Source organism: Cryptotermes secundus, unplaced genomic scaffold, assembly GCF_002891405.2.
Source record: "Cryptotermes secundus unplaced genomic scaffold, Csec_1.0 scaffold530, whole genome shotgun sequence".
Classification (NCBI taxonomy): Eukaryota; Metazoa; Arthropoda; class Insecta; order Blattodea; family Kalotermitidae; genus Cryptotermes; species Cryptotermes secundus.
The window spans coordinates 771,005-838,805 of NW_019729216.1; the positions used below are offsets into that span (position 1 = coordinate 771,005).

General features: G+C 42.6%; 1 protein-coding gene across 1 annotated transcript; it reads left to right on the forward strand.

Annotated features, from left to right (window-relative positions):
* Positions 1-37,856: 37,856 nt before the first annotated feature.
* Positions 37,857-43,631, forward strand: LOC111865500 (calphotin). Its single transcript, XM_023853596.1, has 2 exons — positions 37,857-37,886; positions 40,405-43,631. Exon 2 carries the CDS (start codon positions 40,409-40,411, stop codon positions 42,032-42,034), a length of 1,626 nt encoding a protein of 541 aa, XP_023709364.1. The 5' UTR covers positions 37,857-37,886; positions 40,405-40,408; the 3' UTR covers positions 42,035-43,631.
* Positions 43,632-67,801: the final 24,170 nt, after the last annotated feature.

Sequence of the window (67,801 nt, forward strand, 5' to 3'; positions counted from 1 at the left end):
CAAAACAAGAATTTCAGAAAACAGGCCTGTCAGTACAGGCTCCCAGTGCGTCTAACAGTGACACTGTAGCCACTGTAGTGCAGCAGCAGGTGCCAAAACAAGAATTTCAGAAAACAGGCCTGTCAGTACAGGCTCCCAGTGCGTCTAACAGTGACACTGTAGCCACTGTAGTGCAGCAGCAGGTGCCAAAACAAGAATTTCAGAAAACAGGCCTGTCAGTACAGGCTCCCAGTGCGTCTAACAGTGACACTGTAGCCACTGTAGTGCAGCAGCAGGTGCCAAAACAAGAATTTCAGAAAACAGGCCTGTCAGTACAGGCTCCCAGTGCGTCTAACAGTGACACTGTAGCCACTGTAGTGCAGCAGCAGGTGCCAAAACAAGAATTTCAGAAAACAGGCCTGTCAGTACAGGCTCCCAGTGCGTCTAACAGTGACACTGTAGCCACTGTAGTGCAGCAGCAGGTGCCAAAACAAGAATTTCAGAAAACAGGCCTGTCAGTACAGGCTCCCAGTGCGTCTAACAGTGACACTGTAGCCACTGTAGTGCAGCAGCAGGTGCCAAAACAAGAATTTCAGAAAACAGGCCTGTCAGTACAGGCTCCCAGTGCGTCTAACAGTGACACTGTAGCCACTGTAGTGCAGCAGCAGGTGCCAAAACAAGAATTTCAGAAAACAGGCCTGTCAGTACAGGCTCCCAGTGCGTCTAACAGTGACACTGTAGCCACTGTAGTGCAGCAGCAGGTGCCAAAACAAGAATTTCAGAAAACAAGTCTGTCAGTACAGGCTCCCAGTGCGTCTAACAATGACACTTTTGCCATTGTAGTGCAGCAGAAGTTGCCACAAAAGGAATTTCAGAAAACAGGCCTGTCAGTACAGGTTCCCAGTTCGTCTAACAGTGACATTGTAGCCACTGTAGTGCAGCAGCAGGTGCCACAACAGGAATTTCAGAAAACAGGTCTGTCAGTACAGGCTCCCAGTGAGTCTAGCAATGACACTGTAGCCACTATAGTGCAGCAGTATGTGCCACAACAGGAATTTCAGAAAACAGGTCTGTCAGTACAGGCTCCCAGTTCGTCTAACAGTGACACTGTAGCCACTGTAGTGCATCAGATCGTGACAGAGCTCAGTGTAGCTATATCACAAGAAGACAGAATAATGGTCATTATAAAAGTGGTACTTAATTTAATGCAACAAAATGGCTGCAAGAGTTCATGGGCCGTTCAGAATCATATCATTTAATGCAAATGGCATTTGGAACGGCGCTATGAGCTCAGTAAATAGCTGCAAGCCTTACATACATATTTACATATGCTCCCTGCGATACACCTCGAACCCCATGAGATTATTTTTATTTCAAACTAGCTGTACCTGGCCACGCGTTGCTGTGGCTCAGTCTAACGAAATATTTCAATTCAAACGGAGATCAATCGACACAGCTCAATCCCACTGCCAATTTCACTGAAAAATAAGGAAAACAGTTAAGAAAACGAAATGAAAAACAATGAAAAACAATCTATACTCACGAAGTGAACGCTATGATAAACGACACAACCCAATTCCAACGCAATGTCACACGAAATAATTAAATCAAAATGAAAATAAATCGAAACTGTTTATATTCGGCGGTAGCTATCTCAAGACTGACTGCTTCGGCGGTTACTTCCAGACTCTCTTCTGTATCCCTCGGCATCTGCCCCGAGACTGACTGCTTCTTGTCCAAGCTAGACTATTTTTTATCTCGGCGGATGCTATACAATGAGCCTTCTGTTGTCTATCACCGGGGAAACGCTGCCAGAGTCGAATCCGAAACTCTGAGTGCAAACTCAGGATCTCTGCTGTGATTTCACTCGGAATCTCTTGTGATACTTGTGACCTCGTGATACGCGAGACACTCGTGATACTGAACAGTCGCCGGAGCTACACTATCTTACACATATAGCCAGCGTTCGGACGGGATAGGGAATACCTTATGAAGAGTTAGTTTCATCTGTTGCTTAGGAAATGCTAGCACAGAACACCTTGTAGAAGTGTTTGGTTTCATCCGTTGTTACGCAATGGAACCTCTTATCCTCTCATCTCCGGGGAAACGCGTTTGTTGTTTCGGCAATTCCTATGCAATGGCCCACTGTTATTGCGTTTCCATGGAAGTATACTTTCCGGTTTCATCCATTGTTACGCAACGGAACCTCTTATCCTTTAATCTCCGGGGAAACGCGGTTGTTGTTTCGGGAATTCCTATACAACTGTTATTGCGTTTCCATGGAAGATACTTTCCGGATTCACGCGTGGCCGGGAATAGCTAGTAGGTATGTAAAAACAGGCGCGTATTCGAATGCAACGTTGTGTCAAAATTTCGAAGCAACCGGTTAAGAACTTTCGGAGATTTTCGAGGGGTAACAAACGAACATTTACATTTTTATTTATATAGGTTATCATTTTTATCGGACTGACAGCTTCCCAGTAAGAAAAGGCGTAAGTGCCGTTTCAGTGACACTTCGACACTCAAGACGGATGCAATGTACCTATGAAATTTCGGTTAAATAGCTTACAACCGCATGATGTAATAGCCATAAATCGGAATTTACATGAATGAATAACTACCATGAAGAACTGAAGTCAGTAATTCTCGTGTATTCCTTGCCTTCCCAGTCCTAACTTTTGTAACGATCTTAGGTGGCTTACAAAATGTGGGAGCCTTGATGTTTCACAACCCTCTGGGCCGCCAAGGCCTCTTACAGGGACAGTTTCATCTTAATAGATCACTCATCCTCTTTGATTTAGGTCTAAATCTCTGCCACGTCACTGTTTCCGGCAATTTGCGATCCGTATGCTTTGCCTTGAGACAGGCGCCAAGCCCCTGCCTTTGCACGCACTGTCGTGAGTATCACGAGCCACAGTTTCGGAACGACAGACATCCTTGGCCAGTGTCGCAGGGGCTCTGCACCTTTCTAAAGCAACTGAACAGCGAAGTGACCCTGAACTTCATCCGAGTCCCAAGTTCAGCCAATTTACTATTTAAAAAGATACCTGAAGAGTGAGAGGTGGCTGTTACATAAATACAATGGCGGCCTGCGTGACTTCGTATCTACATTCATTATCAGGTGGCTTATAGAAGTGGAACCCAACCCGAGGCAGTCTGTCTGCAATAGAACAGCGGACTTACAAATGAAGCCTACAGCCTGATTTCAAGAAGGGAAGTTGCGATGGAGTTTCCAGTTATCCCACGTAGTATTCGGGTAGTCCAGGGATAGATTTCCAGCCGGAAGGAAGGTTAAGATTAATTTTATTGTCACGTTTATGAAGTGTATCTATAGACGGGGTTTGGATTGCCAATTGCATTTATTGAATGCTTTCAGAGATCGTAACTACACGTAAATATAGCGCTATCGCTATGTGACGCACCCTGTGGTTCGCTACAGCACGCACTGAATCTCTTCAGTCTGCTGTGTCTTCACCGGTTGTCGCCTGGGAACGTCTACTAATGCCGTAGCTTCCTCAACTTCCGTATTCACGTCCTCACTAGTCGACGATTGGCCCACAACTCCTACTCTTCTAATTACCGTCTCAAGACTCTCTTCGTAATCGCAAATGTCCATCGTTATATATCCTCGGCACGGACCGCAGAGAAAAGAATTCTCCCAGCAGTTCTATTGTTGCATTACGTAGCTATGCACATACCACTTACAAAGCACCGCTTCCCAGTTGCGTGCTGCAAGTCTGTTGCCTATCAACGGGCGTATTTACACAGCCGTTCCTTAGCAACTGTTATCTCTGCTGGCTTCACAGTTCTTGCCATGAGCAAATACGTTACAATATAGTCCACGGTAAAACGGTTTCTCCAGGGAACAACTGGCATGGTACCTGGACTGCCTCTTCCGCATTTTCAGGGTCTATAAATTTCTTATTCGCAGTAATGTTCGTGTTCAGTTCAGAGAACTACGAGACTGACACACAGACCTAAGCATGTCAATGTCTACATAAGCTCTCAATGGCACAGGCCCACTCTGGAGGTCGCTGTCTTCTGGAATGAAAAGGCTTGTAGTCACACTACCGACGCCTCATAATCACAACAGCCGCTGAGAACACAGCATATCTCACTGTGCCCCATAGTATTCAGCATGGAAGTGATAAAAGTATCCTGTGTACGGTTCTAATGGTAAATTTGTTCTCATGTTCCTCCTGCTGTCATAGAGTAGCTCCTTGGCTTATAAAAAGGTAAAGCTATCTTTGGAACAGGCCGCGGAGACCCATAGATTTCTGAGAAGTCGAGGCTTCTCCATTTTATAGACAATCATCTCACAGATGGCGGTGAGGCTGTCATCCTAACGCGCCGGCCGACCTTTAGCCCCAGGAAGATTCCCGATACTCATTTCTGTCTGAGTCTGAGTCGACTGCAAAGTCATAGTGCGGCTGGAAGGATTTGGTCCAATGAAAAACCCAATGACCTTATCGGAAATCGAACCTGCAACCTTTAGGCTTGTATCGTAGCATAGCAAACTTCAAATATTTGGGAACGACAGTATTAAATAAATATCTTGTTGATGAGGAAATTAGGGTAACGCTACGCTTCAGTCTAGAGAAGTCTGTTTACTTGTCTGATCTCTAAAGGCGTGACAACTAAAATGTACAAAATTTTAATTTTTCCTTCTGTTTTGTATGGGTGTGAAACTTGGTCTCTGGCATTATGGGAGGAACATAGACAGAGGGTGTTGAAGGAAGTATCTGGACCGAAGAGCGATGAAATAACAGGAGGCCGGAGAATAGTGCACAATGATTCATTCATTCATTTTAAAATTCCATGAATCCTCTCTGGTCACAATGTGCCTAGGATGTAGAACATGTCAGATTACTACATGTACTGCAATAACTAACGCAGGTAAATAGTTACCATTGTCACAATCATGTTGTAAAAACTAAATCATAATATATACAATTCGATATCAGTCTAAAATATACAATTCATAAAACTGAAAAATTAGTATGTAATAAAAATTCCATAGGTACAAACGTAAAATACTATTATTAATACCTTGTATTTAGTATTAGTTGTTAAAAATAATTCTTATGCAGGATGGAAATTAAATTAACCATTTAAATATCAGATGGACTATACATTCTTGTCTTCAGTATACTGATAATATTCATTCATTGAGTAAAAAGAATGTTGAAATAAGAACATCTTCAGTGTAGATTTAACATTATTGGCTAAGGTCTTTATTGACTGACGGGGGTGATTGTACACTTTGATGCCTGTTATATATGTTCCATTATTAAATTTTGCTGTTTTCACAGCAGGAACACGTAAGTCATCATGGGTTCAAGTTACATATTCGTGAATCTCATTATTGGAATTGAATATATGTTTGTTATTTATTATGAAGAGAAGTAATGAATATATATAGTGAATATAATGTCATTATTTCCAAATGCTTAATGATATTCCTACAAGAATCCATAGGTTTTGTATTTGTTATGATTCCAATGATTTTCTTTTGTAAGACAAACAGTTTCTTGGCGTGAGAGGAGTTACCCCAGAAAATTACGCCATAACTCATGATAAAGTGAACATAGGCAAAGTAGATTAGCCTTAGTGTTGGAAAGGTTACTATATATTTAATGTTGCGCAGCGCATAACATGTAGAAGTTAGTCTATTGATCATCAGATTTATACGCTGTTGCCAAGATAAAACATGATCAATAGTTAAGCCAAGGAACTTAGTTACTGTTGCACTTGTAATACTTTTCTGTTCATAACTGATGTAGGTCTCTGTATCGTAGCTTTTCATGGTTCTAATCTCCATATATTGAGTTTTATTGAAATTTAGTTTAAGCAAATTAACCTTAAACCAAGTGTTTATATCTTTAAAAGTTTGGTTAAGATTTATTTTATAGCTTAATTTATTGGGTTCTGTTATTATGATGCCAGTATCATCTGCATATAATACCATGCTATTATCTGTATTTACCGTTTCGGGAAGATCATTTATATACAGCAAGAAAAGCAGAGGACCAAGAATCGAGCCCTGTGGTACTCCACATTTTACTTTCTCCAATCCAGATGAATTATCACTATCAGTTGTAAGGCCCAGAGCAACTCTTTGCTGTCTGTCAGTCAAATAATTTCCATTAGTGTTTTAAAAATACCATGTACTCCATAAAATTCAAGTTTATCCAATAGAATTCCATGGTTTACGCAATCAAAGGTCTTTTGTAGGTCGCAAAAAAATGCCTCTCACATTTTGCTTATTATTCATAGCTGTGGAGATATTAATCAATAAAAATGCTGCCTTCTCCGTAGACAAATGTGTCTTAAATCCATATTGCTCAAGGGCCAAGATACTGTTTGCTTCAATATGAGTGATTAGCCTCGAATACATAAGTTTTTCTATAATTTTTTAAAAAGAAGTTAACAGTGATATAGGCCTGTAGTTGGAAACTTCTTGTCTGTTGCCTTTCTTAAAGCAAGGTTTGACTAAGGCAAATTTTAATCTTTCTGGAAATACACGAGAATGCAGGATCACATTAAAAACATATGTCAAAGGAGAAATTATAAATGGAGAACTTTGTTTTATTATTCTACTGGAGATCTCGTCATACCCAGAAGAGTCTTTAATCTTTATCGTTTTTATAATTTTCTCGATTTCATGTGTGGAGATATACTGCCAGCTCATTTTGGTAAAGGATGTTTTAAATAAATTTGTTAAATAGGTGGATGAATTAGTTATACTTGGATTAACGGGATTAGTATTATTTAATCCAGTGGAATCAGCAATAGATATGAAATACTTATTAAAAACCTCAGCAATTCTGTTTTGGTTCTTTATTATTTTATTATCTGTCATTATAGAATAAATACCTTTCTCTTGTTTTCTTTTTCCATTTTCTTCATTTATTATTTTCCATGTGCTTCTTATTTTATTATTAGAATTAGCAATAACTCTGCAATAGTGTAATTTTTTGGCAGCTAAAATAACCTTGGATAGTATTTTACAATACTGTTTAAAATAAATTTTGAGATTAATATCATTACTGTCTCTACTTAATAAGAAAAGGTCTCTCTTTCTGTTACATGATTTTCTTATACCTGTAGTGATCCATTTATTATGGTTAATATTGTGTCTATTTCGCTTTTTTGAGAAGCAAGCATGGAAGCATCTTAGATAGGTATTGTGAAAGTTATTAAACATGATGTTAACATTATTATTACCAAAAATGTTTTCCCAAGATTCGAGACTTAGTAAATATCGAAAGTCCATTATAGTGATGTTATTAATATTTCTAGTATAGTTAATCTTAGGAGTCTTATTAGATACCGTGATGTTATTAAGTATGATGAGTTGGGCATCATGATCTGATAGTCCATTTATGCATGGTTTTATGTCATAACTCCTTCTATTGTCAATGAAAATGTTGTCAATCAAGGTAGCTGAGTTATTACTGATTCTTGTAGGAAAATTTACTGTATCCCTGAGGTTATAAGTATTTAACATGTCCTCTAATTGGGTTCGTTGATTGCTAGTTTTCATGTAGTTTATGTTTATATCACCACATATTATGCATTCTAGATTATGACTGAAAAAAGAGTTCAATATAGAATCAAGTTTATTAAGAAATATATAAAAATTACCAGATGGGGCTCTATAAATACTACTGATCATTATCTTATGTTTGTTTATTCTTATAAGATTTGAGGCTTTCACGGCGGTGACTATGAAGAAAGCAGTTTTCTGGGATTTGGCTCCGTATATATGTGGTGTTAACCGACGTTTCGCTGTGTATATTTCCAACACAGTCTGCTTTTACCGGCTCTCACGGTCTCTTCGCTTGCAGATTTCTTATATTTTTCTTCTACCCTGAAGATGGAGGCGATACGTTCCTCCGAAACGTCGGTTAACACCACATATACACGGTGCCAAATCCCAGAAAACTGCTTTCTTCATTGTTTAATCTTGTTTGAACAGCTACAATTTCCAAATCTTGTTCCTTACAATATTTTTGTAAATTTATATTCACAAATTTTAGATCTTGTTGGATATTGTATATACATACACCGCCATTTTTTAGTTTTTTTTTCTGCAAAATTTAGCACCTCGTTTGTACATTGGAATATGCACAGCATCAGTTTCATGGTCAGTCATATGATGAGTTTTTAACTTGTACGCTTGGCTAAAAATACAATTAATCAAGTCAAGGATAATGAAATTGGTGAGGCATGCAGCAAGTGAGACAGAAGAGGAGTCATACAGTATTTTTGTGAGAAAACTAGAAGGAAAGAGACCAGTAGGAAGAACTAAGAGCAGAAAGGGTTATAACATTTAAATACAATATTTTGGTATGGGTAAGGGCAAGTCTTGTAAACATGACAATGAACCTTCGGCTTCCATGGAGTTTCGGGAAATTATTCAGTAGCTGAGCGGCTAGCGGCTCCCCATGATGGACCATCTCTAGGGCGTTGCGTAGCTAAAACTGACTCCATGAGCATAGAGCTTCTTAAGCAACTGATAATGGCTCAGCTGATTAAGAAACTCTTTCCTTTTATGGAAACCGAAGATTAATTGTGATGATGTGGTTATTACTGCGATGTTCTTAAAAGCCTACTACTGCTCCCGTCCTGACCAGTGTACATCACTGTATTTATGTTCCATTCTCAAGTCCTTCATAATTCTGTGCTTCCATCTACAGCCAGTATTTTATCCGTAGTGTGGTTAACATTAACTGTGACTGTATTTTTATTTGCAATAAATGAACAACACTTCTATAGACAATTGTAAGGACAGTATCTGCAGGTGCTGGTTAAGTAGGCGTGATACGCGAATTCAAGAAATTAGAATTGGTGCGGTTCCAAATCAATGAGTATATGTATTTTGTAGGTCACACTAATTACAAGAATTAAGTGGCAGTGACGTTTCACAGTCACTGGCTGTGTCAGGCTTTTTTGTACCTACAGGAAAGTAAATAAGTGTCCTGTTGAGTCACTTTTTTCAGAAATAACTGGACCAATTTGCCTGCTCACCAGTCCGGCTGCCCTAAGAGCGTGCAGACGCATATATTTTATCGGCTGCACGCGTCACTTTTCGTACAGTTGATTGTTTGATGACGCTGTCAACATCGCGTCAGTGTTACTTCTATGAATATGGAGCAATCGGTGGAGTGAGCATTTGGAGAGAAAACCGTAGTACTCGGGTAGGAACTGTCACAATGCACTTCGCTCACCAAAAATCGCATATGATGTGACTTGGGTTTGAACCTGAACCGCTGTGCTGGAAAGCCGGCAACTAAGCACCAGAGCTATGGTACGGACAGCACAGTTGTTGCAATCGTTTCTGGAAAACATTATGTTCGATTTCCTGCAACACACCTTTCAGCCAATTTAACCTCAGTGCATTTCTAGCCTTTCATCCATGGAAAGAGATACTAAGCTTGGAAATGTACGCATGGCGTAAGAATGTTGACCCACTCTCTCTGTTAGTTTAATCATCCCGGATAATTGCGTCCAGTAATGAAATCTTTTTCCCGTTCCTCTACGGCGTCTGTTAGAAAGAATTTCCGAGTCACTTTCGAGAAGTGCATAGACAGGATGTTCGCTTTTATTGCCCAATTTTAACCATTTCTTGAATAAGCCGACAAATTTTAGTCAAACTTCCAGATAGGCGCATTTTTGCAAATCATTCTTTATAAGCTCGCCAGAAGCGATAGCTGACAGATTTGGAGGGTGTGGAGAGTGAGAAGACACTCCCTGACGAGCAGAGACCAATATGTGTGAGGCCTTCTGATGCAGGTCTGTCCACAGTTCGGGATTCTTCGGGTGATAGACCACAACCCACTGAGGTTCGCGATCTCCTGCAGGTACACAAACACTCTGCGCCCAGATCAGAGCAGTGGGTGCCAGTGCGTTTGAGGTTGTATAAGTCTCAAGTCAGTCTGGGCATCGTTTAGAGAGAAATATCTCTTGCTTCTCACGGGAATCAAGACGATTCCTGGGTCATTCGGCCCATAATCTAGGCTATACCATCTTACATCAGCAAGGCTACCATTATGAATACTGTCATGATTTGGATTGGTCATTGGATTTATTGGAATCTCAAACACCGTAACTACAATTAATTATAGCACTATGGCGAATTCACGCACTCTACAATTCACCATTCCACGCATTACTTCTTCTCAGTCTGCGGTGCCTTCGCCAGCCGTTGCTTGGTAACGGCTTCCAATGCAGCAGGTTCCTCGGCTCTATGTTCATATCCTTACTGATCACAGACTGTCTTATAGTTCCTGATGGTCGCAACTCCTGGCCATTAACTCCTAGCCACGTCTGGCTTCCACTGGCTGATCTTCACTATAGAAGACTAACGCTCGGTTCCAGAACTCGTCTCTCTCTAAAGTCAAAGCCACAGTCAAGGTTAAGTTACAACCGACGGTCAGCCGGCCACTCTGTCTTGATGTCGAACACCCATCTGGGGCCCAAGGTCATATCTTATTACTGTCAAATAGTTGCGGGTTTGTTGATACGGGGCGCCCTCTCTGACGATAGGACGGGTCTGTCGTTTACAACTGCTGCCTGTCCTCGCCAGCGTAGTCATTCTCGTGTCCGATTCCCGCTGAACACATGTCCATATATTACTGTCTCAGATTCAAAACTCCCCCAACCTGGAGGGTCAGGTCCCCATATTTACATCCCACAGGAACAGGACGTACAATGTAAAAATATCCTTCTGCATATTTACCTGTCCCTCTTTCCCTGTTTCTTCCAAATGGCTACTCTTAGAAGAAAGTGACTAAAAGATAAACGGCCCCGGAAAGGTCGCTCATTTGCTCCTGCATGCATTGATACGAGTCCAAGCCAATCTATTTCCCCATTCTCTCCTTAAGTAGGAAAAGAGTTGGTTTCGTAACAGTATGCGACCTTAATACATTTTATTACAGCCATGGTAATGAAACATATTTACTAGGATATGGTGCGTACGTTTTATATGGTGCGAAATAGTTTATTTATGTGTTCCACTAGTTACGAACAGCGTGCTGGAATTCCATTTATGTGGATTTCTGAAGACGGTCAGGACGTTTAAGTGCGAGAATGAAACTTTCTTTATGCAACCTGTCCCATAAGTTTATGTTAACAGACCGTTTTGTGGTGTCAGAATAGCCTTAGCCAAGTACGGGCACGTCCTATATTGAGAGTACAAAGCATCTCACATTGCTGCTTCTTGTTGCTTTATATAACAATGTTTCCTCACCGCCATACCGGCGCGTTACAGCAGCAACAAGAGGATGGTGGTCTGAGTAGTGATGTGTGGGTCGGAATGAACATAAGGTTTCACAGGAAAGTATCGCCTTCATCTTGGCGAGGGAAGCAAGAAAGCAGAGGAAGCAGGCTGGGACCTGTGTTGGAAAACTGAGGCGATGTGTTCATCCAAAACTTCAGGCACGGCGTTACAACTTGACAGACCGTGTTCTTCCCAGTCATCTCTGTGAGAAGCTCAAATTCAACTATACACGGTGTCCCAGGAGGAAAAGTCAATATTGTGGGTGTTGATAGACTCGTCCATTCTAAGTACAAAAATATACATGTACATATGTACTATTCCGAACGGTTTCCGAGATAGAGTTATTTCACTGTACAGTTCCAAAATCGTTGATAAGAAAGAGATATTACTTACTCTTTCTAGTACCGGTATTTGTTATTCAAGTGAAGAAGTTTGTACAGTTTACCTGGTGTAACACATTTTCGAAAATTCCACCGTCATCTTCAACGCACTTTGAACTCGTGTTAGGACATAGCGTGTTGCCCGTCTGTACAGTGTACTGTGTACTGTGCACTGAAATAGCTCTATCTCGGTGCGACTCGTGTGAGGATATGGCTTGTTGCTCGTCTGTACAGTGTACTGTGTTCTGTACAGTGAAATAGCTCCATCTCGGAAACCGCCCGGAATAGGACACATGTACATATACATCTTTTGCTTAGAATGAACGATACTACATTCCAGATTACTGACCTTTCCTTCTCGGACACTCTGTACATAGCACCAATTGAGAGATATGATTATGAATGAAGAGTTTGGAAATATGCGGAAGAAAATATTGGTGGAAATGAGCAAAACCTTATTTGGACACTCGGTATATCTGATATACACGACCTTTCGGAAATGGGCTGTATTCCTGTCTTCCGGTGACCTACATATTTCCATTACACTGATTACTGACTTTCTTATTTTGATAATAATGGTTAGGACTGGAATCAACCCGAGACCTTATTTAAAACTAGGCTAGTTCCGTAGTCACTAGACTATTTTGGTGGGCAAAAACGTCTGCTTGTATAGAAGTACTTGTGTTACGCGTTCAATCGGGCGTCTTTGGCGTATGGGTAAAGCTCCCGACCTGTATTCAAGGGGCTCAGTACTCGGTTCAAATATCTACCAAGACACAGGCTTCCGCCACTAATATTTTGTGTGGATATTCTCAGTCCCCTTAGGTAAATTCCAGGATGGGATTTCGATTAGACCTCGACCGATTCATTCAAAGCCCGCTCCAATTCATTATTCGTCAGTCAACCTGCCGTCCAGCGCCATATGGTCTACTGAATGAGAGTAATGAAAAATATAAATTTGTATATTCAGTTAATTTCTTCTTTGTGGTAGGGGCACAAAGAGTGCCATAATGAATCAGCTATTGTAAAAGAAACTTTTAATATCTAAATTTTCCTACACTACAACCGGATAAGTGCCAGATCACAGATGGAGCTCCAGATTTTAAACTGGAAATGTGATAATATGCTGCAGTGCTGATTGAGACTGGAACAATGATGCAGTGGTGTTCAGCAGGGCAAAATGGAAGAAACTCGAGGAAACCTCACAACAAGGCCTCTTCGTCCACGACGAAAATCACACGAAATAATCTTGGCTTTATTCTGAGTCTCCGTGTTGAAAAGCCCGTGTATAACCGCTTCAGCTATGACACAGGAGAGAGGAGCCACGTCCGATCACTTCAACTATGGCACGGAAGTGAGAAATCAAAGACCAACATTTCAACTATGGCACAGCTGTGAAGGAACCAACGTTAAACCGCTTCGACTATGGAAAGATAGTGAAGAACGAATATCTATCTAATCGCTTGAGCTATGGCACGGTAGTAATGGAGGAAACGTTTAACCACTGTAGCTGTGGCAAGACTGTGAAGAACCATTTTCTAACCGCTTCAGCTTTGGCACGGCAGTGATGGAGGCAAAGTCTAACCACTCCAGTTGCGGCAAGACTGTGAAGAACAATCTTTTAACCGCTTCAACTATGGCAAGGCAGTGATGGAGGCAACGTCTAACCACTTCAGCTGTGGCAAGACTGTGAAGAACCATCTTCTAACCGCTTCAGCTATGGCATGGCAGTGACGGAGGCAACGTCTAATCACTTCAGCTGTGGCAAGACTGTGAAGAACCATCTTCTAACCGCTTCAGCTATGGTGCGACAGTGATGGAGGCAACGTCTAACTATTGCAGCTGTGGAAAGACTGTGAAGAACCGTCTTCTAACTACTTCAGCTATGGCACGGCAATGAAGGAGGCAACGTCTAACGACTTCAGCAGCCGCAAGGCTGTAAAGAACCACCTTCTAACCGCTTCAGTAATATGAGCCAACGTCTAACAGCCTCAGATATTGCAACGTGGTAGGAGCCAGTACCTAACCACTTGAGACACGTCACGGCTTTAGTCACTTTTATTTTGAGTATAGTTTAGTTTACCAATTTACCAGCTCAATGAAGGCAAAAGCTGTGAATCTCTACAATAGGGACAAATGTATTTAAGGTCTATATGCATAACAGAAAGCCCTAAACACGAAGCATAAATGGCCGCAGGGAACATAATGAAGTTGTTTTGTAACGAGAGCACACGATGTATCTCAAACCTGTTCCACGCGACATATATTTCTCATTCTGCTGGTTACGTAACGGGGTTTCAAGTCTACGACATCGATGTGCATTGGTCACGACACTGGAATGTCGGAAGGACGGCCTCACCAAGGACTTCTCACATCCTGTCTAGCACATAGCTGCACGTAACTTACCCGGAACTGAAGTCTTCATGCATATTGTATAGGCGTTGCTTCCTATAGATCTATTATTACTGTTATTTTTTGTATGAAGAGCCTACTACTCGGAAGTAGATAAGGTATGCTTCCATGGTTTATGCTGACCGTCTTACGGTGTATACACTTTTTCACCTTATACTTCACTTCCACACTACATGTTTCAGCACTAATGTGCCATCTTCAGGTGTCTTTATGCACGTTAAACTATTGTACTGCATGCCATAATGTCTTCATTCTAAAATGACTAAAATCTGTATTCGTCATATAGGACAATGAATTCTAAATAATAAAATTTTCAGGATTCTTCCTACGTCGCACTCAAACACGCGAATTACGCCAGTCCTCTTTTATGTGAGCATTCTTCCTACATATATTTGTGTATCGTGTTCTGCCTTGTGTTTTGCTCCTGTTACTGCATCCGTTGTACTGCTGGATCTGTGTGTGTGTCAGCACAACGCAGTACAACGCATGCAGTAACAGGAGCAAAACACAACACAGAACACGATACACAAATATATGTAGGAAGAATGCTCACATAAAAGAGGACTGGCGTAATTCGCGTGTTTGAGTGCGACGTAGGANACGTAGTGTGGAAGTGAAGAATAAGGTGAAAAATTGTATACACTGTAAGTCGGTCTGCATAAACCATGGACATGAATCAGTGTAACAGGACGCAAAAATATAACAAGGTATACTTCAATTTTTTTATATAATATCTTAGAAATTTCGCACATTTGCAATGTTTGTAATTGTTGATTTACAAAAGGCATGGTATGCATAAGGTGCTAAGTATCATTATGATCCGCCTCTGTACTAAATATCACATGCTTTTCTAAAGCGATCCGTCATTTTTCACAATCAAAAAGAGAGGCAAAGGAGTTTTGATCCGTCTGTGAGTTGGAATTGTCTCTTGAACAACTGAACTTGTACTCTTCTTAGAGCTTCGTTGCCGTCGGTCTGCTTGGGATAACAGCCTGGTGTATACTTCAAAGGGCGATAGTCTATCAGTTCTATCAAATCCCCCTCTTGCGCCGAAACTCTGCCCGAAGGAAAATATCCTATGAATTCCAATGATGTGGCTCACATGTGAGGTAACATAATCTGATATGTTCTTGAAAGGACTATGCTCTGTCAGCTTCACTAGTATGTTTCGTCGGTCTGGTAGCACTGCCCGATGAAGAACTGAAAGACTGGCAGAGTAGTAGTTTGACTGCTGAGGCCTCTGAGCTCTGTCAGAATAATGGATGGGTCTCACTGATGTCGTCCGTCTGAGAGATGAATAATTGAAAGGGCTCTTTTTATTTGTTTCATTGATTGTACCTGCTATGTGATATTTGTAAGAAAAATTATACTTTATCATTTTCAATGATAAAGTAAATGTTACATAAAAATTTGAGGAATAGCATTTCATTGATGTGGTCAATTGTAAGGTCATGGTATTTTCTTGAAAGTGTACTAATGTGTAGTTTGACTAATGTGTCCCATTTAGATAAAGATTCAAGGAATAAATGAAGTAAGTACACTGTATATGTTTACGCTATGTTGTTCAAAGGTTCTGTATTCATACTCATGTATGCGTATCATTAATGATTATAGACGGGATTCGATTGGTGAATAGATTTACTGAGCACTTACAAGTCGTAACTACAAATAATTATTACACTTTTGCCGATTTCCACACTACAATTCACTCCACTTCGTTATCTGGTTTTACTAGTCGTTACTTGGTAACAGCTCTCCACAATGGCTATTCCTCTGCAGTGTTTTCACTAGACGCTTCCTGGTAACGCATCTTGCCAGTGGAGATTCTTCAGCTTCCGCTGCTCGCTGGTTAACATTCCACTGCTGAACCCTCAACTGCCCTGCACTCACTGAACTGAACTCGGTAGGTCGAGTCATATAGCCTCGGAGCGGCCCACAGAGAACACCGCCTGCATCACCTATTCTACTGTCGTGTGACGTCACAGCGCACTCGTATGCTGCGGGAGCTACACAGCAACGGTTGTACTCGTCACGTACCATGACACCTCCTCTATTGTTGTGAGCTGGCATTACCAACAATGACTGATATTTACAGAGTCACCTCTTAGCGACGGTCTATACGCCACAATATGTTATCAGGTTCTGTGATTTGGCCAATACTGAGGTAACTTTATGGAGTGTACTCTTGACTGCACCAGCTCCACTTATGTGTTCCGTCTATGAGGTAACATTATCTGAAGAATAGTTGAATGTGTGAAACTATTAGTTTTTCTGATACGCGACATGTTCTTTCAAAATGTTACTGTATGAGCTTCACTGATCTAGCCCGTGTCTCAGGTGACAGACTGATGCTCTGTTCTGGAGATGATTACAGTGATGCCACTTGACCGATGGGTAACATTGCGTGCAGGATAATTCGAAGAGTACTATTTTCTCACTTTCTGCGATGTTGACTGAATCTTAGGTAACATAATCTGATGCATTCCTGGAAAACTATACTGACTCACTTTCACTTATGTTGACTATATTTGGGGTAAATTCTGACGTACCTTGCAGTGAGGGGCACGCGGTGGCGTAAGTGGCTGAGGCACTATGCTACAAGCCAGAACGTGGCGGGTTCGATTCCTGATGTGGTCAATGGATTTTTAAATTTACCTAATCCTTCCAGCCGCACTATGGTCCTGGGGTCGACTCAAGATCTAACATAAATGAGTACCAGGAAGCTTCCTGGGGGTAAAGGTGGCCGAGGAGTAAGGCTGACAATCTCACTGCCATCTGTGTGCCAACTGCGTAGAAAATTTGGGACCCTCAACGTTTCACAACTCTATGGGCCTCCAAGGCCTGTTGCATGGATAGCTTTACCTCTTTCCTTTACCTTGAAGTGATTACACTCCTCTCATTTTCACTGGTACGTCCGTGTTCTGGAAAGGAAGGAAAACCAAGAGTAAGATTGTATGACACTGACATGGCCTCTCTGTGAAGCAGCAGCGTGACGTAGTGTTGTAGGGAGGATGGTGCTCTCTCATTCTGTGACGTGTCCTGTCTGCGAGAGAACTGCCTCATGGCTGTTTCAGTTGTTCTTTTGCATCAACTTCATTCACAGATCTTGCCTACTCTGAAGTAACAGATCCACCACTGTTGTTGAATGGTTTATGCTGTATCACTTTCACTGCCACATGGATAGCTGAGAGGTAATATTACATCAGTTTCACTTACGTTGTCGATGTATACCCGAAATTACGAGGGAGAGTCAGTAAATAGGTCACAAATGGAAACAAACAGCGTTATGGAAGTTAATGAGATTTGTATGTGTAACACTGGGGCATGCAGTAGCGTAGTTGATTGAGGGGCTATTCTACAAGTCGGAAGGTCACAGTTTCAAGTACCGATGAGGTCATAGGATTTTTTCAATTGACCTAATCATTCCAGCCGCACTATGGCCCTGAGGTCGACTCTAACAGAAATGGGTACCAGGAATTAATTAAATAATTTTCTTGAGGAGTAAACCGCGGCCGGCCCGTAAGGCTGACAACCTTACCGCCATCTTACTCACAACCATATTTTGCTGTCTCAGATTTGAGACTTCCATTTGCGTCGCTTCCTATGACCCTCAGGGTCACGGTAGAGGTATTCCACTCCTCCTTCGCACGGGATCTGCCGGTGTTATTCTGTCAGCCACCTTATATAGCCTTCGTACCGACCATATAGAAAACACGACGCCTGTTATTGACGAAACTTGTTAAGAGTTTTGTAACTTTCTTATATAGCCTCGGAACGGACATTAAACTACAGTAAACATATCACGTGATCTCTATCCAGCCAGTCTATTGGCGCGTCGGTCGGATCTACAAACAAACACAGGTTCCTCTATTATTGCGTGTTGGACCGTCTTTTTTAGAGCTTTTGCCTGACAAAGCGTAGATAAAATCCGTTACGATATTAATAAAGTAATGTTTCCTGTTTACAGTGAGGAGTATTTGTCGCGTAAAGCGGTTTACAAATGGGTGGTAAACGTTTCGCTGATTACGAAGTGGTTGAAACAGAGGTTCGGGAGTGGCTGACACAACAGTTAAAAGACTATTGTGCTGCGGGGTTGGACAAGTGAATCCGTGATGGTGGAGGATATGTTGAGAAACAGATGGGGTTTCCAGTTTCGAATATCATATGATTTATATTTTGTATCCACTTGTGACCAATTTATCGACTTTGGCTTGTATTAGAATATACTTTTTTTATTTGGTATGGCCTATTTCGGAGATACTGCTGCCTGATGAACGACTCTTCTATGCTTGTATTGCATCTGATTAATTTCCTGAATATGCGGCACCCTAGTCTGCGGAATTACTAATAGGGCACTGTTGACGTGGTCCGTCTGAGAAGTAACACTACCTGATAGACATTTGAAAGCGTAATGCTGTGGTATTTTCTGTGACGAGGTCCGTGTGCAATTTAGCATACGTAATATGTTGAAAAGATTTTACTTTCTCGGTGTCACAGATGTGGCCTTCCTGTGCTTTAATATTCTCATACGTTATTCAAGCACTGGTGTGGGGTTACAGCGGGGTTATAACACGTTGTATATCTGAAGAAATATCCCGTATCAGTTCCGTACAATTTGTACTTTCACTGTTATGTATTGACGAGAGACTGTGTTTTAGATGCGCCGATCTTGAAGAAATTTGACGTTATGTACACCGGCGGTTTGTTGGTGTGAACATTCGGTATCCGTTTCACTAATTTGGGTCAATTGTGACGCAAAGCAATTGAATTAATTTGAAAAGTGTTTGAAAAGAATGTTTTGTGTCCCTTCCACCGGTATCACAAGAATACGAAGGACCTTATTTTGTTCACTAATTAAAGCGAATCTCTTGTAACAGATTCTAATGTGTGACCGGATTGTGAGGTAATAAATTTGGATGAACAGTTAAAGAGAGAATCCCGTTTTACTTTCATAGGTGTGGACCGAATAATAAGTAACATAAATGGCAAAGTGCCTCTACTTAACTAATTAAGCACTACGCCATGAAGACGTATGGGGGAGTGGATGGATAGGACCACGTTTTCTTGACCTCGGCACTAGTTAGAAGTGAGTGGTCAGCTTCACGCCTCGCCGCTTTAACCCCGGGGGAAGATAGGATAGGAGGCTTGGTGGACCCCAGAGCCGGTCTGAACGCCGTGGAGAAGAGAAAATAATTATTTTAGTGTCAAAAATGATCGAAAGGAACATCATGTATGAAATTCACACGAATAGTCCTATTGCGCAGTAACACATGTTCACAAATAACTGAAGAATATATTCTGTATAGTCATGGCTCGACTACGAAGAAATACAGCCTGGTAAATATGATAGGTGTCATTTTCGTAGGTGTGCCTGACTGTGAGGTAATATAATAAGATCAATGATAAAACAAGTTATCCTGTTTCATTGAAGTTGTCCGGCTCAGGGTGCAACACAACTCAGTAAGTAATTGAAGGGTTTATGTGTAACCCCGACTTCGCAGTCCACTCACCCAGCTTAGCCTGAGACTGCCAAGTTCCGGTATCAGCTTCAAAAGCTTGGCTTGACTTTGCAGGAACGAATTGAGAGAACTGTCGTGTGTCTGTTTCACAGGTGTGGCCGCACTTTGAAATAACATATCTTAATGCACAATTGAAAGGAATGTCCTCTATTAGCTGTCCTTGAACAAAACTTCCAATTCACTCTCAATGTGTCCGACGGGTGCATTGAAATGCAGTATGTAAAGCGAATTTATTGAAAAACTATAACAGTGCTGAGGAAACCCGAAGTTTCAATATGTAATATACTGACACGTGTATTAGTGACAGACGCAGATCTGGGTTGCCAATCGATTTTTTAGATAACTACCAGTCGTAACTATAAAGAATTGTAGCACTCCAAATCATTATTGGAACAGTAACACTTAAAGAAAAGTCTTCAACTCAATTTTAATCTTCGTTTGTAGCCTCCGGAACTCTTCTGTTGTGTTCTGTCAGTTCGGTATCTTCATATGTGCACTGCAATCGGCACTAGACTCTCAATGGCCTTGAACGGTCCTCTCAACTCATCTGCTGAACTGCTGGTGTGGAGTCTGAGACGGTCTTGGAATAGAGTACCCATCTGGGGCTTACGAACAGGTTTCTATTACTGCCAGACAATTGTGGGTTTAATTATGTGAGACTCTCTCTCTGACGATAGGACGGGTCTGTAGTTTACAATTTCTGCTGGTCCTCGCCAACACAGTCATTCTCGGGTCCAAGTCGCGCGGGACTCGTCACCATATTTTACTGTCTCAGATTTGAGGCTTCCCTTTTCTCCGCCTCCTGCGACTCGCAGGCCTCCACACGGGATCTGTTAGTGTTCAAAGTATAAGTCACATTGCAACTGACGGTCAGTCAGTCAGTCTTGGTGTCGAGCCTAATCTGAGGCTTATGACCAGATATTTATTACTCTTTGAAATTTAAGGTCTTGTTTTTTTTTTTTGGACGCCCTCTCTGACGCGATTACGTGCCTACCTTTTGTCAGTCATTGTCTGTAGTAGTAAGTCATTTGTCATAATATAAAGTATATTTACATTTTACGTGTTAAGCTTGTTAATAAATTTATATAAAATAAAGGATGTCCGGATGAAAGGTATCCAAAATATAATAATTATGTCTCAGAAAGGATTTATTATACGCATTTATGGGTTACACCATTGCAAAGGGAAACTATTAAAGTTCTTACTCAATAAATTTCAATATGAATTCCCTTGGTGGCACGACAGATATCCAGACGATATTCCACCTCGTTCCACGTTACTTGAAGCATGTTCGGCATTAACGTAGCCACAGCGTCCCCTTATGCGGGCTTTCAGGTGTTCAAGGTCGTTGATCTTAGCCCGGTAGATAATGCTCTTCACATAACCCCGCAAGAATACATCCACTGGCGTTAAATCTGGCGACCTAGGAGGCCAAGCGATTGGTCCACTTCTGTCGATCCACATACCAGCCATCTCTCTGTCCAGGTGATTCCTAACATGTTGGCAGAAATGTGGAGGAGCTTAAGCGTAAGCCGGACATGAAAAAGAAAGTTTTATAGTTTTCCTTTCCGATGACATAAACCGGATAGGTGAATGACTATTAGTTTCCGAGATATTCTTCTTTTTATTTTGGATATTGCATCTGGACACCCGGTGTATAAGGGCCTATGTCAGTCCAGGCTCAGTACAGCAGACTAAGCCCTATTTCTAGTAGCTTCCACTACAACGGCAGTCTAGTCACTTGAATGGTTCTATGCTTGACCGCCGTCTGCTGGTGTCAGAGTAAGAGTTACTTTATGACTGGCGGTTTACCGGCAATCAGTTCGTCTTTGCCTCTATTGTTGATTGAATTTGTTTACTGCTCGTTGCCTAGCAGTAGACGTCTGATATTGTTGTAATGCACTCAGCTGAAGATTGATTACAGGTCTGTCGTCTGGCAATGGAAAGCCCTTTGCCTGTTGTTGGGCAAGAATTATTATTCGCGGGAACTTGTTTACCTAGCTGTTCCCTAGCAACGGATATACATGTTTCAGTACTGATGGCCACTGTGATTACTGATTACCATTACAAGATTATGCAGTAAAGCTTACTGCAAGCTCCTCTCGAGAACTTGTGCCGACCAGTGTTATAGAATATCGCTTCACGGGGCGTCGTTTATAAAGATGACTTCAGAGTGGGACAGGAAAGTCTGAATGTAGTGGTTACTACTCGTGTCACATTTTATAGAGATCATGGGTTTGAGTCATGGCTGGAAAGTCAGCTGTAGCATGATTTCCTGAGCACCTCTAAAGGAATTCTGCATAATGCGTTGAGAAGGTGACTATGTGTTATTTAGACGTGCTTTCCAGTTCATAGTTCATACCACCTCAGAGTTTTGTTTGATGCTTTGCTAAGTAGCACAGTAGCCTATAAATAGCTGTATAAGGAATATCGCATTTAACTAGAAAGTCTGCGAAGAATTTGTGAAGTAAATAATTCTCATAACTAGGTCATTTTTTCAAAGAAACTGAAATGATAATGAATTAATAACTAAGCTACTTCATGGTCTCTTTCTGTTCGTAATTTTCGCCAGAATTGAAACCGTCTTACTACAGAAGAGATACTGTACATAACCTTAAAATTTCGCGCCACCAACAAATTTTGAATTTTTTTCCACATCTTTTAATAATAGCACGTGACAAATTTACGCATGAAAATCCCTGTGTATATCGGTCCTACAGACCATCATTTAAGGCTTGCTAAATTTAATGCCAACTTTCATGAAATCATTAACACACAGACAATTGTCAAAATATTGTCGTACGCTGCCTTACAAAGAAGAGACTCCCGAGAACATATTTTTAATAAGCTAACATGGAAGATAGAAAATATTGTCTCTTATATCCGTTAATTTTTCATAAATATAACCCCTTTGCTTATTTAGTTATAATGGCAACAGAAGAATTGGCACCTGTTACTACCGCAGAGGTCGTGGTTGGGGGGGGGGAGGATTCCTTGCGAAGTCGAGAGCTATTCAGTCTGTTAAAGTAGCTCCAATCTGGAAGTAAGGTCTTTCACTTTACGTTCACCTAAGGAACAAACGGTATTGTGACATAACTCCTGAAAGCTGGAATAACGGAGCCAGAGTATATGTCCATTGCTAGGCAACGACTTGGTAAACATATATCTGTGGAAATAAACACGCATGCAAAAATAGAAGAACTGCCTTTTCTAGGAAGGGGCGAGGTAAACACACCTCTGTAACAATAGGAATTGTTAGGAAACGGTGTTTTTGGTTGAGGACGACTCGAGGCTATATAAAGAGGATCCAAGACCAGATGAGACAGAATTGTGGGAGTCTCTTCAGATGGCAGTCGAAGATGATTGAGAAGAAAGTTCAAGAAATGAATTAGGCTGGATTACTTGTAATATACTGTAGTTACGAGTTGAATGTATAAGTGCAATAAATTCTTTCACAAATCCATACCCCGTCTATGGTCACCCCTACTCGTAACAATATATTTCTAGCTTAAGCATGGATTGTTAAGTTTTGTATTCCCCCTCTAATACATATAATGCAGCACTTGAATGACGAAAATTGTTTGAGTATTTCGTTTTTACAGCTGACCTTTCTCGTGTTTTACGTTTGTGCTATATAAAGATTAGCATGAAATGTTCCTGTGATTTCTAGGAGTATTCTGTAATAAATTATAGTTTTATGAAATCAATCAGAGGAGTTTCATTTCTTCCGAGAATATTGATTGAAAACGGAATTAATCAGAAGATGTCACCGCAGGAAGCAATAATGAAATCTGCATACCCAACTTTAAAAACTGCCAAAACACTGCAGAATCGTGGACCTTCAATTCACCAGGGAAGCAACTATTTTCTCTATTATTATTGTTATTGGCACTACAGCCCTTCGTACCGGTCACAGTAGCAGCTCTCTCTTAGGTATGGACTGTCTTCGCTCGCTCGGACGCTGGGATCCTGGGTTCAAATTCCACTCAGGGCATTGATGTTTGGTATGTGTGTGCGTTTATATTGTTTGTGTTGTCTTGTGTGTAGGTAGCGGCCTTGCGACGGGCTGATAACTCGTCCAAGGAGTTCAACGTCCTATGTACAAAAAGATTACGCAACTGAAGGAGAGGTCGGAGCCATGAATGGAAAAGCCATTGTAAGTACAACCCTTTTGTGGACCTTGAATTGCTCTAAATCTTTCTCCAGCCATCTTGTTCTTGTGCTTTTGTTTCTCAGTTAAAGACCCAAAATTCTCAAATCGTTCTGCACATCATACATTCATCTTATTCTTGGTCTAACTTTATTCCTTTTCTCTTCCGGTTTTACAAGCATTGTTCTTTTTATAATTCCTTCGTCTTCTCTCCTTATAACATGGCCTAGCCATCTCAGCATTGTGTGTTATAAAGTATTGTTATAATAAAATATTAAAATATAACCAAAGAGTGTTAATTATTGCTAGATACAGTTTAACGCTGACTTTGTGTTCCCACTCCTTGCCAGCTTTGCGCAACCTCGTCCAACATTTGTCAGACTGAAAGCATTTATAACTGTTTAACTCAGCACCTCATGTTGATGGCCATTGGACCGAAACATGCAGTGCTGTATAACGAAGAGACGGGGAAGACTGAACATTAGCATAACAACGAGGCTGCAAGGAGTCCAAGTAAAGAGACTACCATTCTGCAATTAATGGGGCAAACTTTGAGCTTTGGACACTTTCACAAATTCTACTAAATTTAGAAGAAGCGTCACTAATCTAATGGAAAATACATCGCAGCAGCGCTACAAGATCACTCCAGAGAGACCCTGGGAGAGGGACTGTTGCTTGTTTGCAGGACAAGACAATGCCCATCTCAAGTGAATCTAACGAAGCTGAATGTATGAATCTTGCCATCAGCAACAAGACTGACGCGAACATATAACGGTGATTTTAATTCTGGGTAGGCGACTGCGCGTGTATAGGGTAAAACTGTCCCTCTACTTGATGAAGAACGACGACCCGGATATTTTTTTATTTTGGGGGTAAGTTTTTGGACTTTTAAGGGTATTTCTTGTCATTTTTGGCCGTTTTAGGGAATTTTTCTTCATGTTTTCTGAAATGTGAATAATATGGAAGCGAAGTGTTCTTTCTTTTCTCCTTTAGGTCATTTTTCTGGATTTTTTTTGGCCATTTTATAGGTCATTTTTTAATATTTTCAGGTCATCAAAATCTTTCTCCTGATAATAAATATAATAGTACTTTTTCGCTGATAAGAATTTAATCCAATTATCCGAGTTTCAATTATCTGAACTAGCTTTATCGCTAATTAACTGGACTAATGGTCGTCCTACTGAATTTTGTTACTCTAAGCGGTACTACTTTGACGTCACCTTGTTTCTTGGTCTAACAATATTTCACCCTTGCAGTCTCATTTCCTTGCGTCCTGCACTGCAGTAACTTCCGACTCGACCGTGCATAGTTCAGGTGGTTAGTCGTCGGCTTCCCACCGCGGCGCCCCGGGTTCCTGCCCGACATTCATCACCAACTCTGATCCGCGGCCGGTACAATAGGTCAATTAGTGGCAGAAGTAGCAAGTGGTCTTAGTCTCACCCCACCCCAAGAAACTTAAGGAACTAAACTAAACTAAACTCTACTGAACTAAACTAACTTGCAACTCAGAGCACGCAGTTTCTCACTCTTGCATTAGTCTCGCACGTCTTCTCAGCTCGGTCTCTAAGCTCATAATGAGACTAAACCAGTGGTTTTCAAACTGTGGGGCGCGACCCCAAGGGGGGGGGCGAAGGGCTTGAAAGGGGGGCGCAGCATACTTTCCCACAGATAAAAATTAAAACTGCCCTAAATCAATTAGAAAAGTAAAAAAAAAGATATAGAAAAACTTTTAATGAGTACAGGCTGTAATTATCACGAATTTCAAAATAACTAATAATTATTCTCTTTACTGGCAATTATAAAACGCGTATGCCAGAGAGAGCGTTGATAGTTCGGCAGCAGCCGCATCCTCTGAAATCCTCTGAAGTATAGACTTTTTAAAATGCTGTGTGAGGAAATGGGTGCCGAACACACTGCTCTGTTGTTTTTTAGTGATGCTCGATGGCTTTCAAGAGGCAAGGTATTAAAGAGAATGTTTAAGCTGAGGCATGAGGTGTTCTGTTTTTTAAATGGGGAAAATCACTCACTGGCAGACAGTTTCAGCAACAAGGATTTTTTATTGAAAATGGCTTACCTCACAGATATATTTGAGAAACTAAATATCCTCAACACTTCACTTCAAGGGAATGAGGCAACTGTACTTTCTTGGAATGACAAAGTGAAGGCATTCATGAGAAAATTAGAGCTCTGGAGAAACAGTATGGAAAGTGACACGCTAGACATGTTCCCTACTCTGGTGTCAATGGTACAAGACACTGATAATCCAGTGCTTCCAATGGACATAAAAAGCTGCCTACTTGATCATCTCATAATGTTGAAAGTTCATTTCGAGAAATACTTTTGCAATGATTTTGATAAATTTAATTGGATTAAAAATCCATTCGAAAATGCTCCTGGGCCATCATCTCTGAATGTAAATGAGCAAGAACAACTCATCGATCTCACTAGTGATACTTCATTAAAAAGTAAATTTAAGGAATTGTCTTTGTTGGAGTTCTGGATACATATTGGCAAGGAATTCCCAACTTTGAGCCAAAAGGCATTGAAGATCCTGATTCCTTTCGCAACAGCTTACTTATGCGAGACAGGCTCTTCTGCTTTGGCAGCTATAAAGTCAAAGTATCGTTCAAGGCTAAATATTGCTAAAGAAATTAGAGTGGCCATTTCTGATATTACGCCACGTTTTGATAAACTTTGTTCTCAAAAGCAGGCCCATCCATCACACTGAACTTTGACATTTAAATGTTTGATTTTCTTTGCAGAAAAAAAATTAAATACTTGTCAGTTAAATATCATTTAATTTTAATACATATTTTGGATAATTGCAAGTGTTAAACTAATTTTTATTGTAGGCCTAGTATTGTGATACTTTAATTTCGAGTAAGAAAACTGCTAAATATTATGTAGAGAAACACAAAATAAACTGAATGAAACGTCAAACATACCATGACTTCTATTTTGATAAAAAAAAACAAGCTGGGGGGGCCTGAGAGTATTTCTCTTCTCGGGAGGGGGGGCGGGGGCTCAGAGGTAAAAAGTTTGAGAGACACTGGACTAAACCTATCGAATTTAAATTATTTTGTTATAGAATTATATTTAGAAGACTCTGATAAAAGTGGCTGCGAGGTCTAAGGCAGGAATTGTCTTCGCCCACACAGGGATCGTGGTTTCGAATCCCGCTCGAGACATGGATATATGTGTGCGTTTATTCTGTGTTTGTGCTGTCCTGAGTGCAGGCAGCGGCCAATATGGGCTGTGCGAACATGGAAGAAGCTGAATGCTGTACACTGCATTGCTGACACTGTAAGAGTTCTTCCAGAAATGCTGCAGTTGAAGCAGCGGCTCGGCCCCTACAGCCAAACTCACCGTCTTTCCTGGAATAGCTCGGAGTTTGCTGGTCCGTAGTACGGGTCTGTCCCCGGCCGACTGAGGTCCACTAGAATGCCGCCCTCCCGTGTAGCCAGTAGTACCGCTGCCTGGCATTGCCCAGGGTTTTGTCCATGCAAAAGTCTGCTCCAGATGATTCTCAATCGTGCCCTCCCAGTACTTCAGGGACCTTCCTCCGAGGGGGGTGGACTACTTGAACTCTTTTGGAACGACCTCAGAACCGGTCCTGACTAACATCATGGAGTTGAGCCCTTTTTGAGAAACCGCCAATTATGCACATATTCCAGATTACTGTGTTCACAAGAGCCCTTTACTGGTCCCCATCATGAACCAGATCAATCCAGTCCATACCACCCAATTCTATCTCTCTAAGCTCCATTTTAATATTATCGAACCACCTATATCTTGGTCTCTTTCCTTCTAGCTTTACTACCAATGTCCTATATGCATTCCTCTTCACCTCATTGGTGTTACATACCCAGCCCATCTCATGTTCTAGTGGCGAAGAGAAATATTTTTACCCTTGCAGACAATCAGACTCCTTTAATACAGCCCATAGTCTACTCAACAAACTAAGTACTACTTGACCGTTGATCAATAGTTGTTAGTGTACAGGCTGGAATGAAGTGGTCGTGACCAGTTTGTACTCTTTTGGCATTAGCCTAGAAGGAATGAAAAATATAAATTAAACCTCTACTTTGGTAACCGCTTTCCAGGTCGAGATTTGAATCGGGTACCTCCCGAATTCAAGTGTGGATAGTGCCGTTACACTAAGACGCACAGTCCGGTAAGCATCAAAGTTCCACACAACACGAAACGCAAACAGTCCGGTAAGCATCAGTGTTCCACACATCACGGAACGCACACAGATCGGTAAGCATCAGTGTTCCACACAACACGAAACGCAAACAGATCACGTGCCGTGTTCTCATCGCTTCGCTTTCTTTTCCAGAATTCTTGGAACTGACGTAAAATTTGTTACACAATACCAGAAGCTGTCCAACTGCACGTCTTAGTGGACTCATCAGTTCATGCGTCATTTCTGAAACACAGATACTTAGTGCGTTCCATGTAACTGTTTTTGCGCACAAGTTTCTTGATCTTTATACAGTCGGTAGGAGTCCTTGGACAGGGGATCAGCTGTCGCAAGGCCTCTAGCTACACACACACACAACAGAAATACAGATTAACGCACACAATAGTCAGCCATGCCTTGAGTGAAATTCGAACCCACGATCCCAGCATTCGAACGAGCGAAGACAGTTCATGCCTCAGACGGCGCGGCTTCTTTCCTCTTTATGTGCTCAAAATATTGTTACAAATATAGAGAGTGCCGTCTTGTAGCCTCGTAGATGTTTGTTAACTTTTAGGGGCACGTTCTTCCACCATTCTGTTTCAGAAATTATGCCAGGCAAACAGCGAAAGGTCTCTGCTTTCTTCTTGCTGGTTGCTTACGGGTATTATTAATCTGCAATCCATGTAGATCGAGATACTAGGAGGGAGAGTCAGTAAATAGGTCACAAATGGATACAAATCGTAAAACCTCTGATATTCGTAATTGTAAAAAAAAAAAAAGTTTTCCGACATAACCTCCACCAATGTTGATACACTTGTTCCATCGCTTTACCGGCGCGTTGAAACCCGCAGCAGAGACGTCATTTGACTCTTGTCTCAGCCACTTCCGCACCCCCATTTCAACCTCTTTTTCATAAGCGAAATGTCTGCCACCAAGGTGGCAATTTCTCGACCTAGGTGTGAACCGCTTCAAGCGATAAACACTTCCCACCGTAAACAGGAAATATTTCTTAATCAGTATCCTATGCACTGAGTACTGTTGCCCAAAGAGAACGAACAACAGAACGCTGCTCTCCAAGCACGGTCGTCTTTGACTACTGAGACCAGCCTCTAAAAATGCGCATGCACGTCTGCTGCCTAGACTGTACTGAAGCTGGACTGTACTGGTACCTAGTGATAAACAAGGTATTTTGACAAGTATTTTGTTTTTGTTCATCGTATCCATGTTATACAGGTATATGGGTGTGAAACTTGGTCTCTGACATTGAGTAACATAGACTGAGAATGTTTAAGAGCAGGGTGTTGATTAGAATATCTGGACCGAAGAGAGATGAAATGATGGAAGGTTGGAGAAAACTACATAATGAGGAGCTTCATAACGTATACTCTTCTCCAAGTATAATTAGAATGATCAAGTCAAGGAGGATGAGATGGACAGGGCATGTGGCACGAATGGCGGAGAAGAGGAATGCATATAGGATATTGTAGAAAAGCCAGAAAGACCACTAGCAACACCAAGAAGTAGGTGGGTGAATAATATTAAAATGGATCTTAGAGAAATAGGATGGCGTGTTATGGACTGGATTGATCTGGCACTAGGTAGGGACCAGTGGAGGACTGGGTAATGAACCACGTAGAAAACAAAGCTTTTCCATTGTTGTAGTCGAACTGTTGCATCCTTGCATAGCAAGGACAGTGCGTTTACAAGCCCTTGCCCACAAACGACAGTGGTGTATCCGCCCATGTTGCTGTCGTTCCATAGAAACGGCTCTAGACGATACAATATAAGGACTGTTTGTGCGACTTATGTGCGGGAGGACGTAAACGTCGGTGTTCCATAACACACAGAACTAGACAGGAATGAAAAATAAGGCTGAGGAAGCTAGTAGTGTGAACGTGCAAGTAACAGATTATTTTACTTGAATTCTCAGTGGAGGTTACTCTATTTTTATTGGTGTGTGGCTTACTTAACAGCGCTTTTAGTTGCTCAGTCTTTGTGTCAAATAATGATAAGAGGTAAAATTGTGCCTGTGCTTAATGAATTAAACACCATGCTATGAAGACGCATGGGGGAGTGGAGGTATAGCTCCATCGTTCTTGATGGAGGTGAGTAGTCAGTTTCACGCCCTTGCTCTTTTACCTCCAGGGAAAGAGCCATCGGAAACAATTGGATAGGAGACTGGTTAGGCCCCAGAGCCGGTCTGGACGCAGTGAATAAGAGTAAAATCTTTCCGCTGCCAAGAATCGAACCCCAGCCATTCAGCTCATAGCCCGTCCCTATACTGACTGAGCTATCCCAATTCCAACAAGGGATGAAGGGATAGTAAAAATATAATGAATTAGGAAGGATACAAGAAAAGTTTGCGCCCTAATCTGAGGTACTGTGCTCAATAGAACCTCGTTGCTGGTTCTCCTGCCCTAACGACACTAACGCTGTAAGCTGTACAGGTTATGTGGATTCATCGATTTCGTAACTGTTTAATTTCTCTTAATTCTGTACACTATTTTATTTATTTATTTATTTAGGTATTTACTTATTTTACATATGCACTTATTTACCGACAATAAGACTATGTGGGCGACTATTTTTTGTGGGTTATTTAGCGAAGCATTCACTATAGAAACCGCATGGCGTTGGAGGACAGATGAAGTAACTGAAAATATTTTGAAAGGTCTACCAATCATCGCAATTTAACCGAGAGACTGAGGAAAACCTTGAAGGACCACAGTCATCATAGGCAGAGATGGGAAACTACGGTCAACATCAGACTTCTGGACATCGGATCGTGACCCCGCAATGTCATCTGGTGAGACGCGGCACAAGCACAGCTTCACAACCCACCATGCATTGCGCCATAGCCAAGCTATGTTGACCGGGAATCCGAGGCGGTGGGGAATGCCGGCTGTTTTACATCTATCTCCTCACGCACGAAGTGGTGTAACAGCACTGCATTGTGAAAGAACCCATTTGAGGCACGGCTCGCAAAGCATTGCCTGTTTTGTGAATTTCGCATCCAGAAATGTTGTTTGTTGTTGTATTTAACGGAGCATTTCTAGTTGCGTAAGTCATCATATAGAGTGTCTGAGTACGTAAGTTAGTTTTGTTCAAGATGGTTAATTTTAAAGAATTCGGGAGTAAAAGCGAATAGAGTAATGTCAAGTAAGCTGCTATGTATACTCGTGTCAGGGAAAGAATGAACACTAGCGGGGGGAGTTGAAGTGAGCCGCCTGCCACACCCTAATGTTCTTTCCGTCTGTCAACAACCTGAAAAGCAAAGAGAGACGAGAGCAACAGTGACAATTTGTGGGACTGGGGGTAGCTGCCAGGACAAGGGTGGGGGAGATATCTCATTCAGGAGAGCAAACCTCCAGTACCTAAATCAACCAGGGACCTCCCGAATAAGAAACCGGTCCAACAGAACTGTTAATAGAGACGAAGTTGCCAGTTTGCCCAATCAGCTCGCAGATTACGATCTATCAGTCTGGATCATGTCGATAGATGGAGGTAAATGCTCCGGAAACTTCCATCCGCCCCGGGCAGAGTTGGTGTGCCCTGTTGGAAATTCAAGTCCGGACCTGTTAATTACCTTTGTGCAATATTTCCTTTAATTTCTGTTAACTGGTCAGCTGATTTAGAAATTCCACCAATTATTGAACCCAAAGTTTCATCACTGTTTCTTAAACTGGGTCCTATACTGGGTAACATTCGCTTCTTTGCAAACTTCTTCTCTGAGTTCCATGGTGGTAATTTCTAAAGGGTTCTGTTAATGGTGCACAACACACAGAGTTACGGGGATTTCGGTCTTCGTCAGGTCGTCCTATATTCTAAAAAATAGATTACAACTTTTCGGAAACTAGATCTGTTTCCGTCAGTGACCGAAATCACCTTTTTCTCAGGGACACAACACAGTAGATATCACCCCATCACCTGAAGATGGGCACAGATCCAGCTTCCGAAACATTTTCTAGTTTTTAGATGAATAAATTCCGAAAACCCATTAATTCTGAAAAATTTTGGTGTCCCGTTATTATTATTATTATTATTATTATTATTGTGACATGTTGCGCAAAGCCGAGCCCCCTCCACACAACAGCAGTGACGCGGTGGGTAGGTCAGCGCTCCCCTCCCACCCCTCAGCGGTAACGTAACGCTCGCGTAATAGGCGAGTAATCACCCCGCATCCTGGCCGCTATGCGCGGTGACGTCACGAGCGGAGCCGAAGAGAGCCGAGCGGAGCCAAAGATAGCCGAGCCCCCGCAACCTTGTAACTATGCAAGGCGAGTCAACAGCGGTGACGTAACAGGATGACGTGGCACTCATTACGCAACCGGCAAGCACTGCAGCTATATAAGTGAGCTGCACAGCTGGTACCAGTCAGTTCTAATGTGGCTACCAGCGAGTTCTACTGTAGCAGTCGGCGACTTCAGTGGTACTGTGACAGCCGCCGAGTTATAACCTGGCCATCGCCGAAGATAGTTCCGAGCAAGCCTACGAGAGTGTGTTATCAACAGTTCTCCAGTCAGCCGACTNGTCGAAACACGTTACATTATTATTATTATTATTATTATTGTTGTTATTATTATTATTGTCATTTATATCCCAGAACATGGATACAATGATCAGATTGGTCTAAAGGAAACGCTCGAGAATTGTATTTGTGAGGTGATGGGTTGAAATCTCGGTCGGTACATTAGCTGTCGTCACTGAGATTTTCGTGGTTTTCCTCAGCTCCCCAGGAGAATTGTTGGATAGTATCACAATTAGGCCACAATTGTTCCCTTCCAAAATTTTCACATTATTATCATTCATTTATCCTACAAACCGCGCTGTTTGTCCACGACACGCAAAGCTTTGTTGAGTAACTCAGTAAAAGGGCCGCGCCATAGCTCAAGCGGTTAGTCGCTGGCTTCCCACCCCGGCGGCCCGGGTTCGATTCCTGGTCAAGTGGGATTTTTGGTCGACAAAGTGGCTCTGGGGCAACTTTTCTCCGAGTACTTCGGTTTCCCCTGCCAATGTTCATTCGACCAATTGCTCCAAAATCACCCTCACCTATCATCTGGGGCTGGTACAATAGGCAGAAGTGGCCGCAGTACAAGGGACTTAGTCCCACCCCACTAAAAAAAAAGCTATCCCTGTACCAGGCCGTTAAGGCCCATAGTGTGGTGAGACGCTGAGTGACCCACACTATCGAGACAATCGGCTCAAAGATGGCGGTAAGTTTGTCAGCCTTACGCGCCGGCCGCACTTTACTCCCCAGGAAAATTATTTAATTAATTCCTGGTACCCCAGGGCCTAGTGCCGCTGGAAGGATTAGGTCAACTGAAAAAAATTCAATGACCTCATCGGGCCTTGAACCCGCGACCTTCCGGCTTGTAGCATAGCCCCTCAACTAACTACGCTACCGCGTGTCCCAGTCCCACCCCACTAGCAATAAAAAAAGTGCCAGGGAGGCTTTATTGCCACTGCTTCTGAATTCTGCTTCAGAATATGCCATTATGAAGGTGCAGGAAAACCAGGTGGTACTGAAATCAAATGGGATAAATCAGCTGCTGATCGATGTTGATGATGTGAATCTACTGGCTCATAGCGTAGTTGCGATAAAGAAAAACACAGTAATTTTAGTTCATGCTAGTAAGAAAGTGGTTAAAGAAGTAAATGCAGAGAGATCTAAGTAAATGTTGCTGTTTCGTTATCAGAATGCAGGGCAAAATCATGACATAAATATACATAAATATATATAGCTAACAGATATTTTGAAAATGTGCCACAGTTCAGATATTTGGGAACGACTATAACAGATCGAAACCTGATTGAGGAGGAAATTAAGAGGAGATTGAACTCGCATAATGCTTGCTACCATCCAGTTCAGAACTTTTGTCTTCTCGTCTGCTGTCCAAAAACTTAAAAATTAGAATATAAAAAACTCTAATTTTGCCTGTGGTTCTGTACGGGTATTAAACATGGTCTCTGACATTAAGGGAGAAATATGGACTGCGGGTGTTCCAGAACATGGTGTTGAGAATATTTGGACCGAAGAGGAAGAGAGTGAAAGGGGTTTAGAGAAAACTTCATAATGAGGAGCTTCATAACCTGTATTTTTCTCCAAGTATAATTAGAATGATCTAGGCAAGGAGGATGAGATGGACAGAGCATGTAGCACGAATGGGATAGAAGAAGATTTGCATATAGGATATTGGTGGGAAAGCCAGATGGAAAGAGACCACTGTGAAGACCAATACGTAAGTGGGTGGACAATATTGAAATGGATCTTAGAGAGATAGAATGGGATGGTATTGATTGGATTGATCTGACTGAGGATGTGGACCAGTGGAGGGATCTCGTGAACACGGCAAAAAATTCTCGGGTTCCATAAAATGCTGGAAAGTTCTTGAGTAGCTGCACAACTGTCGGGTTCTCAGTAAGGGCTGAGCTCCATGAAGTTAATTCGTTAGTTAGTTAATTAAGGTAAATTTATTTTTCCCCGACATCTGCACTTGATTTTGTTATAAGTGGTTTAATTTCCTGCCATTTCTCACGATGTCTACGTAGTGGTGTTAGTAAAGTAGGAAGCAGGAAGGGAGATAGCAGGTACAGATGTGTATGTATGTCTTAATTTGGAGCTGGCTGTATACGCATGTACATAAAGCCAATTTTAAAATGTTTCCTTTGCCACTTTACATACACCACTACCTTTAATGTTCATTTATTTTAGTTGCGAAACCTGTAGCGGTAAAAGTTCATATCCTTAACTTCAACAATCTACTTATTTACCCTTCGGTTGCTCTAAATTCTTACAGTTGATATGACGTAATATTTACATCTTCGACTACTACTATCTGTATACCAAATTATGTAAATTTCTGCTGTATTTGCAATGCACTGTAATATGCGTGACTATGTATTTCCTTCAATATCAGAAGTAAAAGAATGTCAACCTCACGTATGTTCTTTCGTTCCTGATACATGTGCCTTGTTGCGAAACTGTTCACACTACAACTGGATTGATACCATTTCTTCCCTGACAGCATTGTTATCATCTAGCAGTGAAAGAGGTAAGACACTTTTTCATCTGCTTTGTCTCTTTGGTGAACTTACTCCATTCCTTGATCCCAGCAATTTTTAATTTGTTGTAGTTCTGCTGAAATAATGAGGAGCTTCATAACTTGTACTCTTCTCCATCCAAGTATAATTAGAATGATCAAGGCAAGGAGGATGAGGTGGGCAGGTCATGTAGCACGAATAGGGGAGACGAGGAATGCGTATAGGATATTGGTGGAAAAGTCAGAAGAAAGAGAACAGTGGGAAGACCAAGGCGTAAGTTGGTGGACAATATTAGACTGGATCTTAGAGAGATAGGATGGGATGGTGTGGATTGGATAGATCTGGCTCAGGATAGGGACCAGTGGAGGGCTCTTGTGAACACAGTGATGAACCTTCGGGTTCCATAAAATGCTGGGAAATTCTTGAGTAGCTGCATAATTGGCAGCTCCTCCAGAAGGGCTCAGCTCCATGAGTAAGTAAGTAGTAAGTAGTTAGTTAGTTATTAGAGAGGGTGGGTTTCCCCATGCACTTAGACCTGTAGTGGTCCATTGTGCTTCCCTCTATGATTTCTACCAGCCTCTATATCCTACCGGTATTGGTCCTTACCATCAGTCCCGCCCAGCCAGCGAGACCGGCTCTCTACTGGCTGAGAAATATCTATAATGCTTCCCCAATCTACCGGAGGTATTAGTGAATGCTGTTGGGCGGCAAACGTCCGCAATTTTGCTCAGTGACCTCATTTGGAAGTATGAGGTTCTTTTACGTGCCGTAAAGCTACGACACGGGACCCACGGCTTAAAGTCCCTCCCGGAGGACTTGTTTCCTGAATTTTTCCGCCCTCAAAAATTCGACGACCTCCGCCGGGTATTTGAACCCGCGTACAACGAGTCATGAGGTGGGAACGTTACCTCTAGACTACGGAGGCCGCTAAGTAAGTAAGTAAGTAAGTAAGTAGTTCTGCTGAAAGCCGATCACAGTGGCCGCGCGTTATAAAGCTTGAACTCTCTTCGCTCGTTCGAACGCTGGGATTGTGGGTTCAAAACCAACTCAAGGCATGGATGTCTGTTTGAGTTTATTCTGTTTGTGTTGTTCTGTTTGTAGGTAGTGTCCTTAGGGCGGGCTGATTCTCCGTCCAAGGAGACCTACCGACTGTGTATAAGATTTAGATAGATAGATAGATAGATAGATAGATAGATAGATAGATAGATAGATAGATAGATAGATAGATAGATAGATAGATAGATAGATAGATAGATAGATCTGCTGAAATATTGTGTCCACTTGAGAATTACTGTCTTCAGGGAAATGACACAGCGTACCTTGGTAGATAAATACATTTGTTTCAGAGATACCCGTCCCTTCCATCCTCAGGTCACGAAAGTGAACACAGTTGGTTCAGATAGCTAATCCGGTATTTGCTCAGTTCTTTCTTCCTGCATTTCAGTAACTCTGTAGAATATAAAATTTAATTGTGAAGTGCGTAGATCTGAAGCTCATCTTGTACAGGGATTTCTGTGCAATAGCCCGACCTCCGTACTTCAATATTCTTCCCTGCTCATGGCAACCTTATGGTTGTTCTGCCTTAATGCCACTGATATGGCGTAATAATTTTACCCTAAAGGAATATTAACATCTTAATTAAGCCTGACTGCTTACATTATACACATGTTTTTCTATACAGCATGAACCTTTATGAGAAACTATAAGAATTTATTCTTGAAGTTCATGTGTAATTCATATTGTGACGTATCGACCCACTGCTAGGCAACAGCTCGGTAAACACGTTCCCGTGAAGACAGATTCTTGGTAAACAGCCGTTGCTGTGCACAAGGATACGCGACAATAAAGGACATCCATTGCTGAGTATCGGACCAATAAACACACGGCTATAATATTACGCGACAAGAATGAAAGGTGTTTTCTATGTAGTTCGCTCCGAAATTCTTTGCTAGACAACTTCGTTGTAACAAGCCTCTACAACGAAGGAGATGATGTGTTTCCTGTGCTTCGTGGTCCATACAGCGACTTTATAAGGGATGCAGTTTGAAGGAGCAGAGAGGTTTATCAGTAGAATACAGCGACGGGAAGTTAGTAGTTGAAGAATAATTAGCAGTCAGCCTGTGGAGTCTTAACGGGTGGTTAGAAGATTCAGTCACAGTGAGACTGTTCCAATTCTGTCACCAGGATACAACTAGTGAAGACTCGTGCGTGTGTAACGGTGAACTGTAATTTGTGTAAATCAGCGATGGCGCTGTGTTGCATATAAGTGAGAGTTGATTGTATAAGGTGTTAATAAATCCAGTCCTCTCCAAAACTCGTTATTATTAGTCACGGAACCCAGAACACGTGACGTTATGTAACCGATATGAACGTGAATCAAAGTCGCATGAAACATTTAGTCTGCCAAATTTAATCAAAATCCAGTGTAACTTGGAGGTCAATTGCTACCCCGTCTGAGATTTTTCGTGATTTTCCTTAGTCAGTCCAGGCAAATGTCTTGATAGTAACTGAGTTATAACACGGCCTCTTTCTACCAAATCAATTTCAATTCATCAGTCTTTACAACATCTGACTTTGGACTGTCTCGATACTTTTAGCGTCGTTTATCACAAAAACTATTAACATGGTGTGGCAGCTTAAGTGCGCTATGCGCACGAGGCAGTGGGACAGATGCTATTGACACCCCTGGGCGGAAGACGCTACGCTCTCAGCTGCCGACCTCAGAATTTCGCTGTTCCGTACCTGCTCTGAATACCGCGCGACACCGCGGCCCGCCCTTTCACTGAGGCGTGGTTTAGTATCCTGGCCAACCAGTGGTATATGAATGGCAGGGAGGGATGTGTCACAGGTTACTTGACCACGTGTGTATATAAGCCCCACAGCAGACGGCTCTGAGTGTATACACTTCTATCATCGACAGTGTGGAAGATTGTCAGTGGTGAGTGTGGCATATTCAGTCCTATAGATATATATCTCTGTAGCAGTGACTCAAGCGGGGTATAAACCCGGAATCGTGACGTCATATATCTGTGAAGTTAAGGACGTAACTACATTTTCGTAAATGTGTAGCAAAGAATTGCAGTTTCTATTCACTTCTCCAAATATGTGTTCTAATTTCGTTCACAGATGACAGTAAATAGGTCTAAATCACTTCTTGTATGAAACCCTATAAGTCCGACAAGATATTTTTTTCTGAAATTCTGTTTCATCTGAGAAAGCATTTTTTTACACTGGATTTGAGATGCGACTTTTGGGTTGCAGCTCCATGTAGTTTGGGGGCAGGAAGATATTGGCTCCTTCTTCAGCGTCAGAATGTAGGCATACCAAGGAGCAGCAGAAGCAGGAGGCGCTTTAACCCTGCACACGTAGGCAATATATTCCTTCTAAACGTCGGGCTCCTCCAGAACTGCATTGCAAACCAGAGGACAGCTCACTTCATTCCCATTTTGACACTACCTCCATAACAGGAAAAATAATATAGGACTAAACCTGATTAAATTTAATAATAATAATAATAACAATAATAATTCAATTCAATTCAATTCTTTATTATTTATGTGCCAAGTCAACAGCCGCAAGGCCAATTACAGACTTAGCACAGTGTAGATGAAAGTAATTACGTGTAACATTATACAAACATTAGACAAACACATTATAAGTCAAAAATAANTTCCACAATATTGTCGGTGTTTCCGTTTATAGCCCACGGAATCCCCGACAATAATTTAGAATCAATCTGGTATAAAGCAAGTCTGTGTGATATATTATTATATAAAAGATTTTGCAGTTTCCGGAGACTTCAATAGAGATGTAGCATTTCCAGAAACCTACTTCAGAGTCCAGTAGCACGCTTTCATGTTAGGGATGAAGGAAGGTAAGAGGTTTATTACATCGAATTTAAGTAATTTATCCAACGTGAGAGTGTTTGAGAACAGGGTGCTAAGGAGAATATTTGGACCGAAGAGGGATGAAGTGACAGGAGTTTGGAGAAAACTGCACAATGAGGAGCTTCATAACTTGTACTCTTCTCCAAGTATAATTAGAATGATCAAGTCAAGGAGGATGAGGTGGGCAGGTCATGTAGTACGAATGGGGAAGACGAGGAATGCGTATAGGATATTGGTGGGAAAGCCAGAAGGAAAGAGACCACTGGAGAGACCAAGGCGTAGGTGGGTGGACAGTATTAAAATGGATCTTAGAGAGATAGGATGGGATGGGATGGATTGGATAGATCTGGCTCAGGATAGGGACCAATGGAGGGCTCTTGTGAACACGATGATGAACCTTCGGGTTCCATAAAATGCTGGGAAATTCTTGAGTAGCTGAAGAATTGGCAGCTCCTCCAGAAGGGCTCAGCTCCATGAGTAAGTAAGTAAGTAATCCAATGAGACAATTAGTTAAAATTTCAGTTCATTCTATATATTATGTTTCTGAATATTATCCGGCTTTCTATATTTAGATAAAAACAAGACGATGGATAATATCCAGAAATATAATATTTGTATTAATGTACCATCGTCAGAAACTTTCAGGTCTTATTTTATTTAATTGTTCTTTCAGTGAATGAGTGTGTTACGTTAGAGTGAGTAACTCAATTAGTATGTGAAATTGTAATTTACTTTGCTGTTCGAATAAGCAGTGCATTAGTCAATAACTCAATTAGTTACTTTTAGTTAGCACATCATTTTGAACGTTGCGGTTTCGATTTCCGATGAGGTAATTGAATTTTTCAGTTCGTCTAATTCCTCTATCGGTACTATGGCCTGGGATCGACTCAGTCTCTAACAGGAATGAGTACCAGGGGTCTTCCTGGAGGTAAAGTGCGGCCAGCGCGTAGGGCTGACAACCTTACCGCAATCTGTGAGCTGATTTTCTAGAAAATGTGGGAGCCTCAACCTCTCACAACCCTGTGGGCCTTCACGGCCTGTTACAGGAATAGCTTTACGTTTTTACCATACGTAAGTTAATTAGCCACCTCGACGTTAAGTGGTCTGTCCAAGAGGCAGGATATTTGTTTGTTGAAATACTACAATGACACTGCATGCCTATGCATTGTGGAACTGCTTTGCTGCCCAACTTCGAAACTTTCACACATTTTTATTGGTTTATGTGTGCACCACACGTCCCGTGGGACATTATGTTTTCAACTGTTTTCGTTGTCATGACAGCGTTACAGAACTGTTCTACTTCCGTGTAAAATCTTCGTAGAATAATTAGTAAATATTTCAAGCTGGTGAAGGAGGAATTTGGAGGGGGGGAAATGAAGAGAAAAATCTCTTTGTCGATGAAATAGCGCGTTTTTTTTTAATAAACCTCGTTTTGTTTTGTTTTTGTCAGAATGGGCAAAGACTGGCACGCCGTGCCGCAGTGTTAGCTGGGCTCCCTTCCTCATCCCCGCATTCTCCTCCTTTCTTGAATCTCTTCGTCACGACGTTCTGCTCCGCTATCTGTTGCAGGACCATGAGAACACTGATCCTGCTCGCGGCCGTCGTACAGGCCGTTCTTGGAGGTGGCAGCCACTTCTCGGTTCGGCTCCCGTTTCTCAACCCCGCCGGTGTCACTTATGTGGACGGTCCTGCGCCTGCTGGGTTGGCAGCCGGACCTCTTCAGTACGCTGCTGAAGTAGGTTACGCTGCTCCAGCCGTGGCTGCAGCCCCCGCTGCTGAAGTAGGTTACGCTGCTCCAGCCGTAGCTGCAGCCCCCGCTGCTGAAGTAGGTTACGCTGCTTCATACTTAGCTGCAGCCCCCGCTGCTGTTGGTTACGCTGCTCCAGCAGCAGCTGCAGCCCCCGCTGCTGTTGGTTACGCTGCTCCAGCCGTAGCTGCAGCCCCCGCTGCCTTTGGTTACGCTGCTCCAGCCGTAGCTGCAGCCCCTGCTGCTGTTGGTTACGCTGCTCCAGCAGGAATTGCCTACGCTTCAGCACCCGTAAAAACAGTAGCTGCAGTCCCCACTGTGCATCACGTGCCAGGGGTAGCTGATGTGCCCGTGACCCGCGTAGAAGCGCAGCCCGGAGTGATCCAGAAGTTGGTGGACGTAGCCAAGCCCGCAGTGTCCACCCGCAAGTTCCAGTTGCGCCGACCCGCAATCCAGAAGCAGTTCTACGACATCGAGGAACGAGTGGTGGTCCGCCCAGCTGGCTCGGCTCTCGTGGAGCTGGAAGAGCCCGTGGCGAAGATCCAAAAGGGCCCTGCTGTTATCAACCCAGTCGGCCCGGTGGCCGTGGGAGCCTTCCCCGTTCATCCTGCGCCTGCTGTCGTGGCAGCCCCAGTCGCCCTCGCCCCTTCCCCGGCACCTGAACCGGTTTTTGTTTCCACCACTCCTGCCCCCGCTTTCGGACCTGCTCCTGAGCCGGGACCTGTTGCCTTTCAGGACGAGGAGTCGGTAGTTGTCGATAATGCGGAGTTCGCGGCTCGGGCAGCTCTGTCCTCAGAGAGCCACCAACTTGAGGCCGAACAGCGAGCCCTCAACATCCAACAGCAGGAGCTGCAAGCGCGCCTGCTGGATCTGGACTCACGGCGCCAGCATCTCTCGCGGGCCCACACCGGGGCTCGTGTCACTGGGCCCCTTGCTAAAGCTGGTCCAGCCGTCGAGGTCCACGCCAACGGGGCCCCAGTAGACTTAGTCCCTCATGCCCGCGCCGGTCCCGATGTCGTGCCCTCCGTCCGCGCCGTCAGTCCCGAGGCGAACCAAGCTAACCAGCAGCGGCTAATCCAGCTGCTGACTGCTCGCGGCGGTGTAGCGGAGGTCGGTTTCGGCCACGCAGGTCCCAGCCCTCTTCCTGTGGGCGATGCAGGCCCAGTGAGGGCCCGAGTCCTGTCCGCCACCCCCGCACCTCCCCATGCAGAACCGGCGGGTGAGCGTGTGTCTACTCGCCGCGTGGTCGTCAGCAGACCCATCGAGACGGTGCAAGACATTGACGTGGTGGAGCCCGTCACCAAGCTGGAACGCATCGCTGTCAACCATCCAACAGTGTTCAAGACTGTACACCATGATGTGGCCCGCGTACCCACCTCGGTGCCCGTCCTGGGCAAAACATTGACACCTGCTATCGCTCACGCTGCCGTACCTGTTGGCTATGTTCACTGACCACTCGTCACTCAACACTGACCTACCGATCCATCGCAGCAGTTCCGAAACTCAGGGCGTGACCACAATCAGCAGTCAACTGACGAGTCATCAAAGATATGATTCTCTGTGTAGTCCGGTAGAATTTCAATGGCATTTGGGTAGATGGCACTGCCTCGGTCTTCAGGATAGACGAGTAAGGGAAGCAGTTGGCTAGTAAGACGCAGGTAGAAATCAAAGATGTGGTCACTTCCTTGGATTACTCATGACTCTGAAGATTGAGACAATACTTTCCTCCGAAACGTCGGTAATCTTCTACGTCATTATATTATGTTACATTCCAGAAGCAGTACTCTTCTCTTTCTTTTGAGTCCCTCTTAAACCTTTGGACAGTGTTCTTATAATTTTCGTTTCCTTGGAGCCCATACCAACACTGCAGACACGAGGACCCCACATCCTTCCACACGCCTTGGTCACCACTATATCGTAACATAAACATCTGTAAGAAATTCCGAGTCCAATATATTTTTGACAATATTCACTATAATATTTTTCTAACTTAAATTAGGCTTACAAAAATAACCTTGCGAACTCCTCTGGTCAGGTCTCACAGACCAAATTCTGAGAACTGCTGCCTTAGAGCCTAGGTCTGACGGTTGAAGGTCTTGTTGGTAGCTAAACAGAAGTTACAGCTGGATCCAAGTTGGGGACCACAGTTCAAACACAATATTCCATATTATTTATCATCGACCCTAGCTACTGCAGATAATCGTGGAAAGCCAACTTCTTCTGGGGCGCCAAACTCTCGTCAAAACTAATCTTTTCAAGAATTTAGTAAATTAAAAATTCTGACAACTGGTGGTTTCCTGTGACGTACAAGTGTGAAGAGTACTACAAACTAAACTAATTGTTTTCTTCCGTTCTCATCCCTGGCAGGTGATGGGAGATTACTCACATGCGCAAAACCTGCGCATTTGAGCAATATGGGTTTCAAAGAGCTGGAAGCGACAAGAAATTTACAATATCCTGATATGTGAAATGATACCTTTAGGATCTGAGAGGATAAAGAGCTTTTAAATTTAAAGTCTTGCCGAAAGCAGGATAAAGAAACTAAAAATTTATAATATTCATTCTCTTGAATTATGTCACTGACCAGCTTAAGATTTCCTTGTAAAGAAACTGGAATTGATTTGTCTGTATTCGCATGCAGAAGTTTTGCTTTGTCTGTATGGATACAGACGATTCATTTTAACCCATTCACTGTTATGGCGAGACAGAATTTTTGGAGTATTGCGAAATCTACTCTTGTTCCGAAAATTATATCAGAACAAAAAATAAATTAATGTTTATGTGTAGAGTTATATATAAAATTTGACATGTGCATGAATGAAATATATATATTTGTTAACGTACAGCTTGTTAGTCTATTTTGTAAGTAACAGTGGAGGGGTTAAGACTCACGTAAGTAATGTATACCGAAGCCTTAGGCCACCAGTACAGAATTGCTGCCTTGCATGTCACGTCCTGCTTGCGACGTGTAACAGATGACAGGACAAATTTCTCAAAGTGATATTTTGTATTTATTTATAGTAGACAACAAATAAAATTATGAACAGAGTTACATGGTACGTTCACGTTCCCTCACAAGCCCCTTTCCTTACTGAATACTGGAAGAACATTGCACAGCTGAAAAAAGAGTCATTCGTTAATTTAAAATAACAGAAATTCTCAGCCAAGAGCTTGCAATATAGTTCGAAGATTTTCAAGGAAATTTCCCTTAGCCACAATTACCAATAACATTTTCGACGTGACTGAATTCTTGAGCAAAATTATCTCATATTCATGAACGCATATGGTGCCATATCCCAGAAGACCACTTTCTTCATAGTCACCGCCGTGAAAACCTCAAATGTTAAAAAGAGAAGGGTGCGTCTGGACCCAGAACTAAGCTTCCTAAGATCCGACCTGACAAAACCATTACGAAATTGGTGAGCTTAATTTATGATACCATCATTTTCGGACAACTTGCTGAATCGACATTTGTGGACATGCAACTTATCTTAACTGCATTTACGAAAGAAGAATTCCGCAGCCGCACTCACAAGCACAGAAAAATATATTCGTTGTCACACTGAAGAATAAGCAAAATTGAAAGAGCATGCAGCGTGGCCCTAAGATGTGCATTTTGCAGGGGGCTGTGGGTGGCATACTGCCGCAGTATCTACGGTATGCGCAGTGTTCATTGCGATAAACTCAAATATTTATTTATTATTTATTCAGATAAGCTGAAAATATTACGCCTATTTGTGCTCGTGTGTGGGACTAAATTGTAATTAAAATATACGTATATTCAAGGGCCTATCACAATGGCCGGGTCGTCTAAGGCATGAACTGTCTTCGCTCGCTAGGACGCTGGGATCGTGGGTTCGAATCTCGCTAAAAGCATGGATGCCTATATGTATTTATTCTGTGTTTGTGTTGTCCTGTGTGTAGGTAGCGGCCTTGCGACAGGCTGATACCTGGATCGAGGAGGCCTATCGACTATGTTAAGGTCCAAAAAAATATTGTAGAGCCATAGAGAGATAGGCAGATAGCTAGTATATTCAAGTAGACCTATAAATGCAGAATGATTTAAATATTAACGAAAATAAGACACTTCTCTTATCAACGCCTGTAATCGTAAAACCATTGCATCTTCGCATTGATTGACGAATATACTTGTAACGAAATATACGCACAGAGTAATAATTCTGGTCCAAAAACTGTGAAAATCTAACTAAGCAACCAACTTCACGGAAGTGAGAAGCCAAAGGTTAAGGAAAGATCAAATGGGAAATTCGAATTTCTCTCTGCATCTCATGAGATCAGTTCACGCTCCAAAACATATTTAAAAAGATAGGTTCGAGATAAGCCCAGAAGCCCATGCACTCGTAGTTCTCAGAATGTATCCTGTTTTTTGTATGATTTAAAAAACAACTCCCGTGTATTGACAGGATTTAATAAAACTAGCAAGAATCAAATTTGATGAGAATCCGCTCCGCGAATCTGGAATTATTTTATGCCTACAGGTAATGCTTACGGACGGAATTTGGTGGAATCTTCACATGCTTACGAGCATGGTTCTATTTCCGCTTACCAGCAAAAAGTCTTCCGTATCCGCATTCAAGGAAAAAGAAACAGCGGCACAGTTCAAATACTTGCGATCGACAGTAACAAATCAAAATTTTTTCCACAAAAACTCAAAGACAAGATTAAATTCGAGTAATGCTTGCTGTCATTCGGTTCAGGACGTTTTATCTTCTGGTGTGCTATCTAAAAGCGAAAATATTAAGCAATCAAGATCATAGTTTTGCCTATAGTTTGTATGTGTATCAAACTTGATCTCTAACATTAGGGGAGGAACACAGACTGAAGGTGTTTGAGAAGAGGGCACTGAGAATAATCTTTGGATTAAGTACGGATGAAATATTGTAAGAATATGTTAAGAAAACTGCATAATGAAGAGCTTCATAACTTGTACTGCTCACCAAATACAATTAGAATGATCAAGTCAAGAAGGATCAGGTGGGTTTGGTCTGTAGCACGCATGGAAGCGAGGGAGAATGCATGCAGGTTTTTCGTGGGAAACTGTAAAGGAAAGATATCAATAAGGATACCTAGACGTAAGTGGAAAGATAATATTAAAATGGATCATATATAAATAACATCGGAGCTTTGTTGGGTTTATGTAGCTCATGATAGGGACCAGTGGTGGGCTCTTGTGAGGAGGGTAATGAACCGTCTGTTTCCATAAAATATAATAAATTTCTTATTGAGTCAGCAGTTGATAGACTCTATGAATTCGGCTCCATGAAGTTGTTTTTCTTTCTTTTTTAAGTTCTTGTTCATAAAGTCATGGTTGTTATCAGTACCTAATTTCAAAACTATATTCCTTTCTTTTGATTATTTTTAAGACTTCGCAAAAAAAGTGTATTGGACTCAAAGTGTGTTTCATTTTCCTCTAAATGTCTGTTCGTAACACTGCCTTCTCCAATGAAAGTGTAGCGACAGACATGCATGTAGAACTTAGTGTAAAGTAAACGTTAAACTTCTCCGATTTGAACGAAATATGAAACCGCGTTTAGAATATTCTTCGTGAAATTCAGAAGTACCGGTATCCATCTCAATGAAAGTACGTTCTGGAGATCTTGTGTTGTTTCACGCTTACGGACGGACAGCCTGACGTTGCGAATCCACATGGAAAGGAAAAATGTCATAGCTAACTTCACTAACAATCTTCAGTCTTCTTAAAGGCGCCGCTAGTATTGCTGTGTCTCTCACAAATACATATTCTCAATTAACTACACATTTGAATCTACTGAATAAAATTTTCGCATCGCCCTGCAGGTTGTGGCAGCATCTCGTCAACTTTCGAGGTATTTTATTACGTATTAGGGTCAGTGATGTAAAGGTGGGAATACATGAGCAAGCCGCTGTTGTAATGCAAAATAGATCGAACGGGATACGCGACTTATTCGCTCGTGTGTACGTGACTGTGAACACGCGCAGCGCACGCCTCACATGCCGCTCAGCGATCCGGTTCCTGTCGGTTTTCTGACGAAAACAAAGGGAATCGTTTCCGCAGTGTGGTCGGGTTCGGTTGCCATTTGTCTCGTGAAGCGCGCACGCCTCAAACATGGAGTGGTCAGAAGAAGGTATTTTGGGGCTCATAGAGGCATACAAATCATTCCCTGTACCGTGGAATCCCGGAGAAAATGATTATTATAAAAAGCAAAGCTTCCTCGTCTTCCATGGTCGTGCGGACGGAGAAGACAGAATGGAACTGAGGTGCTCGCGGCTTGCGCGCCCCATTTAGATGGTTCGTTGCGTGCGCGTCGCTTGTTCGAGGTGCACCAAGTCACTCCGCGCATCACTTGTAATGCCCTGTTACAGACGCGGCGCGCTCGTGTATTCCCACCTTTTGGGCAGACAGAGATCCACACAGCTGAGCCGTTAGTACCTGATCCTAGCTGTTTTGAGGTTGAAAGTGCTATTGCAAAATTGAATCGGTATAAATCTCCAGCAGTGAGCAAATTCAGGAAGAACTTATTCAAGCAGGAGGTGAAATATTACATTCTAAGATTAACAACCTAATTATTCTATTTGGGATAAGGAAAAATTGCCTGATCAGTGGAAGGAATCTATTATTATACCAGTGCGCAAGAAGGGTGATAAAACTGACTGTAGTAATTATCGTGGGATATCACTGCTATCAGCTTCATACAAAATTTTATCCAATATACTTCTCTCAAGGTTAAGTCCATATATATATATGAAATTATTGGGGATCATCAGTGTGGGTTTCGACTTAACAGATCAACTACAGATCAGATCTTTTGCATTCGTATGTAACCGCACCATGCAGGAACCTCAGCAATGTTGTTAATTTACATTCTTAATTACAATGTACTACATGTAAACGAACTGTACTACTGTTAACACAAGATGATACAGAATTGACCCCAGCAGGCGCCAAGGACAACATCTGGTCTTTCTGAGGGACAAGCAAGCTGCAGCTCACTTGAAACCCCCAAAACGTAGCAGGAAGCATCCCGCTGTGTTTTCTAGGAATTTCAATGCTTACCTCCGACGGTGCGAGTCTTTGAAAATTTGAGACTTCACAGATACGAGTCTCAATAATTTTCGGAGGGGCGTACCGAGCGATTGTTAGTGTACTTCCATTTATTTGAGAGCTGTCAGAGGGACCGTGTTGTACTTAGGCCCAAATTAACATGGATCTTGTTAGGGATTGGCTGAATGCAAATGAGAGAAACACCCAAATTTTAGGTTCAGCCAATCAGCAAAATTTCAGAGGAGAGGAAACCGGGCGTTCCTGCTTACCGTCAGGACTTCTGCCTCTCCAGAGCAGTCAGTCGCACAAAAGGGAATAACAGGAGTGAGTAGCAAGAAGGAGTAACAGGAGTGAGTAGCAAAAAGGAGTAACAGGAGTTAGTAGTAACCTCCCAGACGTTAAATCGGTGTTGGCCAAGTCCGGTACACAAATTCAAAAGTGTAATAGGTACTTCTCGTTCACATCTGCAAATAAAGAGCAGCAGTATTGAGTGAAGTGTGTGTTTCATGTGTTTTCTATCTCCTTGTGCGAGCAAGGCCCAGAAATCGCCCTGAGACAGAATCTCGTCCTACCGTCTGAGCCGTCGGAACCCCAAACGCCCGCCTATCGATATCCCACCGTTGTTTTCTCCGTTCCAAATTAGTGGATTTCACCCAAATCCACTGGCGCCCATGAAAATTCAAATTCAGGGTAATCCCACACCCTACCCTGAACCAGACGACAACAAGGAAGCGGTGGATGAAAGTGGAGACCAATGTGTAGGCGAAAGTGATGGCTAAATAAAGTGGCGCCAAACGTAAGGGGCCCAACGAAGTGAACAGTTAAAGTCAGATATTGGAGAAGAAAACGGAGTACGATGAAACAGTACATCAGCTATTCATAGACCTCAAGAAAGCCTTTGATTCAGCCAGGAGGGAAGTATTGTACAATATTCTGATAGAGTTTGGGATACCCATGAAACTAGTTAGGTTGATTAAAATGTGTTTAAAAGAAACTTATAGTGAAGTCCGTGTAGGTAAGTATTTGTCTGATAAATTTCCTATCCAGAATGGTCTAAAACAAGGAGATGCTTTATCGCCACTCCTCTTCAACTTTGCCTTAGAATATGCAATTAGGAAGGTCCAGGGAAACCAGGTGAAGATGAAATTAAACGGGACACATCAACTGTTGGTCTACGCCGATGATGTGAGTCTACTGGGTGATAATGTAGATACCATAAAGAAAACACACAAACTTCAATTGACGCAAGTAAAGAGGTTGGTCTAGAAGTAAACACAAAGAAAACTAAGTACATGTTACTGTCTCGTCACCAAAATGAAGGACAAAATCATGACATAAAGATAGGAAACAGATGTTTTGAAAATGTGGCACAGTTCAAATACTTGGGAACAACGAAAACAGATCGAAACCTGATTCAGGAGGAAAATAAGAGGAGATTGAACTCAGGTAACGGTTGCTACCATTCAGTCCAGGACCTTTTATCTTCTCGTCTGTTGTCCAAAAACATAAACATTGGAATATACAGAAATATAATTTTGCGTGTGGTTCTGTATGGGTGTGAAACTTTGTCTCTGACATTAAAGGAGGATCATAGACTGAGGGTGTTTGAGAATAGGGTGTTGAGGAGAATATTTGGACCGAAGAGGGATGAAGTGACAGGAGGTTAGAGGAAACTTCACGATGAGGAGCTTCATTACTTGTACTCTTCTCCAAGTATAATTAGAATGATCAAGTCAAGGAGGATGAGGTGGATAGGTCATGTAGCACGAATGGGAGTGAAGAGGAATGCATATATGATATTGGTGGGAAAGCCAGGAAGAAAGAGACCACAAGAAGGACCAAGGCGTAGGTGGGTAGACAACATTAAAATGGATCTTAGAGAGATAGAATGGGATGGTATAGATTGGATTAATCTGGCTCAGGATAGGGATCATTGGAGGGCTCTTGTGAACATGGTAATGAATCTTCGGGTTCCATAAAATGCTGGGAAATTCTTGAGTAGCTGAAGAATTGGCAGCTCCTCCAGCAGGGCTCAGCTCCATGAGTAAGTAAGTAAGTAATAACCTCACAGCATAATGGCAATCTACAACATAAAGTAAAGGATATTCTCCCTGTTTTTAACTAATCAAACACTGAGCCATGAAGGCGTATGGGGGAGTTGATATATAGATTCACGTTTCCTTAAACTGGGCACTAGTTCATGACTGGTCAGCTTCATGCCTCGGTCGGTTTACCCCCGGTACCCATTGTATAGGAGGCTAGGTGGGCCTCAAAGTCGGTCTGGACAACGTGAGGAAGAGAAAAGTTTTGTTCTTCTCTGGACTTGAACTCCGGCTCTTCGGTCGTCCAACGGACAGCAAAATAATAATGTACGAACCCATACTATATCTCTCTCTCTCTCACGCACACACACATTATATATATGTGTGTGTGTGTCACGTGTATTAGGGGTTCGTGACTATTATACGGGGCTTCAGTTGGATGATTGGATTTATTGCATTTATACACACAACTCGTAACTTCAAGTAATTATAACACTATTGCAGATTCCACACCACAAATCCGTAGGACACGCTAAGTCTTCTCAGTCTTCACTATTCGTACACTGGTAACGGATTTGTAAGTTTCACTGTTACTGCAGCACACATCAAGTCTTTGAAGTATTCAAGTATTACCTCTTTGCCATCTATGACTGCCGTCTCAAGAGACTTCTTCAATTCTTATGTCAGTTGGCCTGGGATCCTCGTTATATAGCTTCGGAACGGACACAACAGAAAACACTGTTTCCTATCAATTCTTCTATTGTTGCTTGCATATTCGTTTTAGCGAGAACGTGTTTACCGAGCCGTTGTCTAACAATGAACTCCTCTGGCATCGTGTCATAATACATGTAAACACATAGAATTAGCCCGAGATCAAGAATGGTGGAGGCATTTTTCCACTGTCATATAAGTTTTAATGGTGCGGTGCTTAACTAAATAAGCGCACGACACCTTTACATTTGACTTCTTTTATTTCAAACGCCTATATGTACGTATATAGCAACGAGGGAATGACACAATCCAGTTTTTAACTCGTATTTACCTCGAAGTTTTATGCCTCAAAATACTAAAAATACACAATTTTATTGTATGGTGATATATTCTGATCCTCCAACATGAAACTGCTGATACATCTTATACTTAATTACAGAAGTGCGAAGTGTGACTATCCGGCGGGGTTCCAATCTAGCAACCCAGGACTCCTCTAGTCCCTCTGCTGACGCTGAAATGGAACAAGCTCTTGTGTTAACGGTCCTCAAGGTCTCCGTCTCCTTAAGAAAACAAAAAGAGAAGTGTAACTGTACATTCGGACTTGCACTGCAGTTCCACACGGCTCCATTCCTTTGTACCTCTTGCAAGACTTGTCGTGAGACAAGGATAGGAAATTCGATGCGAGGCTGAAGTTGTACAGACTGAGAAATGTAAGAAGAGTGCTTCACGATCCGGCCGCTCTACCTCCGGAGTCTACAGTAGCCGCTGGATGAGCTCCGTAACCTGTACGGATGCGAAAGAAAACTCTCGCAGCCCAGCTACGTCGAGTCTCTTGCTCTGCCCCTTCGAATTGTATTGACTAGGGAACCTGCGCGCAAATCTGTCCCGTCTTCGATGCCAGTGCTACCGTGTGCTGGTTTTGTGTATCCTTACTGAGAATCTAATTGTGTTAGCCTCCATATACGTATTATTATCATCTCTATTCTTTCACTAGCCGGTCACGGTAGCCGAGCGGTCTAAAGCATGTACTGTCTTCGCTCGCTTGGAAAACGGGATCGTGGTCTCGAATCCCACTCAGGGAATGGATGCTTTGTTTGTGTGTGTGCGTTTTTCTGTGTTTGTGTACAGGTAGAGGCCTTGCGACGAGCTGATCACCCGCCCAAGGGGTCCTACCGAATGTGTAAAATCTAGTAAAACCGAAGTGAACGGAGAAGTTCATGGAGGTAGGCCTAGGTCCACTGGGGCTGTAGTGCCAAGGAAAGAAAGATTCTTCCACTAATTGGTTTCAATTCTTAAATTTCAGTTTGGCTGTGAAGTCGTCACTTTTTACTTTCTCAAATAGCCCCAACTGTCCTCAAATGTTATTCATGTTCTTCGTAATCTTTTTCCTACTATTCTCTTAGCATCCCCATACTATACACGTGATCCGATGAGAGTTGAGAGCTGTGGATTTGTGCCGATTTCATCTTTGAATTCTGGGAATATATTTTTTTTGTATCGCACCTGTACAGGCGTACATGGTCTGGCCGTTTTTTCATGTATGCAGTGAATATTGTTAAGTGTATGAGTGCCTACAGACGGAGTTCTGGATTGGTAACTGGATTTATTGAACACTTACAGACTGTAACTACGAGCAACTATAGCGCTATCGCTACTTCACACGGTCTGCAATTCTCTAGAGAATGCACTAAGTCTTCTCAGTCTGGTGTACAAATATATTCATCGATTTTCGCCTGGTAACGGTTTCAAATGCGGTAGCTTCCTCAGCTTCCGTGTTCACAGCCTTACTGGCCGGCGACTGTCTCACAATTTACTCGCAGGCTGGCGACCATCTCACACCAACCTCCTACTCTTCTCACTGTCGTATCAAGACTCCCTTCTGGTCAGAGTAAGAATTACTTTACGGCTGGCGGTTTACTGCCAATTAGTTAGTCACGACCAGTAATCTAATTTTCCAACTGAACACTTGAAGTTATTGTCCTTATGTAATATCCTTTCTGGCGAGAAATTTGGTTTGTCGTTTACAATTGCTGCTGGTCCTCGCCAGCGCAGTCTTTCTCACATACGAGTTCCAGGCGACTCATGACATTTTACTCTCTCAGATTCGAGACTCTTTCGACCTGGAGGGCAAGGTCCCCGTATTTATATCCCCCACAAAGAGGGTTGCCCAGTCAATGGTTCCCTTTTCGTCGCCTCTTACGACTCGTAGTGCTCCTCCACACGGAATTACTCCCCTCTAATCAAAGTCAAAGTCACATTGCGACTGACGGTTAGTCAGTAAGTCTTGGTGTCCGGCCCGGTGTGCACTTTGGAAAGTTTCCAACGGTGCGCAAAACCTTGTTTTGCATGTGCTGCAATTTTAGGAGGTAGGTATCTGCCGCTATTCCAAGGCCGGACAAGCGTCCTCTTTCTAATGGCAGCTGGCCCACGTTATATACCTTCGGCACGAACCGCACAGAGCACACCGCTTCCAACAGCTCTTCTATTATTGCGTACGTGTGTGTTTTGCTAATTATCCAGCAACGGCCGTTTTCTACAGAGACATTACTTAAAAACAGCTATTGTGTAGCTCCTTATTTCGCAGTCGTTGCCTAGCAACTGATCTACATGCCACAGTATGTTACTGACAGACACAGATATCTCTAGAGATATGCCATTATCTATATACTGTATATGATAACATTATATTTACATATATTTATTATAATATCATACGATTTCCAATTGAATATGCACGTGTGTGTTGTGTAGGAATATTGATGACTCACAATGACTCCATAAGATGGCAGCAGTAAACAGCAACGAGAGATATCTTTGCTTCGGTTGGTATTGCAGCATCCATCTTTGCAGAGACAAGTTACATGGCATAGGTTTTAATTAAAATCGTCGAGGAGAAGTGTCTCTCAAGTGTCACTACATTCAACAGTGCACTTATGTTAGTGCTATCCGTCACAGAGCAAAATGCCTCTTCCAGTTTTCAACGGCCATTTCACTACTTTCTAATTATTTCAATGTGTTCTGGGGTAAAGTGCTTTCCAAACTTCTTTTATTAATCAAATGTAATTCATATCGAGGAAGATGTTCATATAAATTTCGTACTATTATTTTATATAACTTAATTATACAAACCTTTCAGGAAGGCAACTGATAGATATACATTTTCGGATACCAAACGTTCGAGTACTGAATTATCAACCAAATCAGTGAGTCTATTTTATGTTGGCCTGTTGCCTTCATAATTTCTGACAACCATACTGTGAGAAATTATGTTTTAATAGCATAAAAGTGGATATTCTGACTTAGATATTGCCATTGTTTAAACTGTGTAGGTCGTGTTATGTATTGTGACATGACGCCTGAAAGCCAAACTAGTTTATTCTAGATAACAGCTCGGTCATTAAACACGCACAAAACAACAGAACAATCTGCTTATAATCAAGAGATATGTAAACACAACAATAAGGGTATCGTTGGAAATAGTATTTTCTATTTTGTTGAGCAGCATAGAAGGAGGAGTTCAGTTGAGAGCAGACAATATTACATAACAAAATTATACAGGCAACAAGCGGAAGTCATACAAAATCATGATAACGAAAATGTTCGCAATATTGGACAAGGAGAAGCCCGACATAGAAAGTATAAGAGGCTTAAACTTGGTGGCGATCAAGGATACGACCGTTCAAGTGACTAGACGGTCGTTGTAGCGGAAGCTACTAGAAATAGGGCATAACTTGCTGTACTGAGCCTGGACTGGCAGAGGCCCTGTATATAGGGTGTTTCACGACTTTAGGGCATAACTGCAAGAGGTGATTTCCTAGCTCTTTGTGATCAAAAATGTTCATATAAACATTTGTCCGATTTTGGACGGTTACGGAGTTATGACCGTTTTTTCATTCCCGTACACGCCTTCGTGTCAACCGCGATTTTTATGTGGCGGGTCGCTATATTTAGCCAGCTACAGACAGATCGTTCCCGTTATCTCGACACTTGAGAGGTACCTAAGGCGTGGTGGGTTGGTATGTAAGGCCACGGCTAGTGTGGCGGCTACTGGTGTTCAGAACAGTTCTCATCTCGGTGCTTCTGTTACGTTCACGATGCCATTTACATTTTAATTTGAGGAGTATGCAGATATGATTTATGTGTACGGGTTTTGTGACGGTAACTCAGTTCTTGCCGTAGCTGAATATCAGCAACGGTTTCCGAACCGGAGAGTGTTTACTGGAGTTTACCAGGCATTGCGAGATACCGGTAGACTTCCCGGCGTTCGTATTGCAGCCGAGCGTGGTGTTAATGAAGGGGTCAATGAAGAAGGCAGTGTTCATATGGTACACCGCAGTCCACGTACGAGTACGCGAAGAATTGTCAGCCAGGTCTCCAGACTTAAGCCCACTGGATTATTGTGTGTGGGCATGGACGAAAGAACTGGTTTACAATGTGAAGGTGGCAACGCGAGATGCTTTGCTCGGTCGCATTCTGGACGCCGCTGACCACATAAGAAACAGCCAGCTGAAGCTGCTACGTGCTACCCGCGCTGTTCACAAACGAGCGGCAGCCTGTGTTGCGGCCGGCGGTGGCATTTTCGAAAATCTGCTTTAAGCACCAATCAATTCAAATTAAAGGTACACGAAGTTAACTTTACATTCATACTTTAAATGTTTTATGCTGGTTTATTATTTTGTTCCGTTTATTGTCAGTAATCGTTACCTTCTCTTCTGAGATTAAAAAGGTCATAGCTCCGTAACCGTCCAAAATCGGACACATGTTTATATGAAATTTTTTGATCACAAAGACTTAGGAAATCACCTCCTGCAGTTATGCCCTAAAGTCGTGAAATATTCTGTATATTTTATATACATTTATTAACATGTTCAACATCTAAAACGTAACTATCTTTACATTAGGACAAATGATTTACTACTGCCGACAATGACTCTGACAAAAGACAGACCCATCCTCTCGTCAGAGAGGGCGCCCCACAATAACAAGATTGTGCTGTCACACAGTAATGAATATCTGATCATAAGCCCCAAACTGGGCTCGACACCAAGACTGACTGATTGGCTGACCGTCAGTCGCAATGTGACCTTGATTTTGAAAACAGTCAATCAGAGGTTCACTCCCATGAGGAGGCGTGGTAGTGTACCTCCACGGTAGCCCTGAGAGTCCCAGGAGGTGAAGAAAAGGGAAGTCTCGAATCTGAGAAAATAAAATATGGTCCCTAGTCCCGTAGAACTTGGACCCAAGAATGACTGCGCTGCCGAGGGACAGTAGCAATTGCAAATGACAGACACGTCCTCTCGTCACATAGAGCGCCCCATATCAATAAACCTCCCAGCTGTCTGACAGTAATAGGGATCTGGTCTTAACCCTAGATGGGTTTTTTATTCAAAGACAGACTGGCCGACAGATCATCGATTGTAATACATGTATAAGACTTAGACTCAGACTGAAAATAGTTAGTGGATTTCCGGAGTTCTCAGCGAGCAGTTAGTCGAGAGTTGGACTCTACAAGGTAGGCTGAGAAGATGGCGCTATGAGGACAGGTGTTGAGTGTCAACCAGTCGGCAACGGCGTGACCACGGAAGCTGAAGAATCTCCGTTATGTGTCAAACACGTTGCAAGGAAATTGCTATTTGAGACTGTAATAGACTGAGGACACTTTTCTGTGGGTATAACAGTGAGTTGTGAAATACAGTCCCGAGCGGTTTAGTCAAGAGGTCAACAAATCCATTCAACAATCCATACCCCGCTTATTCGTAACAGTATCTTCATGTGGCTGGAGCAGAGAAAATAGATGCCGTATAATTACCCCTCTAACAGGCCGTGGAGGCCCATAGGTTTTTGAGACGTCGAGGCTCCCACATTTTCTAGACAATCGCTCACAAATGGCGGTGAGGTTGCCAGCCTTACGCGCTGGCCGCCCGCCCTTTACCCCAAGGAAGATTCCTGGTATTCATTTCTGTTAGAGGCTGAGTCTACGCCAGGCCCATAGTGCAGCTGGAAGGATTAGGTACATCGAAAAGAAAATCCACCTCATCGGTACTCGAAACAGCGACCTTCCGGCTTGTAGTATAGTGCCTCAAACAACTACGCTACCGCGTGTCCCAGAGAAAATATTTATGTAACAAAAATGTGCTTGTTACAAATTTTTGGCTGTCATTCTGTGATATGTGCACTCGTCTTAGTCAAAAACAGATTACTTCATATATCTTTACTTCTTTTGGCTTATTTTGGACTTCACCCATTGTCTGGTATGTAAAAGACAAGTAGACAAAGAAAACCACAACGTTTCGGATACTGCATCTATCTCCGTCTTCAGGTGGATAGGGAAGGATAAACCTACTCAGTTGGGCCCCTTAGAAAGAGCTAGTCTCAATCACTGGACTAGCTCTTTCTAAGGAGCCCAACTGAGGAGGTTTATCCTTCCCTATCCACCTGAAGACGGAGATAGATGCAGTATCCGAAACGTTGTGGTTTTCTTTGTCTACTTGTCTTTTACATACCAGACAATGGGTGAAGTCCAAAATAAGCCAAAAGAACTACAGTTTACACCATCGTCAGAATCCTTTCAAGTCTATCTTCATATATCTTGTCGAAAAATCAAAAGTTTCTTGTGCTGTGAAATTTGACATCACGATCCTGTGCATAGAAAGGAGCATAATCAGGGAATTCCTTGCTCTGCATTTTACCACCTGAATTGTCAGGAGTTAAACCGGCCAAAACTTTCCACATTATCTTCTCTAAAAAGTCGTGATGTTTGTTGTGTTGACATTGTCTTTCTTGGCACTCCCATCGGAACTATAGTTTGCTGTTGTTCCAGAGAGCGCATGCGTGGATTGAAACCGTGCATAACAAATGTGCCTGCGTGTCGTGTGAAGCAAATTCATAACGCGATTTGACTTTCTGTTGGCTCTTTAGGACGGGACACCGGATATTCATGCTCCATAAATACAAAGAAACGCACGCGACTCAATACTTTTTCATAGCCAAATATTTACAGCAGTTCTTGCCCTTTCGATTAAATAACCGGTGGCTAGGTTCCGGACCTTGGACAATTTTTTAAGGGTGGGGAAGAAGTTTTAATGGATTGATCCTTGAAAGATCTACTATTAAGTTCTATATTTAGTCTGCATTTCGCGGTTTTAATGTGATTTTAATTCAGTTATTTATACGACTCCTAACATAAAATTTTTCTGACTCTTAAAAGAGGAAAAGTGATGAGACAAACAAGATGTGGTGCGGGACTATCGATAATACAGGTACTGATCGTGTGACATGTGTACCTCTTAATTTGTCTCTCCTCTGATGTATCACCCTCTACTACAAAAAAAAAATGAACTTGCGACATCTGCAAATTTATCGCAGTCGTTTGCTATTGAACAGTAATTTCTCCCAATGGCACAACAAACTTCAAACATAATCCAAAATAAAATGTATTTATTTATTTACATCCGTTCTTTTATTTATGTGAGATAGCTGAGTCGGTATTGCGACTGACTACGGGCTGCACGATCTGAGAGCTACGAGTTCGAGTCCCAGTAGGGTCAAGAATTTTCTATTCTCCGCGTCCTCCAGACAGACTCTGGGGTCGACCTAACCACCTGTCCAATGGGTACTGAGGGTTCCTTTCCGAGGGTGAAGCGGCAGGGGTGTGAACCTGACCACTCAACTCCAGCTAGTGCTGTGGATCTATACATCGACTCCACCGTACGCCTTCATGACGTAGTGCTCAATCAGTTAAGCACTGGGACAATTTGAATATTCCTTTTTGTTACATTCCTTGCGTCATTCCGTAATCTCTGGTCGAACGGTGTTATGTTGAAAAGTACTGTCTTCTGGGATATAACGAAGTGTAGTCTGCTGAAAGTCAATCGACGTTTCGGAGAAAATATCGCCTCAATCTTCAGGGTAGAATAAACCGAGCAAGATACAGCATGGAAAATGGTGGAAAGTTGGGACTGAAGATGGAGGCGATATGTTCCTCCGAAACTTCGGTTGAATTTCAACGGACTACACGGAGTTATAGCCCAGATGATTGTACTCTTCATAACCACCGGTGTGAAAACCCCCAAATCCCACATTATCATATAGTACTGAGGCACACGCCCGAAAGCCGGAATAATGAAGTCAGAATAGAAGTTCATTGCTAGGCAACGACTCTGTAAACACATTCTCGCGGCAACTATTACGCAAGCAACAATCAAGTTACTTCCGTTCCTACGCAACGGCGTTGTACACACGCCTTCCCAATAGTAGAGAGGCTGTGTTTTTTGCATGGTCTGTGCAAAGTGGTTATAAAAAGAAGGCAGTCGAGTCGAGTTTCGAGTTGCCAGCCTGCCGGGATATGAGTTTGCGAGCAGAGGAATTGAATTGGGTAGAGTCTTCGGAATTGGCAGTTGCAAAATAATGGCAAGAAAGGACTCAGGCTGTGCAAAGAAAACTTTATATGTGATTTGAAGTGAGGGTGAGGTTATTATAAATCCGTTTCTAAGATACGACTACGAAAGACTGAGAGCCCTAGTGCGTGTGTAACAGTGACCTGCAAGGAGTGTACAGTAGAGATAGCGCTGTAACTGCCTGTAGTACCGAGTTGTGTGTTTAAGGTGTCAATAATTCCAATCATCAAATCATCCAATCCAGATCCCGTCCTATAAGTCTCCCACAGCCCCCCTCCCCTTCACGTAACAGTGCATAAAGGGAATACGTCCACAGCTGAGACAAGCATAAGCGGCTTAAAGCGACACATGTGGTGTTTGCAAGACTTGCCACCATGCTGCGTGACAGCATTGAATAATCTAAAATGTAAGTGACGTCTGATCATTATGCTTTGGGAACCGGAATTTAATGATCACTTAAAAACAAATGAATGTCTGTTTCTTGCACCGCCCAAGGCGGAGCAATACAAGTGTCCATAAACACGTGTTACAAAATGCTGGACTTTATGTCCTCAAGGAGGCGACTGTGAAAATAATTTCCTGTGGGATGTAACGCCGTGTAGGCCGGAACAGTTGATCTACGTTTCGGAGGAACATACGGCCTCCATCTTCAAGGCCAGAGTAAACCAAGCAAGTAGCCGGCCACTTATCGCATATTTCTTGTTGCGTTTACTCTTCACCATTGTAGATGGAGGCAGTATGTTCCTCCGAAACGCCCGTGAACTTCCAGCAGACCACGTAGTTACATCGCATAAGATAATATTATAGAAGGTTTTAGGGAGAAATAAGTTGACGACTCGGTTTGAGGGTGGTTTTTTAGATGCAAGTGCTATACCTGCATTCAAGATACGGGGAAGTGTTGTGCTTTACACTCCGATATATGTAATAGTTTCCACAAATAACTACATACTGTGGATGTTGAGCTGTGCCAGTGTTTTCATGATTTGTTGTAAGTGCCTCTGAAGATGGTTCCTTGGAACCGAAACATGTAAGGCAGACGAGATAAATAAGTGACCAAAATATATATTGTTGCACTTGACGGAATATCTATTGACAATTAGAAATAAGTAATTTCATCTCTTCTAGTCCCTGCGAGTGCTTTCTCTTGGACAAGCGATTGTATTGTAGCAACGGACATCCGTTGATATGCAACTGCTATGAGATGGGCGCAAATACCAGAGCCGTTTGTGGGCAACGGCTCGGTAAACACGTTCCCGTTGTTAGGCAGCAGATTTTTGATAATGCAATAGTTGGACTACAACAATGTAAGATTTGTGTTTTCTACGTGGACCATGTCGAGATATTATAAGCAAGGGCCAATGCCAGTTGAGAGCGAGGGCCCGTGTGGAGGCAGGTTCCAATACCTCCACCGTGAGCCTGCGAGTCGTAGGAGGCGACGAAAAGGGAAGTTTCAAATTTGAGACACTAATATATGGTCTCGAGCACAAAGGGACTCGGACCCGAGAAAGACTGCGCTGTCAAGGACCAGCAGCATATACAAAAGATAGGCCCTTCCTCTCGTCAGAGAGGGCGCCCACAAAAAACAGGACCGTAACTGCCAAACAGTAATAAAGATCTGGTCGCAAGCCTCAGAGATGGGTGCTTTATGCCAAGACAGACTGGCCGATTGACCGTCAGTCGTAAAATGAGACTCAGACTCAGTTGAGAGTGAGTTTGGTGAAGGGGGGATTTGAGCCAGAAGCAGAGGCATAGCCATTATTGGAACCGTTACCAGGAAAGGTCTAGCAACGGACTGAGAACACTAGACTCTGTGTTCCAGTGAGCTGTAAAGTGTGGAAATAAAGATAGTGTTATAGTAATTTGTAGTTGCGATCTTTAAGCGGTCAGTAAATCTCTTCACCAATCCAAAACCTGTCTGTAGTCACACATATATACTCGTAGATGAGAGTATATTCAGAAGACTGTGCGTATAGACATTTGTATTTGTATCTTCCTGCAGGATCTACTTTAAGAAGAGCTAGGTCCAAGAATTGGTGGTTTAGCTAGTTGATGTATATTTCCCGTTAAGTAACGAAGGTAAGTAGATGCACATTCAGTCATCAGCGCAGAGTGAGTTGCCTCCCCTTTCGTTCTCATTACCGTATAAATGCAGAGTGAAGTTTCCCATCAGCTGTTGGTACTCAGTGAACTTCCTCACCATTTACAGTTCAGTGTTTGGTTAAAGCTGTTACAAAGTGTGACGTATTCGGCGATTTATTTACGTCTAACTGATATACAGATATCAGTCCAATCAGTCGTCGTTGCAAGATAAATACCGTTCCTTCATGCAGATCATAAAAATATTCTGACAATGATTTATGACCTTCAGGTTTATTGGGTTTCTGGACATTGTCCATTGTGTGCTCTAAAAAGTACAACGCATCGTTTCGAAAACTGGATCTGTTTGCTTCCGTAGGTCAGGAAGGAGCACCTACTTTATTGTGTCTGTTAGAAAGAGCTAATCTCAATCACTGGAAAACCAATGTAAGCTCTACAACCGTGTGTTGTGCCTTGGCCGATTTTTCAGCTCCGTGATATTTTACACAGTCGGTAGGACTCCTTTGACGGTGATCAGCCAGACGCAAGGCCGCTACCTGCATACAGGACAACACAAACAGAATGAAAGCACAAAAAAACACCCATGTCTCAAGAGGGATTTGAACCCACGAGCCCAGCGCTTGAGCGCGAGAAGGCAGTTCATGCCTTAAACTGCACGGCCACTGTAATCGGCAACCTATCTAAGCATAAAGACAAAAGAAGTAAAGTTATCCCTGTAAGATGTAATGGAAGTTCATAGGATTGTCAGAGGTCGAGGCTACAAACTTTACACACAATCGGCTCACAGATGGCGGTGAGGTTGTCAGTCTTACGCGCCACCATCTGTGAGCGGATTGTCTAGAAAATGTGGGAGCCTCGACGTCTCGCAAGCCTAATGGCCTTCACGGCCTGTTACAGGGATAGCTTTACTTTAAAAAAAAAAGAAAGCCAGGATAGAACAATCGGCACAGCAACTGGCTACAGGATGACGACCAAGGTGTCGGAGTTCGAGTCCCGATTGTATAAAGTAATTTCACTTCTCCATGTCGTTCAAATTAACTCTGGGGCCTACCCAACCTCCAATAAATTAGGTACCAGGGGTTCTTTTCCTGGGCTTAAAGCGTCCGTGGAGTGAAGCTGACCACCCACGTCCAACTACAGCAGAAGTCAAGAAAACTTGGATCTATACATCCACTCCCCTGTATATCTTCATGGCGTAGTGCTTAATTAGTTAAGCCCAGGAACAACTATACTTTTTTATAGATTTTTACTATTTATCTTGCACAACATGCCCCGTCATCAATCATGTCATCAAAAGCCAGATTTTACTGAACAGTATACTTCCTTCTCACTTAGGTTGTGTTCAGTCAACCCATTTATCTCAGTGCATTCATCATTATTTCAGAAATACTTTTCCAATCATTCACATAAAGAGCTGCAGAATTTGTAACACAGTAAGTTCTTGTCGGAAAGGCCAGCCGTTTTCTATCGAGCGTTCCTCCTTCAGTCAGGTACACAAATTGAGCCCACCAGTCCTTAGTGCGTAAATTCCCCCCTACTGCCTACTCTGTCATTACAGCATGCCCAGGGCTCTGAAGCAGAACCAATCAAACAAGTTCTGATAATGTGGCGCAAGGTTCCAGTAATGTCACGGCCTCCTTGGCACTTTCTCCAATGAAGTAATTTAAAAACTTGTTTCTAACTTGGGGCATAGCGGATTTTACTGGCATCATTATGCAGGCAGTATTCATGTTCAGAATATATCAAGTGTAACGGCTGTCTTTTCATCTCAAGGTTATTTCAGAAGTCGTGCGAAATATTTATTTTATGAGACTCTACTATGATCGCTTTACATGATACATAAAAAAGCGTAGGTGAAGTGGTCGAAGCCTGTTTCAAAATACAATACCGGCGTCTGTAGGGAATTAGAGCAATACGATAAGTTCTCAAAATTTCCGCTGCCCATCTGTGAATCTGAGAGCCCTCTTTATTTTATTTATTTAATGGTCCTAAGAGTAGCTCAGGCTATGTTGTGTCGAATGATAGGATTATCAGTAAGCAATGGATTGAAGTGCTGTCCCTATATTTGCCTCGAGAGACTGAGGAAAATCATGCTAATCTTCTATCAGGAACACGAGTCTCCGGGATGAAATTTGAATAAGGGCCTCCAGAATACGAAGCAGAAGTGGGGTAGTTCTTCAGTTGCTGCGAACTGTTACTGCAGGTAGTCACCGTTACAGCTGAGCGGTTACTCAAGAACTTCCCACAAACTTACGGAACCCGAGGCTTCATTACCGTATTCACAAGAGCCCCCCACTGGTCCCTATCCTAAGCCAGGTCACTCCAGTCCATCCAACCCCACTCTATCTCTCTGAGATTTAATTTAATATTATCCAACCGACGTCGTCTTGGTCTCTTGTCTACTGATATTCCCACCAATATACTATATGCATTCCTCTTCTTCCAATTCGTGCTACATGCCATGCCCATCTCATCCTCCTTGGCTTGAGCATTCTAATTATACTCGGAGGAGAGTACAAGTTATGAAGCTCCTCATTATGCAGTTTCCTCGAACCTCCCGTCTTTTCATCTCTCTTCGGTCCAAATATTCTCCTCAACGCCCTGTTCTCAAACACCTTCAGTCTGTGTTCCTTCCTTAATGTCAGAGATCAAGTTACACACCAAAATACAGAACCACAGGCAAAACTATAGTTTTTATATTATAATTTTTGTGTTTTTAGACAGCAGACCAGATGACAAAAGGTTCTGGACTGAATGGTAACAAGCATTACGCGAATTAAATCTCCTAATTTCCTCCTGAATCAAGTTACCACAATTTCTACACGGCGCCACATCCCAGAAGACGGCTTTCTTCAACTTTTTATTTTTTACTGCCTTTCCAAAATATTTCAACTGTGCCACATTTTCAAAGGTTATACTGTTATTGTTGTTGTTATTGTTGTTATTGTTATTATTATTATTATTATTGCTGTTGTCCTATCTTTTATAGTTTATAGTTACACTGTTACACTGATGTTTGTTGTACACTAAATTTTTTTTTTAATTCGTTTAGTGGGGAGTGGAGTCCAACTGGGTCCACTCGGCACGGCGACCACTGATTGGCCTATTGTAGCCTTTTCCCGGGTGATTATGATGATTATGAATTTGGTGAACTGAACATTGGCAGGGGAAGCCGAAGCACTCGGAGAAAACCCGTTCCAGTGCCACTTTGTCCACCACAAATCCCACTTGACCAGACCCGGGATCGAAACCGGGCCGTCGCGGTGGGAAGCCAGCGACTAACCACTTGAGCTATGGCCCGGCCGGGTTGTACACTAAGCCTAAGTTCGCTTCATCTGCAGTTTTAAGGAAAACCTAAATTAAGCATACTAAGAATTATTCATAATATTTATAATAATACGACACCTTTCTAAATGCATTCTATGGAACCAGATATATGTGCTATATGCAGCGCCTCAAGTGCCTCACTGAGGTGTTTCCGCGTAACTGGCACAGTTGAGAATTTCTTCGTGAATTTTAAGAGAAGCCGAGGCCCAGGGTTAGAATTTTATGAGCTGTGCTTGTCTCTCGGATCCTTCTTCATGACTTAATTAAGTGCTTGAATGCCTTTAGCTTTACTTTATTCATAGGGCTAATATTTCTACTCTGTAATTCAAAGTCTTGTGAAGGAAGGACCCCTTGTGTGCGATATTATTGGCAGGATTTAAGAGCGCTGACAGATGATTGGCTACACTATACTGATGCCCAAGAAGGAAAAGTACCGCCAGGAAAATTACATTTTACCTCTTACATTCGATAAAATATGCATTACAAGGTGGCCGACGACGTACTTGTAAACGCCCAGGAAGTAAACCAGGCTGGCCCTAGGGCATCTCCATTATCACCTTCATAATTCTCATGATGTCTGATCGATAGAGTGTGCTTTCTTTAAACAGATGCAATGTGACTAGATTCAGACCTATTAAATGCTGGTTACTGATGACTCGACTCACTGCCTGACTACCCAGTAGTGGAATCCGGAGATTGAACAGCACCAACACCATTGTGCTCTCTTCGACACACTCCTCAGCCAATTCACAAAATCTCGAAGCTATGAGAAACCACAGAGATGAACACTGTAAGGGAGGCAGTTCGAAACACAAGATTATATCATGTTACCAATCATGATGGTGGCACGCGGGGACGTAATAGTTGAGGCACTATGCCTACAAGCAGGAAGGTAGCGGGTTTGATTCCCGATTCGGTCATTGGATTTTTTATTTGACGTAATCCTTCCAGCTCCACTATGGCCCTGGGGTTCACACAAACTCTAAGAGTTATGATTACCAGGAAACTTTCCGGAAGTAAACGGCCATCGGGGCGTAAGGCTCACAACCTCACTGTCATTTCTGAGTCTACTGTCTGGAAAATGTGAGAGCCTCCCGGCCTGTTACGGGAATAGCTTTACCTTACCGTTTTGCCAACCAGAGTATTGAACAGCAATGCAGAACCAAGCAAATAGGAGAATTGATTTTAAGAAGACGACAGGGATGAGTTAATCACGTGTCAAGAAGACGACAGACAGAACTGTAACATTTATGAGAGATAATGTTGTCACGTGTAGGGTGGTACGAGTGACGAAAATGACGGGTTCTAGTTCGGATGATTGGATTTATTGCTACCTCGGTTACAAGTTCTCTTAATCATACGCGCATTTAAATACAGCGCTGTTCTTGCTTTCCTATTTTACAGTTCACCGTTACACATGCATTAGGATTCTCAGCCTTCACTAGTCATCTCGTGGTATCGGAATTGAAATAGTCTCACTGTTACTAAATCTTCTAATCACACACCAATATTCCACAGGTCGACATCTTCTTCTTCTTCTTCTTTTCTAACGACGAACCTTCCTTGGCTGTCTTCCACCCAACACTTAGAACTGACATGTACGAGGGTCGTATTGAAAGTCATGAGCAACAATTTTTTGTGAAGTAAAATGCTTTATTATTGACAAACCAAATACACCCCCCACAATCTACAGACCTTCCTTTATTTTTCCACATAATCGCCACTTCTTTGTACACATTTCTCCCGGCGTTTTGGGAATTCGAAAATTCCCCTTTTGTAAAATTCCGTTCCAGCCATCCGAAGACACTGACACACTGCATTCTGAATTGCCTCCATTGTCTCAAAACTTTGACCACGCAGCTGATCCTTCACAAACCCGAAAAGATTTCAGTCGGAGGGTGCCAGATCATGGCTATAGGAGGGGTGTGGAAGAACTTCCCACCCCATATTTGCAATTGCTTCCAATGTGAGGCGAGCGGCGTGGGGACGATCGTTGTCCTGCAGCATGATGATGTTTCGTCCCGGACATTTATCGCGCAATGCACGATGGAGCTTGTGCAGCGTCTGGACATAACGAGCAGCATTGATGGTTTGCCCAGATTCCAGGAATTCGGCCAGAATAAACCCCTCTGCATCCCAGAAGACTATCACCTTCGCAGCTGATGGCACTGTCGTTGGTTTCTTTTTTGATGGAGAATGCAAATGGTGCCATTTCATACTGTGCCGTTTCGTTTCAGGCTCGAAATCGTGAAAACAGTTGTCATAATACGGGGCAAAACATCATCGTCTTCGTGTCGATATCTCTGCAGCAGTTCTGAGGTGATGGCTTTTCGCTGACCTTGGTGGTCTTCGGTCAATAACCGCGGGACCCGACGAGCACATACTTTCCTATATCCCAAGCTTTCAGTGATCTCCTGTACTGCACTTTGCCCTATTCCAAGTTTTCGGGCTGTTGTGTCCAAAGTCACACGCCTGTCATCTTGAATGATCTCATCCACTCTTTCCTTGTTGCTTTCAGTTGAGGCTGTTCGAGGACGACCGCTCCGATGCTCATCTTCGATACTGGTGTTCCCATCTTTAAAATGTTTCACCCATCTTCGAACACTGCTCGCACCCATGCACACACTTTCATAAGCGCGCTGAAGTCTCTGGTAAATTTCTGCAGCAGGGATTTCCTCTTTCACAGTAAATTCGATAACAGCACGCTGGCGAAACGACATATCGTTGTCGGCCATTTTGTTAGGAGTGGTACTGGTCACGTTATACAAGCTATTGACGTCACAAGACACTCAAGATTAACACAACAGCTGGTTCCACCTACCACCATAGTCTCTTTCGTCTTCTGTTCCCAAGTTCATTCATTCATCAGTAATCTGTCAGACGACAGGTCCACAGTCTCTTCCAAAACAGTTTCTCCACTTAATGCGATCTTCTGTTTTTGGAAAGAGACTATCCAGGAAAAGTGATAATGTGGTAGTTTTTCCATTTGCTTTCCACATCGCAGTACAACAGCCGTTCAAACCACTCTGGTCACGCCTGTTGCTATACGAACTTGAACCATCTCGAGCATCATTTTCTCTGTGCTTCAAGTCGCTGCTGATGACGCTGCTTCCGACATCAGTTTTCGGCGTCTCTCTTCGTTTGATGCCTACACTTTGACCTGTCTAGCAAGGGAGGCCCTGCCAGTAGCTAGGCTACCGCTGGTACAGCTCTCAGAGTCCTTGGCATACACAAACCCCCTCACCACGAAAAGATGGAAACACCAACGAGGGGTTCCCAGGTTGCATGCAAAAAAAAAGTTGCTCATTACTTTCGGTACGACATACGTAGCTTTGTTCGTCTTTAAGATAACACCTTTGCACGGATCCCATGAAAACACCGTGTCCCATTATTGTGGACGCATGTTTACAGCTTCGTTTCCTTGCGATAATGAAAGTCAAAGTATGAAGAAAGCAGTCTTCTGGGATTTGGCACCGTGTATAAGTGGTGTTAACCGACGTTTCGGAGGAATGTATCGCCTTCATCTTCAGGGTAGAAGAAAATATAAGAATTCTGCAAGCGAAGAGACCGTGAGAACCGGTAAAAGCAGACTGCTTTTACCGGT

Coding starts and splice junctions, on each gene's coding strand:
- LOC111865500 (XM_023853596.1), top strand. CDS start 40,409: ATGAGAACACTGATCCTGCTCGCGGCCGTCGTACAGGCCGTTCTTGGA.